This window comes from Rutidosis leptorrhynchoides, chromosome 11 (assembly GCF_046630445.1).
Source record: "Rutidosis leptorrhynchoides isolate AG116_Rl617_1_P2 chromosome 11, CSIRO_AGI_Rlap_v1, whole genome shotgun sequence".
Classification (NCBI taxonomy): Eukaryota; Viridiplantae; Streptophyta; class Magnoliopsida; order Asterales; family Asteraceae; genus Rutidosis; species Rutidosis leptorrhynchoides.
Genome location: NC_092343.1, coordinates 380,709,596 through 380,781,684, shown reverse-complemented (window position 1 = coordinate 380,781,684; position 72,089 = coordinate 380,709,596). Strand labels below are relative to the sequence as shown.

The 72,089-nt window shown below is 34.7% G+C and overlaps 1 protein-coding gene across 1 annotated transcript; it reads right to left on the bottom strand.

The window, feature by feature from the left end:
• Positions 1–43,675: 43,675 nt before the first annotated feature.
• Positions 43,676–44,371, bottom strand: LOC139875987 (uncharacterized). The gene has a single exon (XM_071863285.1). It carries the CDS (start codon positions 44,369–44,371, stop codon positions 43,676–43,678), a length of 696 nt encoding a protein of 231 aa, XP_071719386.1.
• Between the last annotated feature and the right edge of the window lie 27,718 nt (positions 44,372–72,089).

The window sequence follows — 72,089 nt, the reverse complement described above, 5'->3', positions numbered from 1 at the left end:
AATGAGATGACATACAATGAGCCATATGCAGAATTTATGGCTACTTGGAGTTTCGATTCGGATGTTAATCAGGAAGATTATAATGATCAAGAGTGTATCCATTTCCGACACCAAAGCCACACGTATAACATAACTCTCGCACGATTTGCGAAGTACTTGGAGTTGTATAAATCATCGCAGCTCAACCGATCAATATTCAAGAGAGGATTCACCACCTTGAATAACATAGATCACCAAGCTTTCTGGCAAGAGTACACCACTGATAATGGGCCATGGAAATCGGGTAAAAAGGTATCCAAATTCGCCAACCCCGTACACCGAATCCTCCACCACCTCATCACCAAAACCCTCCGCCCTAAAGCCCAACATGGTGGCGCTGTTATGATTGGCAACATGCACCTGATGCATGCCATGATACATAACCAAAATATGCAGGTAGCATATCTCCTGGCTCAGGCTCTCACTAATGAGAAGAATTCGGCAAGAACACTTGTGCCAGTTTTAGGGGGCGTTGTTACTAAGCTGCTTAGTGGAATGCGTGTTTTGGGAAGTGTAGAACGGTTTAACTATAGGATCGGGGCCATGTCAGAGGAAATAGGGTATAAGATGCTGAGCTACTGGGATTACATTCGTGTCGAGGGCGAGCAGTTAATCATTCAGGCGAATCCAGAAATACCTGGTTATGAAGATCGGACAGTGCCAGGGGTAAGAGTACAGGGTTTCAGACCAGATACGAGGACGCGAGACGGTAGTAGACGGTGAGGTTCTCAGGAACCGAGGGATGAGGATGATCCCACAGCGCATGGACGGCCCACTGACACCCGCTGACACTTGTCAGTAGGGGAGGGTGATCAGCCACGGTATCCGCCATACCAGTACCACATGGGGGATCTACCAGGGCACGAGAGTTGGTTTGCCCAACATGCAATCCTTCAGAATTTGGATCATTTTGCACACTATACAGGCAGACAGCTCCACGTCCCGCCATACCCTCATGAGTACCCAATACTAGAATCCCACCGTGATCCCAGAGGAGCAGGCCCAAGCCACCAGTTTTCAGGACCTCCTCCTCAACCTACACATCACTACACGCAGCGTACAGTTATCACGTCTAAACCTCCACCACCACCTCCACAGGGCACAGGGGCCGGGAGTTTTGTCGACAACCTGTTCGACACCTCCCATATGGACGTTAACATTAACACATCTACCGATGCTCAGGAGTCGAGATGGGATCAGGCGTTGCAGCAACGTACGACTGCGGGGATTGTACAGGGTATTGATGGTATGGACGTTAACCAGCAGTGGGGTAGGGGTAGAGATTTGCAGGAAGGAATGGGTTGGCAGACAGGGCCGATGGTTTACACGAGCACATCATCACTTACTGGGTTAATTGCACGATCGGACGAAATAGAGTTTAGAATATCCTCGGGCATGAACACATAGGAGTTGGCAAACCAGTTTGCCACGGACGAGGAAATGACCAGCGAGGGTCAGTCTAGATTGAGAAACCCAGTCAGGCCACGCACCAGCGTAATCTATTCCCCTCCATACCCACCACCTCAGCCGTGACCATGTTTATTTTGGAACATTCGTATTATCACTTATGCTACATTATCTTCTTTTTTTTTTGTACGCCGGGTTCCGGGCATCACTATCTTTATGTTTTAGTATGTATGGTTTCTTTTAGAATAAATATTTCATGAATAAAACGTCACAAAACAAACGACGATCGAGACCGAACAAGATGGAAGCACAACTTGGAGCAAGGACGTTTCGAACGAGGATGACGCCATCACCAGAATTGAAGAACCCACAATTAGCGCGCTATCCGACTACACGTCCTGAAACCATAGGGGAGTACTACGTCTTCATCACCGTTTCAATAGAATATACGCAAAATACTATACCACTTTAAAAACTAAGTGTGGGATTGGCAACCCCACCGACATAAACTTTTAATAAACACAACGCCTCTTTTAAAATCTAAAGTGTGGGATACTCCGTATCCTTAACATTGAGGACAATGTTATTTTAAAGTGTGGGATAGCAAATGTTGCACATAACGATTCTTGTAAAACCCTCAAGTTTTTCACGGAAATTTAAAACTTTCCGAATTATAAAACACTAAGGATTATAAAATTCTATAAAAGATCAAAAAGTTGTTGCTACAAAATAGACAAAAAAGAGTAAAACAAGGTTGAAAACTTTTTGCGAAAATCAAAATCAACTTTCCAATAGAGCATTGCATAACGAAAGGCGCAATTCGACCTGCTATAATCGTTGTGAGGCACCCCCAAATAAGGCTTTATAAGCACTCATTTTTAGTGCTGCACTATATTTTCGTTGAGCGCGCCGATGTTAACATCTCGGAATCAGAACTTGCTTTTGATCTACATTTCGGAATCACACATTTTAACGAGGATGACTAAGTTAGAACCTCAGCTATTGGTGAAGACAAAAAAAAATCACCCCCGCTACCCACCTTCGTTTCCATCTTCACTCCACAAATCCATTCACTTCTTCTTATCCATTCTGTCCGCTTCAAAAATAAGAGAAATAAATCCCGACAAAATCATTCTTTTCGGGAAAACCCTCTGCAAAACCGCACGAGAAAAATGCGAGCATCCAAGCCAATTATCAAAGAAGATCGCCAAAAGGAGACCTCGAAGAGAAAAGCAAAGATGCTTTCAAAAAAAAAAAAAAAAAAAACTAGAGCAAAGTCTCTATGAATAAAGGTTCTGAGAAAAGGAGTAGAACCAGAGAAGATTCGAGAAAAGAAACTCCTGGCAGTCAAAAAGAAGGATGCTCACTAAGAAATTCCGGACAAAAAGCTGAAAGGATTGCAAAAATCAATCTTTTAGAAGAAACTCCTATCTATCAAGAACCTTCGCACTCTAGAAACTTCCAAACCCCCATCTCTTCATAATTCGAGTTGAGTCGATAACTGAAAATTCTCTAAGTGATGGAGATTTGAGTCTTGATCAAGCCTATGACGAAAAATGTAAGCATGACTGGCTAAGAGTGACTTCATTTCTTAGAACTATAGGACACCCTAAACACTTTAGTGAAATGAGTGACCCGAGTGAGATAGCATCAGTTATGTAACCTCCTTTCATGCTTGCAGAAAAAGATTCGAGAATAGCAAAAAGGTTAAAAACTAAGTTTCCGCTCTTCTGTCTTGTGGAACAAAAACAACTTGATCACTATGAATTAAAGTCCTCGCTGTTTTAAGTTCAGAAGTTTGCTTGAGGACAAGCAAAGTCTAAGTGTGAGATATTTGATATCGGCTAAAAAGTCATGTTTTTACCTCCGATATTGAGTCCCAAAAGCATAAAGTTCAAAGCTTTGTCGGCAAAATAATCGCTTTTTCAGTTAAATTTGTAGGTAAAGTAATTACGAGGACGATGCAAAAAGAATCAAGAGAAATAGAGCTAAAACGAAGATTCAAGAGTGAAAACAATGAAAGACAAGAAATCAAGTTACGATCCAGTGAATCAAATCTGACCAGACCAAAAACAGTCTGCCATACGGCTTGCCATACGGCTTGCCAGTATGGGGTACAGCCTCCCAAACGGCCCAACAAACGGCCCCAAGAAACGGACTGCCAAGCAAACGGGCTGTCAAGCAAACGGCCTGCCAAATACGGCCTGCCAAACGGCCTACCAAACGGCCTTCCAGCTGTTTGCAGGCAATTTCCTAGTCTATTTAAAGGGCTTTTTGTCATCCAATTTCCACACACCTCTCTTCACTAATACACCTTCTCTCACTAGAGCTTTCAAGGCCTTCTCACCTCCGAGCGGGAAATTAAGTACCCGGAGGCGAACGTCGAAGATTGTAATAGGAGCGGTCTAGAGGATGTCAGCACTTGTAATGGTCCAGATCTCGTCTGTAAACGGTGAACGCTTTCCTTAATTTAATAAAGTTATTATCTTGAGTTACTTTCATCTTGCATGATTATCTATCTGTTACAATTGTTTATCATATGTTGAATATTTTATCTGAAACTTATCATATTGTTATGCTGAAACCTTGACGGTTTAGAAGTTTAATTTACAGATCACCCTTTCCGCTTATACACGTGGCTATAACCTAGTATTAGGACCTGATCAACCCTAGGATACAAGGTAAGTAGTTATGTGTGCTTAACGTCACAATAGGGACATAGTACCTATGTACGAATAACCATTTGTTCGTCATAGAAGAGCTGCCCATTTAGGTTGTGATTAGAGTTAGCAATAGAGAGTTCAGTGAACACTAGCTTACTCAGAAGCATGATTCGCGTCAGAAGAAATGTTCTTGAGATATTGTAAGATGATCTGGGGTTGAATAAGTGATCGCAAAAGGAGAGACATCTAACCCAGTTAGCAGTACCTTAGAATATCTAAGATTGCACATCTGTTAATGTTAAGGCATAGCATAGTGATTTAATGGTAGGATATTGCTTTACTTAGACCAACTAGGATTAAGAAAACTTGAGACTTTCCTTTGTGGGTATACCACTTTGTTCATGTACCTAGGATTCTATCCATAAGGTCGTGTAAACCTTTTAGGTTAACGTTGGGAATAGGGATATCCGTCTTAGCCAGAATCTTCAAGGCCTAAACTCTTAGTGATAAATCAGTTAGGTTCATAGCCTAGTTGATTGAGGTTTAGTGTTTATCCTAGAAAGTTAAACTCTTGCGATAATTCCCCTTCAGAATTCTATTCTTCATACCTATCTATCTTTACTTTTACAGTCAAATTACTGTTTTACTTAGTTAATCTTAATCTATCACCTCTTGTCGCTAGGGTTAACTATATAGGCACTTTTGTCCCACATTACTGAGCAAACATACAAAAATACGTACCTGAGTTATATTTACCACTTACTCGTAAAAAGGAAGACAAGTAGGTGAGTTATAGCTTGGAACCCCAGCTAAATATAAATAATAAAACCATTACGCTCCCTGTGGTAGCTAACTCTGACGTGTTGCGGCCTAACAACACCGCACAAATAAAACTGTCTGTTTTGGCCATATCAACTCACTAATGCAATCTAATTCCCTACAACCAATGCTCTGATACCAAATGTGACACCCCGTACAAAATCATCGCGTACGGTTCATCAACAACAGGATCATTACAAGGTCAAACACTATATGATGTTTGAAAACCAGTTTTGCATTCATAAAAAGATAGTGTTTTACAAAAGATAATGTGCTTATTATGAATAGAAGCATTAACATAAGTATGTAACCCAGAGGTCGTTACAAAGGCATTGTTTGAAAATAACATAAGTTACGAATGCAAAATAAAAGTTCCATGATTGAGACATCTCTAAGTAATGCAGCGAAAATCTAACACAGCAGGTCCATAACAGCAAGTCTATAACACCAAGACAGCAAGTCTAACAGTGGAAGCAACATCGTCTAAGCACCTGAGAAATACACGCTTACAAAGTCAACACGAATGTTGGTGAGCTATAGTTTGTCTGTAATCAGTAAAGTAATGTAGACCACTAGATTTCAGTGCTTCAACCAGCAGTTTAAATCAGTATGAAAACTATATGCTTAACCGTGGCTAGACTTAACGTATGTATATCACCCCCTAAAGTGCACTTGGCGAGTGCGTTCGTCCTCGAAGTATTAAACACCCGTTGAAAGCTAGCGCGACTAGCCCGAGTGGGGATGTCAAACCCTATGGATCCATATCTAAGATTCGCATTCACGGTTAGGAAACCAATGATTAAACGTTACCGAGCTAAGGGAAATCTTTGTGCCGTTTTGTAACCCACACATATATAAAGTTTAAGTACTCGTGTCTAGTATGTAAAACATAAAAAGCGCATGTATTCTCAGTCCCAAAAATAGTAAAAAGTAGTAAGGGATGATATAACTCACAGTGAATAAGCAGTAAAAGTTGATACGAAAAGTATGCAGGTAGTAAGTAGGTCCGAAAGATCGTCAACCTAAGTCAAAGGTCACTGGGTCAGTATGTTGTCCCCATAAGTTTAAAAGTGCATAAATTAAGTTTAAGTGTCGTCATCATCATCATCATCATCATCATCATCATCATCATCATTCATCAAAGCTAAAGTAAGTTTGACAAGAGTAGAGATCAAAACAAAAGGCTAACTTTGAACAACTGTTACGACCTCTATACAAATCGAAAAGACGCGTAGTCAGTGGCCATGGCTCCGTATGTGAGTCCTCTAACCACTGACCAATTTTCAGAACCTAACTCGTCTTCGTTTGACCAAGGCAACGGTTTAAGTGCGAGTAGGTCAGAAATTTCAGCACAACGTTACAAAGGTGTAGTGGTTTTAAAAAGACTATAAATCCTAAACCGTATAGCGGATTTAGGTGAGTCTTAAACGAAAAGTCATATACTCGAAACGAGCTATCTGAAAATCAACTTTCCAGAAGCCCAGAGAGTCTGATCAGACCACGTAAAACAGTAAACAAGTGCTCCGGTGAGATTCTAAGTGCTTGATGCTCATCACGGTTTTCATCCTTGATGCTTGTAGCTTCAAGTGTACAACTCATTGATGTGGTAGCATCACTTTGACCAAGTAAGAATACAACTCACTTAAGAGTTTTAGAAAGATGATGAACCAAGGTTACATCATATTCTTAGTCTTAACACAAATACAAGTTCTATTTACAACTAAAGCTACAAACTTTCATTCAATCAAACAAGTATGAACATAAAATTGATCAATAAAAGTAATGGAACCCTAAGCTAGAGAGCTTGGATCTTTTTCACACAAATTATGAGATTACAAAGCTAGAAAGCTTGAATCTTTGGTGTTCTTGAAGATCTTGAAGCATAAAGCTTAGATCCTCAAGTTACATGAAGATCATAAACACAAGTTTTGATCTTTATAACAAAATAATGAGATCATAAGTTAGAAAACTTAGATCCAACAAAAGAAATGAAGATTCAAAGCTAGAAAGCTTGAATCTTGGTTGTTCTTGAAGATCCTTGAAGCATGAAGCTAGATCTTCAAGTTACATGAAGACCACAAACAAAAGTTTGGATCTTTGCAACAAAATATAAAGATTATAAGCTAAAAGATTTAGATCTAACAAAATAGTGAAGATTCAAAGTTAGAAAGCTTGAATCTTCCATGTTCTTGAAGGATTCAAATTCAAGTTTGAATCTACAAGATATAATAAGATCTAAAAGCTAAAGAGCTTGATCTTATGAAGATGATGATGATGTTGTGTATGAAGAAGGAAGAAGAAGAAGAAGAAAATCAAAAACTTACAAGTTTTAGTGTGAGAAAGACTAGAGAGAAAATAAAAGAACAAGTGTGTGAAAAATGAGAATGAAATCAAGTGTGAAATGTGAGGAAATGGCTTAGTATTTATAGGAGATGAGGGTGGTGGGGAGGCCCTTGTGGTCGTCGGCTTTGGGGGACAAAAAGGGGGACAAGATTTGCTTTTTGGTTAATGGTTGTCTAAAGTTGGTGCTTATGTTAGGATCTCATGCAACATTATGGATTATGGTTAACAAAAATGCTAGTATGTTCCCTCTAATAAATGAACATTTGTCTTACATATAATTGGGTCACTAGTCATTAATAATTGAGCTAATTAAATAGTCCACTAACTAGATTAGGGTGGGCTTAAGTCCAACACGGTAGAAAGTCCAACAAGACTAACTAGTGTGCTCTAGTAAATTACTAAGCGTAATTAAGCATCCAAAAACCCAGGTAATTGTTATTATAATATAACAATTAGTATTTCGTAGTCATAATATTCCGATTAAGAAAAAAGTTAAACGTGTACACAGTACGCAGTTCGTTCTAAACGTCAAGTGACACTAACGGTCATAAAGACTTCCGGGGATCAAGTTAAGTAACCTACGTACTTAAAGGCACGTTTTAATATATAAACGAAAGTAATCCACATGTAGTAAGATCCCATAGTATAATATAGCACAATACGCACAAATACGCAGTTTCGTGAAAGCACAAAGCACAAAAGCAAGTCGAAAAAGTCGGGTCGTTACAAGATTTGAGCAAGAACTCCATGTACCATTTTCGTACAAAACATATTGATATTCGCTATCATTGGATACGCGAGGTAATTGATCGACAACTGTTGAGACTAGTCAAGATCCATACAAAGGAGAATCCTGCAGATATGTTGACAAAGGTGGTGACTCGAGAGAAGTTAGAGTTATGCAGAGACATAACAGGAATGTCCGTGGATTCGGATGGAGGGGGAGAATCGATGGTTTCCAGCATACAATCTAGAAGTCGTAATCTAGATGTTTTCTCATGAAGAAGAAGCAAACTTGAACACGATGACGGCTAGCAACTTTGTTCTCCGTTCACACCATTCCAAGGAAGTAGCAAAATTGAACTCAATTACGGCTAGCCACCATATTGCGTTCACATTGATCTGCGTTCACACCTTCCACGTCCTCAATGTTTTTCTATAAATAGGGGTGTAAGCCTCATTTATAAAGCATTCAGAAAAGTGTAATCACACCTAGTTAGTGTGTGTGAGATAAAGTGTAATCATATTCATAACCAAGAGTGAATACATCCTAGATAGTGGTGAGATTCCTAGTGTGTTAGTTTGAGAGTTTTTTTTGTAAGAGTTTTGTAATACTCTCTAATCTATTCTTGTTAGCAATAGAGTTACTTTCTCTCAAATTTTTGTTTACCAACGTCCAGGCGATCCTCTCATAAATCACTAACACTCTTAATCATTGTTAATGTTCGACGTTAAAGCCCACGGTTGGCCATCTATGCCAAGTTACACTTTTGTTTTAGTTTTTTTTAGTAAAAGTATAACTGTTAAATAAATACAATATTTTTTGAATGATTTATCAATGTTATGTTATTGTATGTATTATTTTTATTTTTCATTAATTGCATTGGTTCAAATATAATATATGACCTCCTCATATTCTTACTTCTTGATAGAAAATTAACGAGTTTAACAGTGTATCGTTCATTGTCATCTAGTCTCTTTATACATACATTGATTTAATATTGTGGATGACGATAATAATAACTCTTAATAATGTACTTAATGACACCAATGATATTATTTTTATTCATTTTTCGACTATTTTCCGTTCATGTATCTAAAGTTTGAAAATCATATTAAAATTTAAAAAAAAATAATTAAAATAAAAAAAATATAAGGGGAATAAAACCATTCGAGTGATGAACGAAACCACTCTTCAATAATTAATTGGAATACGACTTGATTGGCATGAAACAACATCATAGATGACAGACAACAAGCATCACGAGCACAAAATGAAGTAAGCGAATTGCGGCATGGGCGGGTGCATCATTTGAGCCTTTTGACTTTTGCATCATTTGAGCCTTTGACTTTTTATCCGTTTTTTTGTTTTAACGAATTAAACATAAGAGAGTTTTCATCAATGAATGTAAGTTTCACGAATTGAAACAACGAAAGACCTGAAACTACCAAACAAATGAGACGAGAATAAACACATTTAAACTTAAAAACGAAAAGCAAGAAGTCGAGATCAAAGCTAATTGCGGACAAAAGAACTTATCACCACAAAATACGTAATAAACAAATTGGACACCAAACTTCCCGGAACAAACTAAACCACCGAACTATTGGTTGAGTGGTAAAAAGGCTCAGTTGGTTAAGGGTCTGTCTTCTTGAAAAAATATATGTAGGTTCAAATCTTGGGGGAGAGTTTTCTCCAAAGGTTGTGTCTTTGGTATTCTTCACTCTGTGTGGGTCAAACAGTTAACCTAAAGCATTCCGGGTACGCTTTGCGCAATGAATGCGAGGAGTTTCTTCCTAACAGGTGTGTGGGTAGCAAATGAGAAGATTCGATGCTAAAATTCCATTCTAATAAAAACTATACCAACCCAGCAAGTCAGCAACCAGTGGTGAAGCCCGAAATATTATTGGTGGCACAAACTAATAAACCTACTACTTCGAACAAAAGTTAACGTTAATTAACAAATGTTTCTAACGACAATACTAACATTAATACATTCTTTGAACGGCAGTTAGAAGTTACTGACGAGGCCCGAACGTGATGTCAGAACCTACTCACCCGATCATTTTTTTGGATGAACTATTACAGTCTTACCACCGCTTAATTAGAATGAAATCCACACGACGAATGCATATGGCCATCGCGTGTGATAAAACCCCATCGGGTGAGGCTAGAACGCAAGAGGTCCACAATCTCCGAGGTCCATGTAATGAGTGGATAACAATTAAGAAAATTTTACAGCAAGTGAGAGTCGAACCTCTGACCTCTTGTATAGACAATCAGGTCATCACCACTAAGTCATCTCCTTGTTAAAATTTACAGTTTAGAATACATAATGTCATTAGACAAATTTTAACTAATATAATAAAATATAAATTCAATATAAAAAAATTCCTTTTCTCATCTCTTGATATCCTCAACCAAGCACAAGAACATTTAAATTTTTCTCTCAAATTTCAGTTTGAATTAAACATTATTATAAACCTAAGACTAGTTTTATGTTGTAATTCTTTTTTTGTTTTATTTTTTAATTTTATTTTTAATTTTTTTTAAAAAAAAGAAGAAGAGGAATTATATGTTAGCCTATACCACCACCAACGCACACCAATATTAAACATGTATAAATATCAACATTACCACCACCAATGGGCACCAGCATCAATATCAACATTACCACCGCCAGTATCAATATCTACTGCTCGGTGACCACGCATTGACCACCAATTTACACGCATCATACATGGGCCATGGTAATGAGGCATAATTGTAATTTTGAATTTTTAAAAACATATTTTTAAACATTTTCGAAAATGGCGGATTTTTGACCAATTTTTCATACATGTATGTATGTTATTCTAAGTTACATTCCTTACTGTTTCTATAGCATTAGCCCATTATTTGCATATCTTTAGCCCAATAGTTGTATGGCCTAAAGGCCCCGTTTCTTTATGTATATTCTTGTTCGAACTCCTTAGATGAGATATGGGAAATTACTTTACTTCATTAATACTTGCATCCTTTTATTCTATATTTCTATTTTCTTTAAACAACTTGAGAAAGCAAATTGTTTCCCTTATTATTTTCTTCCCCAATTTATCGGTTTCATTGGTAAATTTTTGTGAATATTATTACGTGAATGGATCATTAATCAACAAACCTCAAGAGTCACAAAGAATTATGCCAATAAAACCGTCTCATCTAATCCATATCGTCTTTTAAAATCCTAAAAGTCAGTTAAAACTTTTAATTATAAACCAACACTTTATTCACTTATATATCACAAAATCACAACTTAGCAACTTACTCCATATCAATAACCAATTAATCATGACAACGACACCTCATAACAACGTCATTAGTCATATTACTGATCAAAATAAATTATTTGTTGCTTTTGACGACATCATCGAAAAAAAAGACGATGATAAGGAAGCACAAATCAATAACGTGGATCTTGTCAATTCTAAAGACATTTGTAACATCGAAAAAGAACCAAAAGTTGATATAGAAATTTCTATGGATAAACTGAACCTTGGTCCTAAAAAGAAGCTTCTTGTGATACCTTTAGGTGGAATTATCGTTTATCGAGCACATCGTACTAGGCCGTATACAATTCCCAAAAACCGGCGTCCTGATCTTGCTTTCCGAAATTTTCTCGGTGAGTTAAAAATTATGGTTTGATTACATAGAGTTATCTTTTCAATTATTGTTAATTTAATTAGATTTTATGTATGTATAGTTTATAAAAGGCCTTTTTGCAGTGTGTTTTTGAAGTTTTGCTTTGAACGATTTGAAGTTGGACTTTGGTCTTCTGCAAGGGAGCAAGTATTATGTTACATATACTTATGTCTAGTCTTATGCTGAGATGTACCCTCTCATGGTACCACTACCACTCACTGACAGCTTTAGCAAGTATGACAAAATCAACGGATCAACACACAACTAAGCGTTAGACTCAAATTTACCTTTTACCATCAACTATCAACTATAAGTATGATACAGTTATAGTGGTTAGAAAAGTGATGTTAAACAATTGTTTGATAAGGGTGAATCATTTCTCAACCATGTTTCTTGAATTCAAGTTTGGCGATGAGAAGAGCAGGAGTTGATGAACATTTCCTTCTTGAATGAGAGAATGAATCCAATGAGTGCATTTAAGAACTCCAGTATGTACCATAGTACCATACCCTATGAATAAAACATGGACACGTGACTTTCTATGTGCAATTTTGATAGGTAGCAACTTCAACCCGTTCAGATATTCAGCTATAATGATCGAGCCCATTTGTGTAGTGATTTGTGAGTTAACTTATATGAAATTAATAAAATACCCTATACTCTATTATAAGTAAGAGGGTAACCAGTCAAATTATAGATGGCAACATAAATAAAAAAGAGATTAGAAAGGTACATGAGTCTTTACAACATCAACATAAAAGCATCCCGTATGATTTGTTCCTATAATCAATCTCCGATGTATGAAACAAAAATTTTAATTGAAAATATTTGCATTTAGATATAATCAACATTTGAAAACAAAGATGAACTTACCCGTTAGTGAATAGGCAACATTAACAAAAGCACTTCACGTTATGAGATGCAGTCTCACTTTCGTTATGTCAAAAAAGATGAATAGCAAAATTAATTAAGTCTATGCTAGTGATTGTCTTATAAAAGACTTAGGCTGTGATTGATGGGGGTCACGTCCTCGTTCAAGTATACACTGCAATTTCATTGTTGTTTGCTGACTTGTAGCTCGCCTGCATGAAAACAGTAGGTGAATATTACTATTACTATTGTCATTTAATTTACTATCATTTACAATATTTTGGTAGTATATAAATTAGCATTTTGAAATACAAATGAGTAAAAACATATATAAGAAAAATGGTGTTACACTCTCAGTTCCTAAGTTTTCAAATATGAATGAGAACCAAAACATAATCAGTAGTGGTCATGTGGTTTGAAACGAATTCGTACACATTGGTAGCATGGTTCACCCACAAGGCACACCTTATTCGCGAGCACTCTGGACATATTCATTAGTTACAGTAAATGTATATAAGTGTATTTAACCTAACCAAAATAAAGATAACCCATTTGAGATTTTTTTTTATCATTATAATTTAACAATATTGGTTGGCCTATTTATAATAAAACATACCTGTTGTGAAGCTTGGTTTCAATAAAACATACCCATTTGACTTATTATCAGTAAAACATACCCATTTGACTTTTTATCAACAAAACATACCCATTTGACCCACTTTTAATAAAACATGTCCATTTTAATAAATCATCCCAAATTGGCGGAAAGTTGCCCGAGGTGTGTTTCTAATGTATAGAATCCAAATATGCACTCAGGTATCATTAAAAAAATTTAGGCAAATGCCCATCAGGTTAAGTTTGGGATCAACTCACCCTAACCCATATTGATATACTAATATTGAACAGTTTTAACCCACCCAACATTCCACCACTTCAAGTTATTTCTATTTGTATTTTATGTCATCAGTTACCTCTCTATATCTATCTCTATATCTCCGTATGTATGTTCATATAAGAAAAATGACACTAGCTATGGGAAAAAAGTTATACGCTAACCTGATGAGCCAAGAAGTTTTTGATTGTGTCATGGTCTGCATATGGATGTGCATCGACATTATGTCAACTCATTTTCTTGGAGTCCTTATTTAGGTTATTGCCAAGGCGGAATCCAATTGTGACGCGGAAGCTATATTTCTTTAATGCTATGTATAATAGCAGCAATGATGATTAATGACCTAAGAGTATATAAGGATAACAATGCTATATACCTGCATCAATGCTCCTTGGTTATTTACAACATTCGAAGCTGTTGGAGGTGTATTTAATTGATCGTTTGGTGATCCTCACCTGTAAATTGTAGTAGATTCAGAGGCGGATGTGGCGAACTTACGAATCACCGCATAACTGTAATAAGAATCACTTATAATAAAATCTACATGTGTTACTAATAAAAATAACATGTCAAGTAAATATAATAACAATTGGTACTTTGCATACACCCGGTATGAAGTATAAATAGCTAATTGGGTACAATTGATCCATAGAAAGACAAAGATACAAGTCAAAGATTATAGTATAGAGTCATTTCACATGAAAAAAATTTGGATGTCTAAGAAAATAATTATCATATCTGGAAACATGGAGCAGTTTAAAAAGTTTTCTTAAGATCCATCTAAAATACAAAACAAAAAAAAAAAAAAAAAAAAAAAAAAAATGTTACCTCTTTACTCCAGGTGCAACAACATTATGAAGAACATGATGATGAGTTGCATCAAGTGCATCGCCAACTGAATCTGGAATTATCGATCCAAGAAACGTACTTGACCTTTTACTTCTGGTAATTATATGTGAAAAAGTAATTAATAAAATATAATGTAAAAAAATTATTTACTTCGTATAAGTCTAGCAATTGGATCAACTTTAACATTATGTAACTGTACATTTATTCTACTAATCTTAATTTCCTCACCTTTGATGTATATCGAGCCCTAGAAAAAAAGCTTGAACATAGCCTGAAGAATATACTATTGCAGCCCATGGCGAACGATGTGCGTCGCTCTACAATTTAACACATCAATTACTACACTATAGACATCATTAATAAATAATAAATAACTAACATCTTGATCTTGATCTTAATAACAATTTCATGAATTAATTAAAATTAACCTCACAGTGTGAATGTAGATCCATAACATTGTAGACCAACACAGACCCTAACAATATATTGCAACACTTATATACCCTAAAGATTAGTCCAAATCTCTCATTTTAATTATAACAGGAATAATAAAAAATATTGCAATGAAATTACCGTTTGAACTGTTTAATGCAGCAGACGTGGACGGCACCTGATCCAGCGGTTGGGAAGAGTCAAGTAAGCACGAAGAGGTTGAAGCACTCCTAACAGCAGAAAATGCAGGATTAACAGGTGCGCTACCCATACGATTATGATATCATAACATGTTTCTAAACCATAATTGAAATAATCAATGATAAACGTACCTTTGAATAACAATTGTAGATGATGATTTCTGCAATTGATTTGTACGATTGATTTGGGACAAAGACAATACAATCCACATAAGTATGATTGTTAAATCGAAGATGAGATGCTGTAGAATACATAATTTAACACAATACATCAGATATGAGAATCGTAAAACCTTAAAATCAAAACAAAAATTTAGCATTACTAACCCGCGATCTGCAAATGAAGATTATTCGACATCAGATAGTGATTGAGCAAATCGACCGGTAACAATTGTAGATGATGATTTCTGCAATTGATTTCTGACCTTACGACTGGATCTGCAATTGTTTATGTGAATTTTAGTATTATGGAGTATCTATTTTTGGTTATTAGAAGGATAATTTAATCATCAAACAATTAAATGAGGTGATATTAGAAAATTTGAATGGTCTATATTAATGACAATGGGAGGAGTATGATTAGTGGTTTGAATTTGAGATAATCTATTTTTAACTTTGTTATTATAATATAAAAAGATTTCTTAAATTTAGTCTATTCTAATATTTGCATATAAATATTACATATATAAATATAAATAAATAAATAAATAAATAAATACATATGATAATAAAAATATACAACAACAAAACCTAAGTGTATGGGGGAGGTGGATGTAGATAATTCTTCCCCTATCTGAAAATAAAAACAGGTAATTTCTCCACCCAAAGTGAAACACTCTCAAGAGTAGAGAAAGTCATCCCTCTCTTTATTCGACGGATAAAGAGATTGCTTCCGAGAAGACCTCCGGCCTTTAAGTAGGAAATTTTATTTTATTTTTTTTAAAGAAAAATTACTAAAATAAAAATAATAATAGACGCCATGGAAATGGTAGAATCAAATTTTCATGGATTTTCAATCTTGCGTGGAATTTAATTTAGACACTAAGAGTCAGTCAAATCGCTAATAAATCGACTATTGTTGTAGAGTCAATAGAGCCTTAATGATAATAATATTCAGGGACAAAGCTTGAACTTATTATATGGGCCAGAGCCCCTCCCTGCTAAAAAAACCTCAGCCTATGTAAATATTTATTTATATTACTTATATTATGTATATTTTAAAATAAATATATATTTATAAATTATAATATTTATAAATTATAATATTTATATGTATATTTATTAAATATCATGTACATGTTTTTATTATAGACGGAACTTACAAATAGTGTTGGACAATATTATGGGAGAGCTCAAAAGCAAGTTATTATTCACATGGGTGAGTTCAAACTTATTTCTATATATGATATTTTTATGTAAAGTTAAGGTGTCAAAAAATGTATGTTAAAGTTTTTTCTGAAATGTTAGGATCAAAACCATTGTACGGATACTGGATTCAATTGTTTGGATGTCAAAGACAAACCTTTGTTTTTTAAAGAACTTTCTCATCTATGGGAGAAAGGACCCGAATCTTCCATGGCGTGATGGGGAATATTCGTCCTCTAACACATTGTTGATCACGGATCGTGTGAAGGCTCTTGTGAATCCTGTATGACTCAATACTAGACTCAACACTATTGTATTATGTTGATGTTAGTTATGTTTAATAGCGAGTTTTAATACAAACTAATTACCCATCTTCTATTAGGGAGAAGAAGCCTTGCTATCTGATTGGTCCACGTGGCGCTCTCACTTACATAAATTTACTATTCACGCATTTTACATTTTTTATATAGGTCATTTGTGGCTTTCTTTTCCATCAGATTTTAATTAAAAAAAATTAAAAAAAAAAAACATCTGACTCGATTGCATGAAAAATTGCGTGAAAAATGGGAAACAAAAATTATATGCTATTAACAAGGACAAGATAAGGTCATCTATCTCTCAGCCATCCCTCTCACCTTACCTTATACCTTACACTCTTTCTCTAATTCTATTCTTTCCCTATCTTCTTCTTTTCATCTAAACAAAAAAACCTACACCCAATTATCATCCGCAAACATATATCCGGAACTTAAATCCGGCTTCTGCACTGATCGGACCTTAAATTATCGTTAGTTCTAAAACCAATAAACCATAAAACGCTTCCAATTTGAAAGCCCAGATCTGATTCTGCTTACTATAAATTCAGCTTACAAGTCTTGCATTAGGGTTTCAACCCGTAATCGTCGTCGAATAGCAGTTATCAAATTCTCTGCAATTAGTGTAATCTTTACCTCCGATCCAGCAAAATGGTACCGTCTTTACCAGGGCCGGTCCCGAGAATTTGAGTGTCCGGGACGGTGCGAAGCAAAAGGGCCCCAAGACCGTACAATATTTTTTTTGTGCCCAAAGATAATACAAGCAAAAAGGCCCAAAATTACATGGACTAGTATAAGACAATTTGTTTTTTGGGCCCCTTAAAAAATTGGGCCTATGTCCACCTATTGGCCGCCCCTAGTCTTTACTTAAAACTTACCATCTTTCGAAATTTTTGAATAATTAAATTGTTTAATGCGTTTACAAAGTGCATAAGTGGGTCGCCTTAGGAGAGATTGTGATCAGCTTCTTGCTCAAAATGCATCCCTCAAGGTACTAGCATAATTATAATTAGTTTGCCAAATGCGTTTACAATATCTTTCTCTATTTAAATTTATACATACAGTTTATGTATCTATCAGATCTTTTACTTTTGAAACCCTATTTGTTTATTTGTTTCAGAGGTATATATGTATCATTTTGAATTGATTTAATAAAATTGGATGTGATGTATTGTGTTGTGTAGGGTATACAGGTGCATTGATGATGAAAATTGTAAACTATTTGACTTATTGGCTTAACTTCAGATAGATTCAGCTACCATATACACTTTTTTTTATTAAAGTATAATTTTGTGTATAATTTATATTTGTTTTCCATTAATGATATTTATTAAAGGTATATTAACTGATATATAATGGAATAGTTTTAGCTATAGTGATGTAAGTTATTATGTGAATTTTGGTTGTTTGAATGGGCAGGAAATTTTAAAAAGATTTTAACGAAAGAATGGGGAAGATCATGCTGAGGCTATTGTTGTTCAAGTACTACTTTTGCAATAAGTTGTTTATGTATCTTCATCTTTTAGGGTTAAATGTTAGTGTAAGTTAAAACATATCGTTAATTAAGAGTAACGATAAGTTTGTTCAGTGTAGATCTAAAGTTCCATATACATTTATAGAAACTGCATTCGTCTTCGATGCCACGATTCATCTTTTGATCAGTATGCGAGCCTACAACTGAATGGTTTGTGTTGTTTGCTCTGTCTTTTCATGTTATCATTGATTAATGATTTTGTTTGTTATTAAGATTGAAACTTTTTTCGTTATAAACTTATTTATACAGGATTCTGGGACTGCTCTTAATAAATATATTTTCAGCTCATTCACGATTAAAACTGATTGTATGCAAAGTTGATGGTTACAATTGTGTGTTCTTATTATAAGATATTTGTTTTGTTTTATGTTTTAGTTGTTTTGGATTCTAATTAATGATGCCACTATATATAAGTTTCTTTAACTAAACTTGGTAAAATGATTCATGATTAAAACTAATTGTATGCTTTTGGAAAATCAAAATTACTATATGGTTGTCATTTGATTCCTAAGATGATGGTGACAGTTGTGCATTCATATTATAAGATATTTATTGTATTCTATGTTTTAGTTGGTTGCAACTTATTTTGGTTTTAGATAATTGATGTGAATGTGACTATACTTAATTATATATTTTTCTGCAGCTGTTGCTGATAGTTTTCAACAGACCTCTAATGATAATGGTATGCTTTTGTTTGTGCACTTTATATTTTGGCTAATGTACTGCATTAGCAATGGCAACTTTGGAGAACCTGACCGACCCGTATCAGATTGCATTAGCAATGGCAGCTTTGTGTCCCAGTGCTGCTAGATTGGCTACTGACCCAAATGGACACCATGTTATTTAGTATTGCTTGACCCGTTTTCCAAGTAATGTTAACGAGGTATCGATCATGTTCATTCATGTTTAATTGAAGGTGTTGTAAGTATGTCTACATGTGTTACTAGAGACTTACTAACTTGAGTCAAAACAACATACATTATGCCCTTATGTTACTGGTTATTGATGCAGGAGTGTATATATCATTTTGAAGAAATCAACAATTGAATATGATGACGAGTTTAGAGTGTTGATACGTAATCATTTTCCATCTTTTTATAGTTTTCCTTATATGATCAGGGTATGCGAATTTTATTGTATTTTGGTGGTTAATTATAATTATTAATATTAATATTATTATATTACAATTGACTGATATAATTGTATGAACTTTTTTATATGTAAGGTTGGCTATGCAAAGTACAAGATTATATAAATATGATTCAAGAGATTAATCAAAGGCTACATGAATTTAACATTGGTTCGTGATCTAACCATTTGCTTTGTATAATGCAGGCTGAGTTTTTTGGTTGCAAAAGCATGTTTAAAAGCAGGAGCAAAGAAGAACGCGAATCATACAAAATACAAGGGTATGGCTGAAAGTTTTTCATGTGACACTTTAAGAAAAGGTGTTTTTGTTGCAGGGGCAGTTTTTGTCGTGTCGACTATGGTTCTGAATGCGTATTACTACGTGTACTTCACCAAGGCTACGACTCAACCTGCTCACAAAACTAATCGTTCTTCGTCCACTGTTGGTATGACTGGTTATGCATAGACCTTATTTTGTAATCTGAGTTGAGTTTTTGGTACATTAAAGATGTACATTTAGCTTTTTTATATGTAAGGTTGGTTATGCAAAGTACAAGATTATATAAATATGATTCAAGAGATTAATCAAAGGCTACATGAATTTAACATTGGTTTGAAACACCATTTACAGAACTAGAAATTTTAAAATGAGTTTTACAAATCTAGTAAAACCGGTGTTTGAAACACCGGTTTGGACTTTTTTCTCAGTTGGTCCCTCTATTATACCCCAAATCGCTGGTTTGGTCCCTCAGTTTTTAATTTGGCAATCAGAGTCCCTTTATTATTTTAATTTTGCAATTGGAGTCCCTCCGTCAACTGGACATCCAAATCGAACGTTAACTCTCATCATGTGAGTTACACGTGATGGGTATTATCGGAATTAAATTTTTTTTTTTTGGTATTTAATAACGCCAACGGGTAAGGTCCCCACTTTCATCCTCCGCTTTTCACTCTCTTCTCACTTGAAACCCTAATTCATTTACATAACGTATTAATCAGAAATTGGAGCTACAAATCGATAACAATGGAATGCTGGTGTGGTCGACCTTGTGTAATTCGAATATCTGGCACTGAATCTAACCCTGGACGTCGATTCTATACATGTGAAAAAAAGGTAAGATTGTTTATGTTGTTTCGAATTTTATGAAATAATTAACAAGATGTTAGCATTTCCTGTTTATGTTGTTGCTCAGATCACTAGGTGCGACTTCTTTGCTTGGTATGATCCTCCAAATACAATCAATGCCCTAGCTACACTTATGAATGCCAAAATGGAAGTGGATGAAAAGCTCAAAGATGCAGAAAAAAGAGAGACGAATTGGAAGATGATGTGTATATTTAGCTGGATTGTGTTTGGTATTTATTTTTTTAGTCATTGAAATTGTGGTGTATGTATGATGTACTTTGTAAAATGGTAATGGTAATGGAATGAAGCTTGTTTTGTTAAATTTTGCATCTGTTTTATATCTGTATCAGTAACCTTACAACACAAGACAATGACTCCAAGTGTAGACAATAAATTGTAACCAAAGTCATACAGTGTAACCAAAAACACAAGACAATACATTGTAACTAAAGTGAAATGACAAACATACAGACAATACATTGTAACTAAAGTGAAATGACAAACATACAAGCATTACCAAATGTCATAGATTCCAAAAGTCAACATAAGTACATAGTACCAGTTACCAAATGTGCTTAAACTTACCAAAAGACAACAACACACCTTAATAAAATACAAACATTGTACCAAGTCACATAACAAGTTTTAAGTAGACATAAAACACATGATTAAAACACAAACCACCACCAACATTCACTTCTTCTTCTTCCCTTTTCCAACTACCATTGTCTTCTTTGAAGGAGATAGCTTAACTTTCACTGTCTTTTTTGTCCACTTGTTATCCACATTCCCACTTCTTTTCTTCTCACCTGTACAAGTACTCTTATTGTGTCCATAAGTACCACATGTGCCACACTTCTTTAGCTTGCCTATAAATATTAACAAAATAAATACCATATTAATTGAAATGGTACTAGATGTAATTAATAAATAAAATGAGCATACCTTTTGAGCTAAGTTTACCACTATCACCAATGACATCAACTTCATTTTTGGACAACCTTCTGTTGAAACACTCACACATGTTACTGAGCAACACATCTGATACAGCCCTTCCTGTAAAATGACTCCTTGCCCACTGATGGGCAGGAATTTTAGCTAACCAAACAAAAGCTTCATTATCAAACTCCTTCAATTGTTGCATAGCCTGCTCAAACTCAGGAACTGTTGTTACACTAGCACATCTCCACAAGTGATTCTTATAAGCAACACCCCTGAAATCCCCTTTCATATTCCCATAAATATGTCTAAGGCAATGTCTATGCTCAGCACAAGGAAACACATTTGTAACAGCTTGTATTAAACCCTAACAGCATAAAACAATAAAAGTTAAAGTAACTAACCATTAACAAATGTAATGTAATTAAATTAAATATGAATTAAACAAGTAATTTTTACCTTTTGCCTGTCACTGATAAAAGTAAAGTTAGAATTGGTAGACAAGTCAAGATCTTGACCCAAGCACTCTAAGAACCAAGTCCAGGATGAACCACACTCTGTTTCCAAATATGATCTGACAGCTTTAATTGGTATCTTTGGATTCTTTTGAATTTGAGGTACCAACCGATTTGATAAAAATTGGTAAGTGCAGAATTTTAGTATTCTTGCAGGTTGACATTCATGTTGGTGTCTGTAGGTTCTAACCTCCCATTCTTCACTATCTTTTTCTTTGGATACCAACAACACCCACTCACAAACAATGTGTAATTCCCTTTTTGCCCATTTGTTAGTCTTCCCACTACAAGATTCCCCTGCTTTTTTAATTTGACTAGTCACTTTGTCTTTACTCTTCCCAACTACACCACCTTTAACTCTTAAGTTACTGGGCCCCACATCACATTTTGTCTTCTTTGACAAATCACTTTGACTAACTATCTCACCACCTTTTGAATTTATACACAACCCTTCACATTTAACCCTAATTCTTCTTTTGTCATTCTTAACAATAACTAGCTTTCTCCTAGTTTCAATAGCATGCATTCTCACAGCTTCCCTAACCTCTGATTTACTTTCAAACTTTTGTCCAAGATAGAAGAAAGTTTTTCCCACTTGAACACTACCTTCAACCTCCTTTTTATGATTACGGATTCTCTTCTTCCTTACCCCTTCTTCATCACTTTGAGAATCATAGCTTTCAAAACCATCATTGTTCAACACTTCCAATTCTGTACCCTCAATATTGACCTCATCATCTTCAAATGAGTTACAGCCATTTCCCATAAACTCTACATTCTTATCAATGTTAAAATTAAAATCTTTCATCTCTACATGAACATCCAAAATCTCATTTTCATCATCAACAATGTAATCACTATCCTCAGAGTCACTACCTTCACTGTTATCACCCTCTACTAAGCTCCCATCACTGTGAACACCACCAACTACTAAGTTATCATTATTAATTTGTTCTGACCATAACCTTTTCCCTTTAATATCCTCATGTTCAGCATACACATCAATTTGCCTATAAATCACATCACCATCTTCTAGACAACTAAGCAAATAGTCCCTATGTTCATTATCATTTAAAAGATTTAACCCAGTATCCATGTTTGTATTGGGTTTAAGAAAACGATATACCACAGACCTGGTGGGATCATAACCTAATTCTTGCATGACTGAATCCAGTTGTCCTAAACAAAACTTTTCAATGTCAAAACAATCAATGTAATCAGTTTTACCTTCTGTGTACACAACTTCACTACCCATTCTAAAATATCCACCATGATGTAACACAATCGTGAACAAATCAGGGTATACATCTGAAAAATGTGTAAAAAATTAAAGTTAACAAAACAATTACCTAATAATATTTAGGGTTCCACAGAATTATGAGCTTTGGGTGCATAAAACATACCGTATAATTGGTCGATAGCCTTTTGATCAGTTTCTGATGTACGAATAGTCCATGAATCATCCATTGAATCATCCATTGATAATCAATTTTGCTTTTAGGTTTTACTTCGTGGTTAACACTATTTGGAGGGATGAGTGTGAAAATCGGTGGATAAAAGTGGGGGACCATACCCGTTTGGGTTTATTCAGTACCGAGAATTAAAATTAATTCCGATATTACCCATCACGTGTAACTCACGTGATGGGAGTTAACGTTCGATTTGGATGTCCGTTAGACGGAAGACTCCAATTGCAAAATTAAAATAATAAAGGGACTCTGATTGCCAAATTAAAAACTGAGGGACCAAACCAGCGATTTGGGGTATAATAGAGGGACCAACTGAGCAAAAAAGTCCACCGGTTTGTCACTTTTCACCCCAAACCGGTGTTTCAAATGCCGGTTTGGGTACACTTTTCTCAGATGGTCTCATGACCAGATGCTTTTATGCCACCCGTTGACACCCCCTGCCGTTGGATGTTTGACCAGATGATAAAAATACACAAACCAGCGTTTGAAAAGCCGGTTTGGTGTGAAAAATTGCAACCCGGTGTTTCAAACACCGGTTTTACTAGATTTGTAAAACTCATTTCAAAATTTCTAGTTCTGTAAATGGTGTTCCAAAAATTACCATTTCAAAATAAAATTCAAACTAACATAGTATATACTAGCCCAGCTGTGGAATTGTCCTTTTGTTTTAATAATCCTACGCTATATCAAAGTTTCAAGCCCGACTTCCTAATGAACAATTTCAAGCACTGTCCTCGAAACTGATTAAATATGTCAAAATTGGTAATCGTATGCCACATATCACCTCAGCGGGTTGAGTAATAACTTTCTTTGCATGGGGATATAGAGGAACTAGGCACAAGAGATTGAATATTGTTGTTGTGGACTTATGGCACTTATCACATTTCCTCATATTGTGTTATTGTTTAACTGAAACATTTATTCCTAATTGCGTTTTGAATCAAAATTGTTACATGATGTTAAAATATTTACATATGTGATCAAATATAATGATTAGGCCCGGGTGGTGAGTTGCGGGGATTCTTAGAGGGGCTAGCAGAAGCTAAAGACGTGCCAACTTACGTAAAAGATCACCGAATTGGGGAGCCTGAGTTAACACCTTCTCATCCCGATTGGGACTATTACGACAAGATAATTCGTGCTTCTGGGATGAAGAAAAAAAACTACCAACGACCAAGACTAATGTGATACATGCAGGTTAAGAACATCTTTTGTTTTGTTTTGTTTTTTTCTGATCTCTTTTGCTTTTGCCTTTTCTTTTAAAACTCGTCATTAGCTTTCCTTTTGTCAAGACGATAATTTGTATTGTTAATGGATTCAGGCATTTGTTTATTAATTTGTTATCTGTGAAGGTAACTTTTTGTGCATTAAATTTGAGTTAAAAAAAATACACGGAGAATATATATATATTACAAGTTCACTCCTAGTACACACGCGTAGCATGGGGCGTTTGCTCCTTCAACGGCTACCATAATCGGTGACGGGTCCTTAAAAGTTCTTTCATTCAAGATCGAATATTATTGGCCAGGTAAGAATAGTCGACGTGAAAAGGTGGATGGCAAGTTTGAAAAGGCGGATCGATAGGTCGCTTTCTCTATTCGTTTTCTTATCAGTTCAGTCGTTAGATCCATCAAAATGGTTTACAAGCCCAATAACGATACTAATGCCCAACTTCTGAAAATAATTCAGGCCCAACAACAGGCCCAACAGCAGGCCAAATGCTTTTACACAGGCCAGCTCGATTACAGTGGTGCCGAGTAGCACATGAACACTGGTGCGTCTTCACATCTTACCTCATGTACTAATAATCTTAGTACTGTTTTTAATAACTGCAAATATTCATCAGTCGCCGTTGGTAACGGGAACACCATTCCCGTCACTAACACCGGTCATAGCTTGTTACCCAATGTTCACCGACCGTTACATTTAAATAATGTACTTGTAACCCCTAACATCGTTAAAAACCTCATATCTGTTCGTCAATTTACTCGTGATAATCTTGTTTCTATTGAATTTGATCCTTTTGGTTTTTCTGTGAAAGATTATTTGACGCATCATTTGCTTCTCCGATGTGATAGCACCGGGGATCTCTACCTACTTACGTCACCCAACTCTCACTCTTCTCAGCAGGCTCTTCTCACCAGTCCGGTTACATGGCATTAGCGTCTCGGACATCCCGCACATGATGTTTTCCGAAGACTCCTTTCTAATAAGGATATTATTTGTAATAAATCATTGCCCTCTGTTCTTTGCCATGCCTGTCAGCTTGGCAAACATGTGCGACTCCCTTTTTCTGTTTCTAGTTCTAATGTTAATGCTACTTTTGATATTATCCATTCGGATTTATGGACATCTCCTATTTCTAGTCTTAGTGCTTTAAAATATTATATTATATTCCTTGATCATTTTTCGCATTATGTATGAGTTTTTCCGTTACGCAATAAATCTGACGCACTTTCCATATTCATACAATTTCGTACATTTGTTTGCACTCAATTTAACCAAGAAATCAAATCTTTTCAATGTGATAATGGGGGTGAATTCGATAACACTGCTTTTCATCAACTTCTTCAAACTAATGGTATTCAATTCCGATTCTCCTGCCTTCACACCTCTCAGCAAAACGGAAAGTCTGAACACATGCTCCGCACTATTAACAATCTAATTCATACCAATCTATTTCAAGCTCATCTCCCGCCCACTTACTGGGTGGAAGCTCTCCATATGGTAGCCTACCTTCTTAACATTCTTCCCTCCTCCACCATCAATCATGACATCCCGCATTCCCGTCTCTATAAACAAAAACCTAACTACGCCACTCTCCGAGTCTTCGGTTGCCTCTGCTACCCTCACCTTCCCACCACACACAAACTTTCTCCTCGGTTCACTCCATGTACTTTTCTTGGGTACCCGTCCAATCATCGGGGTTACCGTTGTCTCGATCGTACTACCAACAAAATTATCGTCTCTCGACATGTCACCTTCGATGAGATTTGCTTTCCATTTGTTTCCATGACACCCACTCACCCACCATCCTATGACTTTCTGGAGCCTCCTCCATCTCTCTTTTCCCGAACATTTCATCTACCACCGGAGACACAGCCTCCTCCTTGTGAGGCTACAGACACCACACCTCCACCTCGGCCTATTTCGGAGCCACAACCTCCTCCTACTGAGGCTACTGACCCCACACCTCCACCTCCTCCTATTCAGGAGCCACAGCCTCCTACTGAGGCTACATCTTCCTCTAGTTCTCTCTCCACTCACCTCATGATCACCCGCACCCACCTTGGTACCACCAAGCCAGTTCAACGTCTCAACCTTCACGTAACCGCCATATCTCCCATTACCCGAACTTACCTTGAAGCTCTTCACGACCCTAATTGGAAACAAGCTATGACTGATGAATATAATGCTTTAATTAACAATAGTACTTGGAAACTTGTGCCTCGTCCATCGGATATGAACATAGTTCGCTCCATGTGGCTATTCAAGCACAAGTATAATGCAGATGGTAATTTGAGCAGGTACAAGGCTCGACTTGTTGCGAACGGCCGTAGCCAGCAGGTTGTCAAGCCAACATCGATACGCACTGTTCTGAGTTTGGCGGTCTCTAGACACTGGCCTATTCATCAACTAGATGTCAAGAACGCCTTCCTCCACGGACAGCTCTCAGAGACTGTCTATATGCATCAGCCACCAGGGTTTCGGGATCCTAGATATCCGAATCATGTTTGGTTATTGCAGAAATCCCTATATGGTCTTAAACAAGCCCCATGTGCTTGGTTTCAGCGCATTACAGGTTATGCTCAGAGGATCGGCTTTCACCATAGTCGTTGTGATACTTCTCTTTTTATTTATCGCCAAGGAAACGGTACTACGTATCTTCTCTTATATGTTGATGACATTGTCTTGACAGCTTCTTCCACAGGTTTACTTCAGCAGATTATCTCTTCCTTACATAAGGAATTTGCTATGACTGATTTGGGCCCTTTAAACTACTTTCTTGGGATTCACGCCACTCGTACTACATCTAGCATATTCCTTTCACAGAAACAGTACGCTGCCGAGATTATTGTCCGGGCAGGTATGCCTACATGTCGTCCCTGCAGGACCCCGGTTGAGCCGGTGCCAAACTTACTAGTCACGGCCCTCCTGTCAAGGACCCGACTCTATATCGGAGCCTTGCCGGTGCATTACAGTATCTCACATTCACTCGACCAGATATTTCATATGCCGTTCAGCAAATCTGTCTCTTCATGCATGACCCTCGTGAACAGCACATGCACGCCCTCAAATGAATTATTCGGTACATTCAGGGAACTACTGAACTTGGTCTCCAGTTATATGCATCTTCTCCCACCTCATTGGTCCCTTACTCAGACGCTGATTGGGCGGGTTGCCCAACTACTCGGCAATCTACCTCAGGCTACTGTGTCTTTCTCGGTAACAACCTTCTCTCATGGTCTTCTAAGCGGCAACTCACGCCCTCTCGCTCCAGCGCAGAAGCAGAGTATCGTGGGGTTGCCAATGCAGTTGCCGAGACTTGCTGGATTCGTAACCTTCTTCGCGAGCTTCACTGTCCTCTCACCTCAGCTACGCTGGTATATTGTGATAATGTCAGTTCTGTTTACCTCTCTACTAATCCCGTTCAGCACCAACGGACCAAGCATATTGAGATAGTTATTCACTTTGTTATTGATCAAGTTGCACAGGGACAGGTTCGGGTCTTACATGTTCCGTCCAGATATCAGTTTGCCGACATCTTCACCAAAGGCCTCCTGTTTCCTTTGTTTGACGAGTTTCGCTCCAGTTTGAGCGTTCGGCGTACTCCCGCTCTAACTGCGGAGGGATGTTAGACATATTATTTATCCATAGTTTATTAGCCCATGTATTATGTTTGTTGGGCTTAGCCCACTTGTCATTACTTGGGTTTTTGCCTATATAAGGCCTCTCTTATGTATTGCATAATTCAATCAAGAATATACATGGGCTTATAAACTATGGATAAATAATATGTCTAACAGGTTTGTGTGAGATCTTCAGAGGAGAGATAAATCGAGTTACTGAAACTCGGTTTCGGGTACTTTTTTGACAAGTGGCTGAAATCGGTTTTTGGCAAGTATGGTTTAAACAAATAAATCAAAACTTGATAATTGTACCCGTTTTTGTCATGTTTTGAATGCTTGAAACTCGTTTATGCTATTTATGGTTTGGTAATTATATCTCAAAAACCCACAACAACATATGCTCAACAATTACAATTGCAGAAACAATTTTCAAAACTTTTAAAGACAAAACTTATAAATCTCACTATATTTTATGGCTTCATTTCGTGTAATAATGGTTCATCTTGTTTAGGGTGATGGAATTACGTTCATTAATGGTAGGATTAGTGGTGATAATCTGTCACTAAGAAATTGTTTACCACTCATGAACAAGGTTAATTTAGTTATGTTAATAAAACAACCCAACCCGTATTTAAACCGGCCCGTAATAAGGTTGTTTTTTTCTTTAATGCATTAATATTTAGGTCCCATTTATGTTTTCAAAAATATCTTTAACACAATAATATGTTAAATGAGCTTTAAAACATTTAATACATAGTTTAAATATCCGAACGGGTAAACACGACCCGACTATTTTAATGTCCAACAAAACCGGGTATGGTGATTGGAGATACGCTACCCAATCCTAATCGATCCAAAAGCACATCTTCTAAAGCAAACTACGCAAGTCCACTAGTCCCCACGCTTACCCGAGCCACCTCCTTCATGCAAATCTATAAAAATGTAAACAACGAGAGGGTAAGCTAACACTTAGTGAGTGAGAATATACTACATACATATATATGCGTAAAATGGACACGCCACACAAGTAATCAAATAACGCATACCGGAGCATCCAAGCATAAAGGCAAGCTAAGCTAAGCATACCGTACGATCTCTAAGCAATAAGCTAAAATAACAACAAATATAAGTTCACCAACGACGATGTGAACAACGCCAAAGAGCTACACCCGGAGGGTTAGCTACATCACAACAATACGACAATATATAAAAGTCCAAGGTTAACCCCTTAACCCAATACCAAAACCGATTTCCAATTACCATAATGAAGATTGGCCGAACTACACAAGCCTTAGTAAATCTGCATCCACACGAGACTACTATCTTCAATCACACAACAACATCGAGGTTGGCCGAACTACACTAGCCTTAGTAATCTGCAACCACACGAGATCACTACCTCAATAAGATGACCGAACTACACGCGTCATCGTGAATCCGAACTACACGTGATCCACTTCTCCAATATCCAAACCCACGGTCACTGGATTATGAAATCCACCACATCGGGGTTATCCAAATCACAACTCAATATCAACCCTTCGCCATTGGGGTTATATAATCCACATCACAAACACGTGTGAATACGTACACACAAAATGTGCTCCTCAAAGGCGGTCAACCAAAACACACAACCGTGCCAATTGGACTCATACCTAAGTCCATCATATCCACCTATATGTGAAGTGAGCTCTATAACCGAGAACCACTTCACCCAACCCGCACCCATCCTACACATAGATATGCACATAGGATATTAACACTCACCTTGAAGTCTTAATGGATGCAAAACCAAAATCCGCAACTTGCCAATGGAACGTACCTATTCCATTATCACATAACAATTAGCACAATTAGGGTGGATTACAAACCAACCCATTTCGACAACTAGTGCAATTTCGACCCAATTGCACTTCCAAGTTCAAACCGCGCCCAAACTAACCAATAATCACTAACACTAGTGACAATAGTCCTAATAAGCCAAATAAACCCGAACACAAGTGTTAAACACTTGTCTTGCCCAATTTGACACCAAAACCCTAATTTTGACCCATTTCAAAATTAGTCAACCAAACACACCCAAATGAGTTCTAACACTTCCATAATCACTAATCATAGTGATTACACTCAATTTAAAGCCCTAAACAAGGCTAAAACATCAACCAACCCAAAACCCGCCTTCATCACTAATAAACCCGAATCCTAGTTATTATCTTCCATTAACTACTAGTGGGGTTCCATGTATGAACATACAATCAAAAGCCCTAAATTTAGATGATGAACACGAAAATGAAATTCGGAGTTAGAGCTTACCGCTAGTATCAAATTGTAGCTAAGAACGAGGAGAACAAAGTTGCCTCTTACGCCTTCGATCAAAACTCGAATCTTCCTTTCCAAAATCCCACTTGAATGATTTGAAGTATTTATGTTTTGAGAGGAAAGTGAGAAAGAAAATGGAAAAGAAAAGGATAAATGAAATGAATGGACCAGATTTGAGGCTATAATCTCCCTCATACGCGAAAAGACCAAAACACCCTTGAATATCTTTTAAAATCACAAAACTGGTACCAGCTCGACCAGAATGCCGCGCCGCGGCCTCAATCGTCGCGCCGCGACCCATAACGTATTCTGGTGGTTTCCTTAACATGCCTCCTGGAATTGAAATCAGCTGAATGCCGCGCCGCGGCCCTTTCCGTCGCGCCGCGGCCCTTTCCGTCGCGCCGCGACCCAAGGCATGGTCTGGTGCCTTCCTTAATGTGCCTCCTGACCCTGATTTGTTTGTAATGTCGCGCCGTGACCCATACCTCCGCGCCGCGACCTTTAACTTGGTCTGATCACTTTTCGCATACAAGAACTTTAACGCATGAACATGTATTAATTCCTTCATACACCTATCGTACATACGCGATACACCTGTAAATCATGTACGGGGAAAAACGGGGTGTTACAACTCTCCCCCACTTAGATTCGATCACGTCCTCGTGATCCTAATCACTTAACCAAATCGAACCTACACTCGATGGTTCTCAAACAATCGTTCCAATCCGACTTCCAACACATTCCTCATTAACCCGAAGATTAATTCATTAACTAATTACACACTTGCACGCATTCCGAGCCGTGCAATACACGCGACATCCGGAGTCTATAACGATCACTTAGAATATGCGAATCCGCCACGTATCCTTCCAACTCCTCTAGGAAATTCTTCTCATAGAGTTACCCTTAACAACTAAATCGTCATTCGCAATTTATCAAGTTCAAAAATCCGAGCACTAAATCTTGCTCAATCCTTCATATCGGGAAAAACTCCACCAATCTCGTACGGAGATATCAACCCTTTAGCATACCATACCAAGTACAATGCTAAAAGTAAACACGTCCCAAACTAAAGTCAACCATCTAACCGATGAAGACCAAATCGCAAACACGTCTAATACGCAACTACCGCAAAACGTGAGCAAAATACGACTATTGCATCACAATTCACACCAAAATGGTCCTTACGACCCCACCATCGGAGTATAAAACAACCAATAGATCACACAACATGAAGGCTGGCCGAAACTGCACGCGCCTTAGTGAATCCGAACTACACGCGACTCACTACCTCCACCGCACAACAATCGGGATTGGCCGAACTACACCCGCCCTAGTGAATCCGAACTACACGAGAGTCACTATTCTAATAGAATGACCGCAACCACACGTGTCATTATGAATCCGAACTACACGAGACTCACTTCCACAATAAGATGACCGAACTACACGAGTCATTTGTGAATCCGAACTACACGAGACTCACTTCCACAATATAATGACCGCATCCACACGAGTCATTGTGAATCCGAACTACAAGCGATCCACTTCCCAAATCTCAACACAGGAATGGTACTCCCATTCCCCACTGGTACTCGCATTTCCCGATAACGTTATACCATACCGATATAACACTACTCCCATGATGAAGTCAGCGGACCACGTCAACGGTCATGCTTCACCATTCACACGCACTTTTGGCCTCATACAACGAGTAGTGTAATCCTAACGGATACCACTAACCTTCCACACCAACAAATATCTATTAGTGTTACTTAATCACCGCGTAATCACTAATTCCTCGGGTGATGTCTTAAACACCGCGACTAACTCACCCCATGATAATGTGGTGTCTTAAACACCGCAACAATACCACATGTCAATCAAACTAATGAGTGGTGTCTTAAACACCGCGACAATACCACTCGTTACGTACACGCGGACATCGCTAACATAATCGAGCAAGAACCACCTATATCGCACATAGGTACAACACAACAATTCTCTAAAAGAGTATCCGACACACACATCCCTTAATCGAGGGATTTCACCTTGCTCGTCAAACACGTCCGTTATCTCTAAACGAGATTACCACATTATCACCTCGATGATAATTTACATCCAAAACTATAAGTACAATTTAACCGAAATTGCACTCTACCATAAATCGACCAAAAATAGGTCCCGACACAAATTTAGGATCTACCATAAGCATTGTTCAAACTCTCACACTAAAGCCTCCTCGTGCGGGAGTGCAACTCCCCCACTTGGAACTACGTTCCATAACCGCATCTTGTGCAACCGTACAATGCTACCAAAGGTAGACTTTACTAACAATTGGGTTCACACGACCCATCACCACATCTTGCTCCAACCTTGAGCATACTAAGGATCTTAACCTATCCTTAAACACAACGAAAAGTGTACCACAAATTACACAAACTATACTCTCGCAATCATCAAATTGCATTAGCTTGTCAAATTTCACCCGATCACTCATGTACCTAAGGGTTTCACTTCGGTACCCTAAGTACAATGTAATCGCAACACAATCGGAGTCGAACACCACACTAGTAGGTATAAAAGAGGCACCTAATGTCGTGTTACGTAGACTCCTTTACCAACATACATCGAGATCAACACTCGATTTCTCGGGCTTCATCCTACCCGTCGAACCTCATAGTTCATCAACTTCAACACAAAAGCGAACACGCGCTTAACAACCGAACACCAAAACCCATTTCCATGGCTTGGTAGAAACATTTCCCAAATAATAAGGAATGATTGGTTGCGCCAAGTCTTACGCCCTTTGCCCGATAATCAAACATCACCATATGGTACTTCCATTAGGAACGTCACCCATATCAATAACATGCACAACACAATGCATCTAATAACTCAAACTCAACGGATAATCAAAGGACATATTTATTAAAATGAAACGTACCTTAACGTCTCCTCGCCGCACCTCTCCCCGCGAACTTGGGACATTCCGACTTACGATGTCCTTCTTCTTAGCAAATGAAGCACACCATACCATCACCCTTTGGCACCGAACATTCCCAAGACTTGTGACCCCTCACGCCACAATTGTAACATCTAGGCGCGCTAGAATCCGATATACTCATCCGCGTACCACCCGTGCTCACACTCGGACCCTTAGTCCTCTTACTTGGAGCACCATACGAAACAACCCTTCTCTCACTTGAAAGTTCACCCTTCTTGGATCGCGAATACGACTCGAAACCTCTAGCCAAGTCGAATAATTCCGCAAACAATTTCGCTTGACCCCTGCTAATTTTACTCTTCAAGTCATCATTCAAGGTCCGATAGAAATCCCCCATCAACAAACGATCATTCCCCAAATACTCTAGGAAAAAACGAGCCTTCCCCATAAAGGTCGTCTTGAGAGTATTCAAATCCATAGTTCCTTGTCGCAAATTTCGCAACTCATTACGCAACTCCCACAAATCGGCTGAAGTCCGGAACTCCTCGAAGAATTCCTCCTTAAATTCGTCCCACGATAAAGTCATAAACGTTTCGCCACCGACAAGATCAATCTTACCATCCAACCAATCCCTCGCCCTACCCCGCAACAAACTAGTAGCGAGTCTCATCTTTTTCTCGGGACGGCATTTGTGATGACCCGGAAAATTCTGACCAAATTTAAACTTAATCTTGTATGATTAACATTTTTGACACGATAAGCAAAGTCTGTAAAACTGAATCTCAAAATTTTTGAACTACTTTTATATATTTAAATACCCTTCGGTTGTTTTCGACGATTCGCGAACAATTATATATAAATAGATACATATATACTATAATTTAAAAAGGTAACAATGTATTAATTGTTTGAGACCGTACATTAAACTTATTGGTTTAAATATCTATTTGAATATATATGATAAGTTGGAATATTTATTATTAAAATTTATTTATAAATAACTTCCAATGTGTATTTAAAAACTGATTTATGTATATTAAAAAGATATATACATATATATAATTTCAAGTTATTTAGTAAACGATAGTAACATTCGTTTATTGATTCGATTGATATTTAGATAAGTTAACTAAAGCATTTAAGATGAACCAGTAAAACACTAATTTGCTACAGTATTTTCAAATTGCTACAGTACTCAAAATGCTACAGTGTTTTCGAAAATCACTACTTGCTACAGTGAAATTGACTTTGCTACAGTAACTTTGCTACAGTAAACACTATTTTAAAATGTATTTTAACAAATAGCGAGACGATGATTTATAGATGTAAATGACCAAAAAACTCAAATGTATAAGTTATATTTTGAGTGATATAATTTAGGGATAATTTAAGGCTATATTTTGACTAAGGTACGTGTCCCAAAATGTAATGTACAAGTTTTCTCAGCGTACGAAGGGACATTCGAAAAACCGGAACCGGGACATAAGTCGAGTGACGACGTACGACTTATCGAAACAAAAATTACAAATCAACTATGCACGAGAATAAAATATAATATATAATTAATTAATTTAAATTATATATTATATATATTATAAAAATATGTCGACGAACTAGTTGCCAAAACATTGTGAGCTGGAAAAGTTTCCCATGCGATCGCATGGGAATTACACTGCCCAGCCATGCGATCGCATGGCAGTGGAAATCAGGCCAGGTCTATAAAGCTCGCAAGTTTTGTTCGAATATATTTACTTTTTTTCTCAAAATCTCTCTGTCTTTCAAATATATATATATATATATATATATATATATATATATATATATATATATATATATATATATATATATATATATATATATATATATATATATATTATTATTATTATTATTATTATTATTATTATTATTATTATTATTATTATTAATCTTATTATTTTTATTAGTAATATTATTAGTATTATACATAAAATACTACGACGAGGTTATGTCCAAACGATTTCAAAACAAGTTTACGAGCAAGCTATAGTTAAGGAAATTATGGGTTATTGCCAAGGAGGTTATGGGTAATGTTCGGGGGTATCTTTGTGAATCAAACCTAGTGTTTATCATCTCCGTTACGTCTACGTACTTTTCTACAATATTAAATCTCAATATTGATACGTTGAGATCTATGGTTATTCGATACTCAGAGTTTCGATCACATTACGATGAACGACTTTATATGCTGATAAGGTGAGTTTCATATGATCCCTTTTACCCTTTACATTTTTGGGCTGAGAATACATGCAAATGCTTTAATAACTGTTTTACAATAATTATAAAGTGGGAGTTTCATTTGCTCCCTTTTTAATTGCTTTTACAATCTATATTTTTGGGCTGAGAATACATGCACTTTATTTTAAACGCAATGGATACAAGTACATACTAAATTCTACACTGAGTTTGAACCGAAAATCCCTTAGCTTTGGTAACTAGTAACTGCCAGTTATAAGAACTGGTAGGCGCAAGTAGTAGTATATGGATCCATAGGGCTTGATATCCCCGTCCGATGTAGAGCACTAACCTTTTAACGGACGTATGCTATTTGAGAAGCGTACACGTTGGTTTGCGTGTATTATTAAGATGATTATACAAAGGGTATAAATTATATATACGTTAAGTTTAGTTACCAGGGTGCTCAATTTCGTAGAATAATTTGATAAACGTTTCTGGATGAAACAACTGAAAACTTGTGATTCATCTTTATATACAGATTATATGAAACTATAAAACTATGAACTCACCAACCTTTGTGTTGACACTTGTTAGAATGTTTATTCTCAGGTTTCCTAGAAGTCTTCTGCTGTTTACTTATGTGTTTGACAAGCTATGTGCATGGAGTCTTACATGACATATTTTTCAAGGAAACGTTGCATTCACCAAATCATCACCATGTATCTTATTTTGACTGCATTGTCAACGGAAGTATTATTGTAAACTATTATTTACGGTGATTGTCTATATGTAGAAATCATCAGATGTCGAAAACCTTTGATTTAAATATTCATTTATGGTGTGCCTTTTTAAAAGAATGCAATGTTTACAAAACGTATCATATAGAGGTCAAATACCTCGCAATGAAATCGATGAATGACGTGTTCGTCCATATGGATTTGGAGCGATCGTCACAGTTGGTATCAGAGCGTTGGTCCTAGTGAACCAGGTCTTGCATGAGTGTGTCTAACTGATAGTTGTTAGGATGCATTAGTAAGTCTGGACTTCGACCGTGTCTGCATGTCAAAAGTTTTGCTTATCATTTTTGTCGGAAATTACCTACTTATCATTCCTAGTCTAGATACATTTTACTGCATTGATTGCATGAATAGTGTATAGATAAAATTCATATCTTAGCGTATCTGTTACTGTAAACTTTTCCTGACATCTTTCAAAAATTTCTCTGTGATTTATGGAATTTGGTATTATATATACATATGTAAATTATGTATTGAAGAATACCAAACTAAATTCTATAATCTAATTCATATCAAAAATCATCTCCCTAATTATACAAGATGGACCCCGTATCTAGTTCAAATTCCTTAAACTCTTACAGCTATTCCGATATGGATATTCACCTAAATTCTGAAGACAGTTTAACCGGAATGGATCAACCAATTAGCCATCATCTATTCTGGATGAATTGGGGATGGGTTCGTAATCTACTTAATCATTGGAGACAAGAAGAAGGTGATCCTTTCCATCCACCACATTTACCTCTTGGCGAAGAACCTGAAGCACTTACCGGCGAACCCGTTCGTAACACCATTTTCACCCTCATTTCCAGAACAGCTCGTAAACGACTATGTAATATCCAATATTGTAAATCTTATTCATCCGCTTGTCCGAACCGCCAATCATCCCAGTATAATAGAAGAAGTCAACGAGCTTCGTGCTCGGGTAGTGGCTTTGGAGAATATGGTGCAAGGATTACAAACACCAGCAGCATAAACAGTACCACCGATAACAACACCAACAGTACCATTACTTCCACCAACAATAACATCCCCATCACACGCCTCAACATCACAATCTATACCTCGGATATCAACATCATACACACCATAGGTACCAAGGAGTACCAACAACAATAACCGATGAAGTATTGATTCATAATTTCATTGGAGAAATATTCTGCGGTGATTATGTAATCTCTAAAGTCTTAGAGATAATCTATTCCAGCCGTAATCGTAAATCAGATGAGTGGACCGAAATGATAGAAGGAAGAGTAGAAACCCTGACCGGAATGGTGCACGATTTACAAGCTAGACTTGTTTTGCCAGCAGCATCAACAATATCGTCAGTATCACCAACACCGGCAAAACCTGTAGCACTACAAGTTCCGCCAATTTCATAATCACCAACATCATCACAAATCAACAACGCGTATATTGTATTAACGAGTTATGAAGTATTAACTCATTTTACCTGAAGAAATTATATGTATATATTATATATATATATATATATATATATATATATATATATATATATATATATATATATATATATATATATATATATATATATATATATATGAAATTTGAAAACAAAATAAATCTTTTCGTACTAAGCTATTACATGTGAATCATAACTGGTAGGTACTACTCGGTTAGTTCATGTTACTAATATGCTATACATCCTTCGTTAATGACTTAACAATCGTTAACTACAATCTCTGTTTCAACTCAATGAATTCCATTTCCTAATAAACCAAGTGTATTATTCAATTACATAACTGATTTTACATTTTCATTTTCGATGTACTCGAAACTTTCCAGAAAACATCATCTGTGCCTGGTAAGGTTTACAAAAATTCCACGAGCATCAAAATCCTTCACCGAGGAATATCAATAAGAATAAATAATGAAGTATTAATTTCATTAGTGAAATACTCCGCGAAGATTAGGTAATCTCTAATGTTTTGGAGATTATTCATTTCTAATTCAAGCCAAAAATCAAATGAGCTTAATATGATATTAACTCATTAAATCTGAAGAAAATATACATACATATATTTTCATAAAGACTGTAATGAAAATTCTTTGTACAAAGTATTAATTGTGAAATTTTTTTAACGGGCAGGTAATACCCGGGAAATATTTAAGTTTGCAATTAATATGTTACACTGTACATTCTTCAACTTTGATTCAAAAATTATTAACAATGCTCACAACGATATATAATCGTTTTCATACAAATTCAATTACATATTCTGATATTGACGGATCAGAATCCAAGTCATAACTCTGAACCGGTGACATCATTCTTAGATCTCTACATCTTTCAAAGCTATACTTTGACTTTAAATCTGTGCAAGATCCATTAGAATTGTTTTTACCGAAAATAACCTTGCAATTCCTTTTCAAAGTATGCAGTATTATCAACCGTTCAACCAGTCAACGACGACCTTTCAGACTTGTAACTTTGGCATATACGTTTTTGTTACTGGGGAACCTTTCATGTTCCACCACATTAACAGTAAATGTACCAGCAAATTCATTAATCTATGACTTAAAGTCTCTCCGAAAAACCATTATAATTGTTCATTGAAACCCTATCATGTACTCATCCACATCTTGTAACGGTAATTAGCATACCAACTACAGGGAATTAGCAATCAGTATTTCGAATTTCGCAGCAATTCTACGCCAACAGTTATATATATACATATAATGTCTATCTCCTAGACTTACTTACTTCGAATGTGAAGTTTCTGAAAAACACCTTAAACCACGAACTAGTTCTAGAAATTTTGAAAAGTACTGATGAAGCAGCAAAAACTATAAACGACCTTAACAGTAAAAAGTTTGATGATAAAGAATAGTGTGTTGGCAAAGCTCAGAAAAAGAAAAGGTTTGGAACTGAAAAACGGATTGAGCAAAGTATGAAGGAGGCTGTGGATAAATTACAAAGACGAAACATGCCTTCCAAGAATCCAAATGATTCAGTATTTGCTGAAGCCATTAACGAATACCTTGCTTCCGAATCTAAACCCTTGCGGATAATATTCTTCATCATCCTCTGATATTAGAAATTCTAAGATATTATCATATCTTTCATTATAAATATCTTCGATATTTCTGAAGATATCTTCATAACTATTATCATCTGAAATTATTTATCTATTCACGCTATCTGTGTTACATCATAAAAGAAACTATTTTAGTTTCTAATTCTGAAAATTTCAAAAAATGGATGTTTTTGAAGTAGTGTTGGGAATTGAAGCATGAGTTAGTATAATATAATGACACTTGATCAACGTGATTATATTACAGTAAGTCATGCTGAGTTTCTAATGGAACGTGATAAAGGTTCACAAATCACACCCTCATCATGAACCATGTTACATAACTCTTTCATTCTATATAATTTCTAAGTATATCAAGAAAATATATTTCTTGATGATTCGGTCTTTTCCGAATGTTCTGGTAATTTTACAAATCAAGATCGTGCCATTACAATTCCCTTCTTAGAACATTAACTATGTTCATTTCAAAATCCATACCTACGAATTCTGGACCATTATTCGCTTGACTTGAAGTCGGGAAGAGAAATCGAAAGCATGGAGCTCTGAAATATAACGGAGAATATAAAGCCCGATAAAAACACATAAATCACAAACCATGTATATCAATAAGTATTGCAACGTAAAGACACAGGAGAACTAAAAATATTATAAAGCCAAGAGTATAGTAAAAGTGAATAGATTCCTCCGGTGGCAGATGAAAAAGAAGAATGATAGATATGAAAGTTAGGAGTATATCAAGAATCAGAACTGGATGAAACATTTTCACAATCTTTTGGAAGTATTAAATAAGGAAGAAGATTATAGGAGTGGTGAAAATAAATGAAACGGAAGAGGTCAATTTATAGCGAAATATCAGACATAACAATCGAGGCAGATTACGCATTTAATCAAAGGAAATCTTAATTTCCTTAAATTTCGAAGAATCAAATCTTATTTAGATTATGAAAATTTTCTATTCCTTAAATTTCTGAAATCAATCGTTACTATGTCAAGAGATAAGACGCATCTCTATTCTCCATTACGATAACTTCCCTCATACGCTTCGAGTAATTAGATTGTTTTATCCATATTATTCAACGGTGATAAAAATTCTATTTATCAGCTCATATTCCTCATGAAAACATTTTTATTGTTAGCCATGACGACCTCACTCAAATTTCGGGACGAAATTTCTTTAACGGGGAGGTACTGTGATGACCCGGAAATTTCTGATCAAATTTAAACTTAATCTTTAACGTTTCCGACACGATAAGCAAAGTCTATGAAGTTGAATCTCAAAATCTTGAACTATTCAATTACCCCTCGATTGTTCTCAACAATTCACGAACAATTATATGTAAATAGATACATATACTATAACTTGAAAACGTAACAAAGTGTTAAGTAAACGATATTGTACATTAAACATATTGGTTTGATTATCTGATTGATATATTTAACTATGAAGTTAAAAGATTATGCTAAACGATTGAATTAAAAGATATTTACTGAGTCCCTTAAGGATTATGATATTATTACAGGTCTCTATTGTAAGGTCCACGTTGATTTGGGAAATCATTCATGTTTAACGGTATTCGGAATTAATGGTAAAGTGTTTGTTTAAATAACGTAATTTGGACACATACAATAATAAGGAATATTAACTGTTAGAATTGAATCTATGAACAACTTGCAACGTATATTTAGAACGTGTTTAAGTATATTGAATATATATTTATGAATATATAGCTTCAGGTTATTTGAAAACAATAATAACATTCAGTTATTGATTCAATTGATATTTAGTTATGTTAATTAGAATGTTTGAGAAATAAACGATGACACATAAATGAATTACATAAATTTAAGTTTAAATGTATAAACAATATGCGATATAACAATTTCAAATGATTTTAAAATGTATTTTAATAAATAGCGAGACAATGATTTATAGAAGTAAATGACCAAAACACTCGAAAGTTTAAGATATACTTTGAGTGATATAATTTAGGGATAATTTAAGGCTATATTTTGACAAAGGTACGTGTCCCAAAATATAAATTACAAGTTTTCTCAGCGTACGAAGGGACACTCGAAAAACCGGAACCGGGACATAAGTCGAGTGACGAAGTACGACTTATCGGAACAAAAATTTCAAGTCAACTATGCACGAGAATATAATAAATATATAATTAATTAATATAAATTATATATTAATAAATAAATATGTCGACAAACAAGAAAACAAAAGTTTGTGAGCTGGATCAAAGGGTCATGCGATCGCATGGCCTTGAAGCACAAATACCATGCGATCGCATGGGGTACTTTTTCAGGCCAAGTCTTTATAAAGCGATCGAATTCAGTTTTTGTGATATATATTTCTTTCATCTTACACTCCGTATAACTTATTTATATTATTATTATTATTATTATTATTATTATTATTATTATTATTATTATTATTATTATTATTAAGATTAATATTATTATTAATCTTATTATCATTAATATTATTAATTAGTATTATACATAAAATACTACGACGAGGTTATGAGCGTGTCACTTTCAAAATGGTTTTCAAGCGGGATAGAGCTAAGGAAATTATGGGTTATTGCCAAGGAGGTTATGGGTAATGTTCGGGGGTATATTTGTGAATCAAACCTAGTGTTTATCATCTCCGTTACGTCTACGTACTTTCCTACAATATTGAATCTCAATACTGATACATAAGCACTCATAATTTATCTTTTATATATTAATTGTGTATCCATGTCTAGTGCTCGAGTATATATATTTATACATGCTTGTATGCTAAATTTCGTTGCTAAACAGTTTATAATGAATCACGAATTAAATACATATATTACTGGTAAAAGGTATATGATATACATGTTTTTGGAAAGCTGGCGAAAAATCAATGACTTTTCATTTAGACATCGAATAGTTTCGATGAACGGATTAAAAGATATGATCAACTGAATTATAATTGACGTTAATTGGAATTGCTTATGAATTTGCAATTAAGATTTAAACAACTTGTTTACAAGATTGATAAAATGGATTTTTAAATATTACCAGCCGAGTAAATGAATCCTTATATAAGGTACGTCTCGTTTGTTGAACTATTGTCAAAATTGACTTTTTGAAACAACATTGGATAACTTTTGTATGTCGATATCGAGCATTAGGATTGTGATACACTATGACCTGACCTAGCTTGATAGACATTTATTGACCAACATATGTTCTCTAGGTTGAGATCTACGATTATTTGATATTCCGAGTTTCGGTCACATTACGATGAACAACTTTATGTGCTGCTAAGGTGAGTTTCATTTGCTCCATTTTTAATTGCTTTTACAATCTATATTTTTGGGCTGAGAATACATGCACTTTATTTTAAACGCAATGGATACAAGTACATACTAAATTCTACACTGAGTTTGAACCGAAAATCCCTTAGCTTTGGTAACTAGTAACTGCCAGTTATAAGAACTGGTAGGCGCGAGTAGTAGTATATGGATCCATAGGGCTTGATATCCCCATCCGAGCTAGAGCACTAGCCTTTTAACGGACGTATGCTATTTGAGAAGCGTACACATTGGTTTGCGTGTATTATTAAGATGATTATACAAAGGGTATAAATTATATATACGTTAAGTTTAGTTACCAGGGTGCTCAATTTTGTAGAATAATTTGATAAACGTTTCTGGATGAAACAACTGAAAACTTGTGATTCATCTTTATATACAGATTATATGAAACTATAAAACTATGAACTCACCAACCTTTGTGTTGACACTTGTTAGCATGTTTATTCTCAGGTTTCCTAGAAGTCTTCCGCTGTTTGCTTATGTGTTAGACAAGCTATGTGCATGGAGTCTTAGATGACATATTTTTCAAGGAAACGTTGCATTCACCAAATCATCACCATGTATCTTATTTTGACTGCATTGTCAACGAAAGTATTATTGTAAACTATTATTTACGGTGATTGTCTATATGTAGAAATCATCAGATGTCGAAAACCTTTGATTTAAATATTCATTTATGGTGTGCCTTTTTAAAAGAATGCAATGTTTACAAAACGTATCATATAGAGGTCAAATACCTCGCAATAAAATCGATGAATGACGTGTTCGTCCATATGGATTTGGAGCAATCGTCACAGTGATGAACTCGGTCGTATAAACCCACGATCTAGCAAATCTTAAATTTGCGTCATCATGTCGCGAATATCGGACGGAGCTAACCTATAAGGAGCTTTAGCCACTAGTGTAGATCCTGGCATCAAGTCAATTCTGTATTCTACTTCCCTAACTGGCGGCAAACCAGGTAATTCATCTGGGAATACTTCTGGGAAGTCGCGCACTACTGGAATATCAGCTACCGTCGTTTTCTCTTTCTTAGCATCAATTACATACGCTAGAAACGAATCACATCCCTTGGCTAACGATTTCTTAGCTTTCATCATTGAAATTAACAGACAATTAAACCCGCCCCGTTCACCTCGGGCCACAGCACATGTCCCATCGGCCAAAGAAAAATAAATTATTTTCTTATCACAATTTTTACTTTCCTTATGGCGACTTAACCAATTCATACCAAGAACTACATCAAAACTAGGTATGGGCATCACTAAGCAAATCACCGGAAATACACTCCCATCTATTTCTATACTTAATCCAGACACAGAGGTTGTGACTGGAACAGTCTTACCACTGGCTACTTCCACTTCTAACGATTCAGGTAACATAGAAACAGGCAAGTTTAACTTATCACAGAATCTAGTAGCCATAAAAGAACGATTGGCTCCGCAATCAAACAATACACGAGCAGGTGTAGAGTTAACCAAAAACATACCGGTGATAGCATCGTTGGCAGTAGTAGCTGCGTCTACCGACATCTGGAAGGCTCTTGCTTCAGGTCTTGGAGGAGTCTTACGCTTCTATCCAGTTGACGAAGCCGAAGATCCCCCGACTGACGCTGTCCTTACTCCTGCCCCTACCCCAGAACTCATCTTCCTTGCAGATGGACAATCAACTGATATGTGCCCTGATTTGTGACAATTCCAGCAAACATTTTCTTTGAATGAGCAGGCCTGAATATCATGACCCGTTACTCCGCACCGCATGCACCTCTTTGTTAAATTAGTACAAGGACCCGCATGAGTCGATTTACAACCATTGCACCACACCTTCTGGTTCGAACTACTACCACTTTGGGAAAATCTTCCTTTCTGTTGACCACCATGAGACTTCTTTGATTTGAAACTACCTTGACTTGACGTCTGTTTGGGCTGCATCACCATTTCATTTTGACTATCTTTGGCCGCCTTGGTATCTCCTTCCACCATTTTGGCTATGGAAAAGGCTTGAGTTAACGAAGGTGCCATTCTTACCAATGATCTGTATTCTGGCAAGATCATTTCCACAAACTGATCAATCTTAGATTGTTCATCAGGAAGCCATTGTTGTACAAAGCGAAGCTTGTCAGTGAACTTCTCGATCACTTCGTCAATTGTCATTTGTCTGGTCATCTTTAGATTCATAAATTCTCGCTTCATTCTTGAGATCTCATAAGGAGTGCAATACTGTTCGCACACCTTAGCTGTAAATTGTTCCCAAGTCACCTGGTTCAACATTTCCTTTGACATCTGAGAAGTTATTGAATCCCACCAACCCATTGCTTTCCTTTTCAACAATCTGCTGGCATAAGTTACACGTAATTCGGGCTCGCATTGACAGGCTTCCAATGCTCGATCTACCTCACGTAACCAATCAAAGGTTTCAGTCGGATTTGAACTACCGACATACTCTGGAGGTTTACATTCAAGGAATTGCTTAAAAGTGCACTTTTTCTTTGTTTCAGTTGTTGGTGGCTGCCACATTTGAATCACGTAGGGATACATAACTTGACCCGGGTTTTGGTATCCCTGTTGAGGTTGTGACTGTTGCTGAGGCGGCGTTTGAAACTGTGGAAATGGCAACGGAGTTTGGAACTGTTGTGGTTGTGATGAAGTTCCCCCTGATGCAGACCCAAACTGAGGTACGGAAAACCCTGGAGGTTCAGTATCCTCATTACCCGTCGTGGTACCCGCAGAAACAATACCTTCTAGCTCAGTTATCCTGTCTCGGGATTCTTTCAATTACTCTCCAATCGTTGGATGTACTCTTGCTGATCAGTATCTGAGTCTTCTTCTTCAGGTGGAGCTCTGAAGATTCCGGGGGTAGGTGGAGCTCGGACATCCTGCCTTTCGTCAGTCATCTTTCACCTATACTACACATCATCTCACAAAAGCTTAGTGGATAATCCGTTAGTACCTACAGACTATCATACCATTCTCTACATTCACTTAGCTTGTCTCCCAAGGATATGTTTGACACACTATCGAAGGTCTGGGAACATGACATCCATGTGTACACGTTGCCAAACCTACGCTCTGATACCAAGTTGTAACACCGTCCATTTTTTTAAAAAATACACAGCGAAAACTTTATACATATAATACTTAATTTTTACAATACCACACGATTATTATAATCTATCTGGTGTTACGTTAAACAACTAATTTTAGGTTATACAAAAGACATCAGAGTTTGTTCTTCAAACATATCCATCAAAATAGCAAGCTCCTCCCAAAAACCCTAACATACAAGTCTACCTGCATGGGAGGAAGTGAGGGGTTAGCACAAGGCTAAGTGAATGGTGCAGTCCTAACAGGTATAAGCATATAGCATCAAGCTAGCCAATACACAAACAAGTTCTTGATAACAAGAGGATCAGCGGCCTAGCCGGGCCCTTAACTCTAATCGATCAAGTTGGAGTATACCGATAATTCCAGTTACTGTCTCCCTAGCATAGTATCCAGATGCAGGGGGTGCATCGTTCAACTACACTACGCGAATAGTAACTCCTGAACTAGAAAGACTCATTCCTGCCTCTTGCCTAACTTATAAATTTGGCATAACTACAAAATCATAGCTGCCCCACATATAAGCCAGTTGCCACTACAAAACCCGCAATCAGCAATATCACTACCAGACTACTAACCCGTAGTCGGCATCCAGGGTGGCCACAACAAGTCACATAATATAGCACAGTATATCATATACTAAGTATTCATGTGAGTAAGCCAAGGTAACAGTAGCATAACCCACTACTAAATACTTATAAACATTAGGATAGTCCCACTCACCTGGAAATACAAGAACTCAGTAGTCTTATTTCACTGAGCCTTCACCTTTTCCTTTATCACCTGAGAATATCATTTCTCTAATTAGTAACCATTTCAACAAGATTATACATTAGAATAAATAAACACGACAATACAGTAAATGAGTCAGAATAGCACTTGGCCCAAACATACAAACTCCATCACTCGCACGGGTGGGGTCCCACTCGTGCGACTGACCAGATCACTCGTACGGGTGAGTATCCTCACTTGTACGACTGACAAACTACCCCCCACGAGTGACTTTCAAGTCCACTCGCATGATTTAGAAGCTCACACGCGCGGTTGAACACCTCACCCGTACGGGTGAGTGCCTCACTCGCACGGTTGAGCAGGAACAGCAGCCCAATTGCAATTTTAGCTTTTTCCACCTAACATAAAGTTTGATTTAGTATTCTAAAACCTTATCATTATAACGTACACTTCAAGATGATTCCAACGATAGTTTATTTGTTGAAAACGGAGTTACGGTTTGAAAGTTATGACCGAAACAAGTTTCCAAAATTCTGACCTGCTGCTCACACGTGTGGCTGAGGCCTCACTCGTACAAGTGAGTCCTCACACATGTGGGTGACCCTCAAAAGTCTGGTCACTCGCGCGATTGATCTGTCACTCATGTGGGAGCTGAAGAACAGCTCCAGCACGCTGTTTTTCGCGTTTTTGGCCTAAAAACTCGATTTTTGCTTGTTTTGGTCGATTCAAAGGCTCAAGAATATCATATAACACTTATATAAACTATTTCTAACATCAATCAAGCCTAACAAAAACATATATACACGAATCAAGCTCAAAATTTACCAAAACCCATTTTACCCAAAACCCACTTTTAAATTCATCAAATTCAGAGATGTTTACCTTGTCTTGATCCTTGTAATCACTAGAATCGGATAAGTGAAATCACTAGCTTTCAATTTTCATTTTTGATTTTAAGGATTTAGAGAGCATGGAGTGTTTTAGGGTTCTTAGTGAGGAAACCTCATTCCCCACTACACATGGGTATTTACCAGTTATCTAAAACACAATGTACCTTATTAGGCAGCGAGGTCCAATTCACATAACGAAACCTGTTCTGTGACTCTTGTCACAAAGCGCACATAACTAACCAATCAAATAATTATCAACCCATAATTATTAAAATCACTAATATTAATCATTAATATTCACTAAGGGTAAAAGTCATTTACCGCTAGGCCCGATTCGAGATCGTTACAGTATTGACCTCTATATGATACGTTTTGTAAACATTGCATTCTTTTGAAAAGGCACACCGTAAATGAATATCTAAATCCAAGGTTTTCGACATCTGATGATTTCTACATATAGACAATCACCGTAAATAATAGTTTACAATAATACATCCATTGACAATGCAGTCAAAATAAGATACATGGTGATGATTTTGTGAATGTAAATTTTTCTCTAATAAAGCATGCATGACTCCATGCACATATCTTGTATAACGTATAAGCAAACAGCGGAAGACTTCTAGGGACCTGAGAATAAACATGCTAAAAGTATCAACACAAAGGTTGGTGAGTTCATAGTTTTAATATTACGCATAATCTGTATATAAAGGTGGATCACAAGATTTCAGTTGTTTCATCCAGAAACGTTTATCAAAATATTCTACGAAATTGAGCACCCTGGTAACTAAACTTAACGTATATATAATTTGTATCCTTTGTATAATCATCTTAATAATACACGCAAACCAACGTGTACGCTTCTCAAATAGCATACGTTCGTTAAAAGGCTAGCGCTCTAGCTCGGACGGGGATATCAAGCCCTATGGATCCATATACTACTACTCGCGCCCACCAGTTCTTATAACTGGCAGTTACTAGTTACCAAAGCTAATGGATTTTCGGTTCAAACTCAATGTAGAATTTAGTATGTACTTGTATCCATTGTGTTTAAAATAAATTGCATATATTCTCAGCCCAAAAATATATAATGCAAAAGCATTTAAAAAGTGAGCAAATGAAACTCACCTGACAACTTCAGAAATAAATCACATAGATGTGATCGAAAATCGGAATGCAAGTAACCGTAGACCTCAACCTAGAGAACATATGTTGGTCAATAAGTGTCTAATAAGCTAGGTCGGTCCATAGGGTAAGTATAGTCCTATTGCTCAAGTCCGACTCATAAATTTAGCAAAATTTAGCAAAAGTCAACAAAAGTCAACACAAGTCAAAGTAAGTCAAATGTAAGTCAAATGCAAGTCAAACACAGTTAACATGGTCAACACAAATAAACAATCTCATAATATTACCCAAGTTGGTCAAAAAGTCAAACATAAGTCAGACTTAAGTTATCTATTTTTACTTAGAAAAAATATTATTTACATATATGTATTTTTTAGGTATTTTGGAGCTGATTTCGGGTCCAACCAACTTTGATATAATACCTTAGGTCGTGACCATTGGAAAATATATCATCTCATCTTTCTATAGACAATTTATTTGACAAAAATGGTGTTACGGTTTTAAAGTTATGACCTCGCGAAAACAGTCTCTCGAAACATAAAATGCGAAGAAAAATGATGTGTTCTAAATCAGCAATGATTATCCATTTTCTCGCTTCTTTTAAACCTGTTTAGACTTAACAAAATCACACATGTAATATATCGTTTTAAAGAATGTCATAAATACTTTCAATACCAATTAATATTTTTTATCCAGACTTAACTGATTTCAACTTACGAGTCCGCAAAGTAGACCCAAGAGTTATTTTTGACACTTTACCAAAACTAAAAGTCAGCCCCAACATCCTGTTTTCATGCTCGTTTTAAACTAGTTTTGACTCGACAAAATCATACATATCTTATATCATTTTGAAGCATCTCATATCTACTTTCTGAACCAATTAATAGCTTTCACCATAACTTAATCATTTATAATTTACGAGCTTACAAATTGAGCTCGAGAGTAATTTTGACACTTTCACTAAAATAATAAAAAAAATTCCATTGACAACTCAAATTCCAAACCATAATACTCGAGCAAGTAAAAATCATGTCATAAGTTTCAAAATGATATTTTAGACGTGTTACATACCTTTGATCCTCAAAATTTCGCATATTGGTCAAAATAGACGCGTATGACCCAAATGGGTCATAAATACCCATTTTGACCAAAACATGCCAAAACTCATTTTTAAAACACTACAAACTTCATACTTACTTAAAATGATATATCGGACGTGTCCACAGTGCCCGTTACCCATTTTGACACTTTTTGGCTTAAACGGGTCAAATGTCCAAACGGACGGTTTAAATTACATGGTTTATACATATACAAAATTACCACTTTAGAATACAAAATTACCCACACTATATGAAATAGTTAATATAAGTGTATTAAGTTCATACAAAAAGTTTCAAGTCTCAAGTATTGGTCATTATTTTTATAACCCGAAACATTTGCAAAAACACAAGTTTAAAACAAGGTTTACAGCAGCAACTTCTGTGATTTTTAGAAAAATCATCGCAACTCCAAATCAGTCACCGCCATTTGGAGATGTGGCATTTTTAAGTGGAGAATCTACCCAATTTTTCATATAGTCTGATTTGTCCCAGAAAAGCCCCAGTTACAGAATACGTTAAACTATGTTCGTGCAGTTTTCAGAAATCAAACAGCATTTTTATTAACATGTACCAAACTTTGAACGAGCGTAAAAGTCTAAAGAAAATTCGAATCGACCCGATTCTTGAGTCTAATATCAGTGGATTTTCAAGTCCAACAACCCTATGAACTTATATTATCAGTTATATGTCATTTAGCATGTAAAAAACGTTCACCTTTAATCATACAAAAACATAACTTAATCGTTCATAACTTAAGTTCTATAAATCGAAAAACATATGATATCTAAACGAAAAGTTAATAATTTTTCAAGCTCTTTTCAAATATTATCATGCCAAGAATAGATTGTAAACTCAAGTTTTCCAGATTAGCAATATCAATTACGAATTTTCAAACCAAAATCAATTAATCACAATTTTTGATCTAGAAATCGAAATCGCGCAATATCTATATGAAAAATTAACTACTCTTCGATAGCAATTCAATTATGAACTTAGATTAACTGTATTTAACATGTAAGAATGAGTTCATATCAGTTCAAAAATGGGATTTCATTATAACTACTCAAATGATCAATTAAACACCATTTCATTTGTAAACATTCAAGAACTTGAGCATTAGACACTATATCTACCCTAATATGATTCAAAAACATGAAAACTCAAAAATTAGAGTTTTTAAAACTTACTCTAATCAATAAATTATTGGTATAGATGTGTAGAGCTCTTCGAGAGGAGTCCGAATACGTAAAAGGTTTTATGATCAAGTGATTTCTTGAAGGTGTTTTTGAGGAAGGAAGATCGATGAAGATGATGAATAGTAGATGGGTGTTCTTAAGAGAAAAATTGTGTACGTGGTTGTTTGATGAAATGAATCTGATATAGATAATATAGATAAGATAGAGTCACGGGTAAATATCTATCTCAATAATAGATATCACGGGTATTAACTGTATAGTCACGGGTATAGATATATCATGGGTGTAATATTAAATAAACACGGGTTATAAATTTTTGTAGTCACGGTTTTAATAGTAAGAAATATAGATATAATATATAGTCAAGGGTAATTAACAATGGCATTACGGGTATCTCAAATATATATATATATATATATATATATATATATATATATATATATATATATATATATATATATATATATATATATATTTATTTGATTTTTATCCGTTATCTAAAACCCAATGTATTTTGCCTTAACATGTTTCTGTGATTGATAAATTTTATATTTATAAAAAAAAAATACATCTATGCATATTGTTCGAAACCTTTTATATTTAATTCCAATCAATTATTAAGATTATGTTTAAATATTACTATAATATTTAAGTTATATAACAGAGTAATTATAATGTTTATAAGTCATGTGTTACGTAAATTATGGGAGTAGTTGGCAAGTGGGTTACGAATTTTTATATCCATTATATAATATAAAATATTATAATAATAAACTGAATTATCAGTTTGAATTATTAAACCGAATTATTAATTTGAATTATTAATTCATTTATTAGTTTGAATTATTAGTGTATAAAACTATATATCTAGAAACGTTCGTATAATACGCGTATAAATACTTGTTGAATAAAAATATAAGTATCATCATCCTACTTAATTAAAATGATTTTTAAAACTCAATTGTTATATAACCTAATTATTAAAATTAATAATCTTACATTTTGTTATCTTTATATATATATATATATATATATATATATATATATATATATATATATATATATATATATATATATATATATATATATATATATTGTTTTCACTAACTGTAGTGTTTTCAAAAAAAAAAAATGTAACCAATATTAATTGTAGTATATTATAAAAAAAAATTTACATATAAAATTGTAGATTTTAAGTAATGGTTGTTATGTTTTTAACGGAAAGTTAACGGAAAAAGTCGGGTTATTACACACCTCCCCCATCTTGCTAAACACTCATCGTACATTACTTATTAGACACGATTTGCACCCGTAATAAGGTTTGCAAGTCCTTATTACGCATACACGCCGTATCAACTCGTTAGTAAAACGACCGCCTCGCTCGATGATATAAACAAACATAAACAAAATTCTACGCGATATAAACACACGCGAGAATTATTATCACAACACAATAATATATTAATAATATCCGCATTACTAATATAAACGTTAGTCCACCTTGTGATGACCCGGGAATTTCCGACCAAATTTAATCTTGATCTATATGTAATTTCGACACGATAAGTAAAGTCTGTAATGCTGAAGTCTTAAAAACTTTTGAACTGTGTTGATGTATACATTTGACCTTTGACTATCCCTGAAGATTCACGAACAATTGTTGTAAACTAATATGTAGGTATATATATATATATATATATATATATATATATATATATATATATATATATATATATATATATATATATATATGTAAATATAAATATTTGTATGATAATAAATTTTAGATGGTAAACTACAATTAAGTCATTAGAATTAACTATGTAAAAGTAACATACAAAATAAATAAGTGTGATTAAACTGAATATATATATAAATATATATATATATAGGTTATAATTAGTTGTAATATATAAATAAATGTTATCACATAATGAAAATCATTTTTTTGTTACATCATTACATTCAATATTAATAATATTATTAAGACTTATACATTTAAGTTAATATAATTACTAATATTATTGTATCATTGTCAGCATCATTATTATTATTAATCTCTTTATCAATAGTATCATTATTATTAACAATATTATTACCAGTAGTATAAATAATATTGATATATTTGTATTAGTGATCTAAAAAAAAAATAATAATAATAATTTAGAATCAGATTTTAAAATTAAGAGGTAGATATTAAATACAGAGATATAAACATGTATGTTGATGCAGATATATATATATTTTTAAAAACGATTATAATACATATATACATACAAAATACATATGAATATATATAAATAGAAAAGTACTTATGCAGATATATATATGGATATTTAAATATGGATTTATTATATAAACAGATAAAGGTATATATAATTATACATACGAATATATATGTATAGAAATATAAATAAATACGTATAATAAATATATAACAACTAATGATTATTTAGCAGATAAATAGAAAAACTCAGATATATTACATACAGATTTACACGATACTGTTATTGCACGTAATATTCAACCACTACAATCAATCTAGCTTGATTTCTGTTCCTGATTGGTACTACATCTGATAATTATCGAATTCTTTTTAGCTATAAAACAAAGTCTGTTGTGTATCCCCATCTACTCCTATTTTTTTCTATTTATTTTACCTCTGTATCGAATTTCCTGTCTGCTGCTTGTTAAGACGTCCAAATCAATTGGTATAGAAGACAAACTGATGATATCTTCTTTATTAAGATACAATTATTCGAAGTCTACATTGGACAAAGTATTACACTTCTGCAGATGAAGAGAAAAACATATATTTTTTTTTACAGCTCGAATATTCTGTTCCTCCTTCTTTTATACAAAAATTTGATTTCAAAGGAGATTTTGTTAGGAATCATCTATGTAACATATCTGCAAAGTTTCATATTCAAATTCTTTATATCGAACTTTAATTATGAAGTCAAAGTTATTTAAAAAAAAGTCAACTGACTTGTTCATACGAAAATACGATGTCTGGTCCATGTTTCCAGTTAAATTGACACTTCAGAAAGATTATAGGAAGAATTTAGAACCTCTTTCATGTTGGAATCTTGAGCTAAAACGCTTTCAAATTCAAAATCACCATTTGAGTTCATTGAGTCATCAGCGACTGTTTTTTTTTTTTACAGATTATATATATATATATATATTTTCTTCTTTCCTTTTCTGTTAATACAAGTCAATCACTGACTGTTGTATTCCAATTTCATATCGTAAGTTCATTTAGTGAACTAACAATCGTAGTTGTATATTCCTCTGGTCATCGAGTGCTTGACAAAGAAGAAAGATACATAATTTACGGGTTAAAGATAATAAAAATGAAGAAAATAACAGAAAATCTTAAGCAGCGTAACGGTTTGGATGTTGGGACGGTTAACGAGAGGTTCGGGGTTCGAGTCATGGGAATGGCAGTTTATTATTTCTTGAAAGCTTATTTGTTAAAAGGTAGCCATTTTAATTATTATTATTATTATTAACATTTTCATTATAATTATTACTATTATTGTTAATGCCATTATAAATTGTTATTACCATTGTGATCACTAAAAATTGTTATTATGAATAATATTATAGTTATTATTATTAACAAAAGTATTAGTTAACATTTATTATCAGTATTACAAATATTGTCACAAATATGAATATTATTATTATTATTATTATTATTAGGATTACTAATTTATCATTTTAGTATTATGATTGTTATGATTATATTTAGAATTATTATTAGTATTGTTGATATAAGAATAATACAAACATTGTCATATTAGTATTAATAATAATTTTATAATTATTAGTATTGATAATATTATCATTAATGTAAGCACCATTTTTAACAATATCATTACTATTATTAGTATTATCATTATGTATTATTATTATTATTATTATTATTATTATTATTATTATTATTATTATTATTATTATTATTATTATCATCATCATTAATAATGATAACAAATCATTAAAAGAATTAATATTAATATTATCATGAATATCGTTATTATATAATTATTAAAATCGTTATCATAAACATCTTTATTAGTAAAATTAATATTGTTACAATTATTATTATTAATATCATTATTATTATTACTAGTAGAATCATTAACATTACTATCATTATTAATAATAATAAGTATTATCATTATTATCATTTTTACCACTACTAATATTAATTAAATATTATCATAATTTCAACAAACAAAATAATATACATATAATTAATACATATAACATAAATAAATTAATAATTTTAATTATTTAAAAGATACAAAATGAACGTATGAAACATATAAAGGATATAACCAATGAATTTATATATATACTTGTTCGATTACGAAAATACGTTTTAATATATATATATATATATCAATGATATAGGTTCGTGAATCCGAGGCCAACCCTACAATTGTTCAATGTCGTTATATGTGTTTTTACCACAAAATACAGTATGGTGAGTTTCATTTGCCTTTTTTACCCTTTATATTTTTGGGCTGAGAATACATGCGCAACTTTTATAACTGTTTTACGAAATAGACACAAGTAATCAAAATTACGTTCTATGGTTAAATGATCGAAACTGAATATGCCCCCTTTTAATCTGGTAATCTAAGAATTAGGGAACAGACACCCTAATTGACGCGAACTCTAAAGATAGATCTATCGGGCCCAACAAGCCCCATCCAAAGTACCGGATGCTTTAGTACTTCGAAATTTATATCATGTCCGAAGGAGGATCCCGGAATGATGGGGATATTCTTATATGCATATTGTGAATGTCGGTTACCAGGTGTTCAATCCATATGAATGATATTTTGTCTCTATGTATGGGACGTATGTTTATGAGAAGTGGAAATATGAAATCTTGTGGTCTATTAAAATTATGAAATGATTATTTATGTTAAACTAATGAACTCACCAACCTTTTGGTTGACACTTGAAAGCATATTTATTATCAGGTATAAAAGAAACATTCCGCTGTGCATTTGCTCATTTTAAAGACAGTACTTGGAGTCGATCATCGCAATGGAACCAGTTGTTGGTGACTTTGTCCAGATGGATTAGGACGGGTCCTTTCACACCTACTGTGACGATCGCTCCAAATCCATATGGACGAACACGTCATTCATCGATTTCATTGCGAGGTATTTGACCTCTATATGATACGTTTTGTAAACATTGCATTCTTTTGAAAAGGCACACTATAAATGAATATTTAAATCAAAGGTTTTCGATATCTGATGATTTCTACATATAGACAATCATCATAAATAATAGTTTACAATAATACTTCCGTTGAGAATGCAGTCAAAATAAGATACATGTGATGATTTGGTGAATGCAACGTTTCCTTGAAAAATATGTCATGTAAGGCTCCATGCACATGGCTTGTCTAACATATAAGCAAACAGCGGAAGACTTCTAGGAAACCTGAGAATAAACATGCTAACAAGTGTCAACACAAAGATTGGTGATTTCATAGTTTTATTGTTTCATATAATCTGTATATAAAGGTGGATTACAAGATTTCAGTTGTTTCATCCAGAAACGTTTATCAAAATATTCTACAAGATTGAGCACCCTGGCAACTAAGCTTTAACGTTATAATAAGTACCCATGTTTTAACATACATGCAACCAACATGTACAATACACGCAAACCAACGTGTACTAAACTCAAATAGCATACGTCTATTTTATAGTTCAGGCTAGGGTTTCTATACCTGGAACAGACGGGGATGTCAAGCCCTATGGATCCATATATAACTACTCGCGCCCACCAGTTCTTATAACCGGCAGTTACTAGTTACCAAAGCTAAGGGATTTTCGGTTCAAACTCGGTGTAGAATTTAGTATGTACTTGTATCAATTGCGTTTAAAATAAAGTACATGTATTCTCAGCCCAAAAATATAGATTGCAAAAGCAATTAAAAAGGGAGCAAATGAAACTCACCTTAGCAGCATATAAATTCGTTCACCAAAATGTGACTAAAACTCGGATTACCAAATAACCGTAGATCTCAACATATCAATATTGTGATTTCATATTGCAGGAAAGTACGTAGACGCAACGAAGATGATAAACACTAGGTTTGACTCACAAATATATCCCCGAACATTACCCATAACCTCCTTGGCAATAACCCATAATTTTCTTAGCTCTATCCCGCTCAAAAACCCATTTCAAAAGTGACCCGCTCTTGGCCTCCTCGTAGTATTTTATGTACTAATACTACTAATAATAATAGGATTAATAATAATATTAATCTTAATAATAATAATAATAATAATAATAATAATAATAATAATAATAATAATAATAATAATAATAATAATAATAATAATAATAATAAATAATATAAAATAAATAATATACGGAGTAATGATGGTGTAACACTGAACCGAAATTCGATGCTTTTATAGGATGTGGCCTGCAACAGTACCCCATGCGATCGCATGGGGTTTAGCCTCCTTGGCCATGCGATCGCATGGCTAGAGGATCCAGCTCACAAATTTTTATCTCGTTGTTTGTCGACATATTACTTAATTATAAATATAATATAATTAATTTATATAATTAATTATATATTATATTAAATTCACGTGCATAGTGGACTTGTAATTTTTGTTCCGATAATTCGTACGTGGTCACTCGACTTATGTCCCGGTTTCGGTTTCTCGAACTCATTTTCGTACGCTTAGAAAACTAATACTTTAAGTTTCGTGACACGTACCTTTGTCAAAATATAGCCTTAAATTATCCATAAACTGTACCACTCAAAGTATATCTTAAACTTTCGAGTGTTTTGGTCATTTACTTCTATAAATCATTGTCTCGTAGTATATACATATACATATATACATTTTTATTTTAAAATAGCGTTCACTGTAGCAAAGTTACTGTAGCAAAGTTTTTTTTATTGTAGCAAATAGTGATTTTTGAAAACACAGTAGCTTTTCGGGTACTGTAGCAATTCAAAAATACTGTAGCAAATTAGTGTTTTACTGGTTCATCTTAAACATTTTAGTTAACTTATCTAAATATCAATCAGATAATCAAACCAATAAGGTTAATGCACAGTATCATTTTCATAACACTTTGTTACGTTTTCAAGTTATATTATATATATATGTATCTATTTACATATAATTGTTCGCGAATCGTTGAGAACAATCGAAGGGTATTTGAATAGTTCAAAATTTTGAGATTCAACTTCATAGACTTTGCTTATCGTGTCAGAAACATTAAAGATTAAGTTTAAATTTGGTCAGAAACTTCCGGGTCATCACACCTACAAACAAGGCACTATCTACAACCTATTCCTACTCGTTCACCTACAAGTCCCGCAACAAATAAGCATACACAAAGGTCTAAGTCTAGGCACCTATCTCAAGTCACCTAAATCCCTTAGACCATGCTCTGATACCACTTGAAACAACCCAACCCGTATTTAAACCGGCCCGTAATAAGGTTTTTTTTTCTTTAATGCACTAATATTTAGGTCCCATTTATGTTTCCAAAAACATCTTTAACACAATAATAAGTTAAATGAGCTTTAAAACATTTAATACATAGTTTAAATATCCGAACGGGTAAACACGACCCGACTATTTTAATGTCTAACAAAACCGAGCATGGTGATTGGAGATATACTACCCAATCCTAATCGGTCCAAAAGTGTGACGACCCGAAAAAAATTTCAACTTATTTTAAACCAATTCTCTATATGATTTAATAATTTCGTCATGATAAGCAATGAATTTTGACAAGTTTTAAAACTTTTGAAATGAGTTATATACAAACAATTGACCATCCATTTGTCCGACGATTCACGAACGTCATAACTTGTATTAATTATATACTTATGTATATATATGGATTATATCTAACTTGAATATATGATAATTAAGTATCTCATTAAATATATTAACAATGGATTATATACATAAAATGAGACTACTAACTTAAGGACTTCGAAACGATATATATATATATATATATATATATATATATATATATATATATATATATATATATATATATATATATATACATATATATATGTACATATATATATAACGCTTAACGACGTTATAACTTCTAAGTTAAAATAAATATATATGTATTGTATTAAGATGTATTAATACACAGTTTCTAGATGTATTTACTATTGGAATATACTAATAGGAAAACATCATTTTCAACCTTTTATCATGGAAAATGACATCCTTGTTATTACATATGACTCATGAGATATCTTTAAACACATAAACAAAATAATTTTAAATTTATACCCGTATTATACACAATTTCTTGATGTATTTACTATTCGTATATACTAATAGTAAAACATCATTTTCAACCTTTTTAATCATGGGGGAGACATGTTTAACAACTCTTAACATCTAGTATTAAACTTCTAGCTAAAATTTCAAATTGGAATCTCTTTATATCTATATATATATATATATATGACATTTTATATATCTATATCATTTCCATTTCCATTTCAATTTTTATTCTAAGATTTTACTCCCTAAAAACACACACTTGAAAGCCTTTGTTCTACTACTTCAATTCAGCAAAAACACTTCAATTATAAGCCTTAAAACAACCTAAAATTATCATAAGAAAAACCAAGGTTGCAAAAGACGCGAGACGGGGTCGAGACGGTCGGGTCCTAAAAGGGTCGAGACGGTCGAGACGGGGTCGAGACGGAGGTCTGGACGGATGTTGACTAACGTTGACTTTTAAATAAAAATGTTATATATTATATATATATTGTACATTACATTATTCCAAACATAAGCATTTCACAAATGTTTAAATACTTCAACATTTCAAACATAAAAAAAGAAACCCTAAGTAATAGCACAACGTTTAATATTAAAAAAAAAAAAAAAACTTGAAAAAAATCAGAAAAACCCGTTTTTCCCCGTCTCGGACCGTGTTTGACCGTCTTTTGACCGTTTTTTGGCCGATTTCCATTTTTTCAAACGTTTTATGTATAAACGGGACGGGGAACTCCAAAATCCGTCTACACCCCCATTTTTTCCGTTTTTTACAACACTGAGAAAAACCAAACAAGAACACTTCATGAAGATCATCCATTTCAAGTTTATACTTTCAATCTTTTGAACCCATTTCAAAAACTCTTTGAAGATCAAGAATTATACTTCCTTTCCAGTAGCTTTATCCAAGTAACTTGAGGTAGTAACATTATTCATAATCTTATTCGATTTATATTCATAAAGCTATCTTATTTTGAGTTATAAATTATAACAACAAGAACATAGTTTGAATGATTTCAAACTTGTTCGCAAACTAAATAGATCCTTCTAACTTGACTTTTAAAACACTTCAAGACCTGTAAGATATCATAATAATATGCTAACTTAACAAGATACAACTTGATTTTACAAAGAACGCCTTAAAACTGAATCTACATCGTTGGAGTGCAACCAGGGGCTGTTTTGGGTTGGATAATTAAAAACCATCTTAAACTTTGAATTGAAAGTTTATATTCTGAAAAAATGATATTTCTTATGAATATGTTAATATATAACAATCTCATGGTGTAACTCAAAGTGTAAGTATTTTTGTAAAAATGATCATTTAGATGTTGTTTTTACGACGAAAATTATCACTTTCATAAGATTCACCAAAGTTTGACCTATAACTTGTGATTTTGAATTCAAACTAAGGAATTTACAGTTCATATTCATAAATAATGGCTCGATCCAAGGAAGTGGCAAGTTGAACCAACAAAAACGGAGTTGTATTGAAGAAACTACGGCTAAAATAAAATTGGGTATCCGAAGCTAGTTTAGCTACGAAATTAATTGAAGTAAAACTAAACTAATCATATCTTTGCTAATTAATATGATATTTTATATATATTTACTTATGATTTGATTTTATATATTTCAGGACCACACATAAACAACACGAGAGGATTAATTATAAGACCTCATGATTGTACGCAACACGTCATTTGACAACACGGTACTTTATGTACGCAACACGTCATTTGACAACACGGTACCATGGGTCGAGATTAATTCCAATCAATACGAATACGATGGGGTCTTTATTTATTTTATTGAGAAACTAATTGTGGACCACTAACATCGGACTGCTAACTACGGACTAATAGATATTAAAAGTATTATAAGTATATACGTAACGATTAATTGAAAAGAAAATATGTTGATATATTATATATATGGTTAGGTTCGTGATATCTATCGGAGACCAAATTGTGTTAAATATCTTCAAGGTAAAAGTGAGTTTCATTACTCCCTTTTTATATATATTTTTGGGCTGAGAATACATGCACTATTTTATAACTGTTTTACGAAATGGACACAAGTACTAAAAACATATTCTACGTTGAGTTGTACCACTTTGCATATTTTTCCCTAATAGCTTGGTAACTACCATTTACATGCGGTATTATAAACACGAATCCTGTTGATAGATCTATCGGGCCTGACAACCCCAATCGGACTTGACGACCAGTATTCAACGGTTGCACAGTACTTCGTTTCAGTGACTACACTTGGTACAGTGTAGTGAGATTTCATAATAAAGGGATATGCGACGTTGATTAAATGTTAAGTATGGTTACCAAGTGCTCAACCACTTAGAATATTTTTATTAAAACGTTTATGTATATGAAATCTTGTGGTCTATTACTATTACGGAAATAATTGATTATGATAAACTAATGAACTCACCAACCTTTTGGTTGACACTTTAAAGCATGTTTATTCTCAGGTATTAAAGAAATCTTCCGCTATGCATTAGCTCATTTTAAGGATATTACTTGGAGTCATTCATGACATACTTTGAAAGACGTTGCATTAGAGTCGTTGAGTTTATCAAGATTAATATTAAGTCAATTATAGTTGGATGTAATTTGAAATGGTATGCATGCCGTCAATTTTAGATGTAAAAAAAGTTTTTCTTTTAAAAACGAATGCAATGTTTGTAAAACGTATCATATAGAGGTCAAATACCTCGCGATGTAATCAACTATTGTGAATCGTTTATAATGTATATGAACGGGTCCTTTCGGTTGGTATCAGAGCGGTGGTCTTAGCAACCAGGTCTTGCATTAGTGTGTCTAACTGATAGTTGTTAAGATGCATTAGTGAGTCTGGACTTCGACCGTGTCTGCATGTCAAAATTTTGCTTATCATTTTGTGTCAAAAATCATCTACTTATCATCCGTAGGAAATTACCTTCTTATCATCTTAAGTCTAAACGCATCTTACTGCATTCATTGCATGAATGGTGTATAGACAAAATTCATATCTTAGCGTATTTGCTAATTCATATCTACGCGTATCTGTTACTGTAAACTTTGTCTGACATATTCCGTAAATCCCTCCGTAATCTACGAGATCTTTTGTTCTATATATGTGGATATTCTATATAATTAGAATACCACCCGATAGCCAGAAAATCATTTCATATCGAAAAATCCTTTATTCAATCATACGAAATGGAACTCGTCACTAGTTCAAGTCCCTCGAATTCTGATATGGAATACCACTCAAGCTCCGAAAGCAGTGTGACCGAAATGGATCAACCAATCAGTCATCATCTATTTTGGATGGATTGGGGATGGGTTCGTAGCCTCCTCAATCATTGGAGACAAGAAGAAGGTGATCCCTTCCAGCCACCAAATTGCCCTCTTGATGATGAACCTGAAGCACTTACCGGCGAACCTGTTCGAGAAACCATTTTCTCTCTCATTTCCAGAGTATCTCATCACGATTATATACTACATCAAATTCTAGATTTTATTTATCCGCTCGTCCGATCCGACAATCACCCCGGTGTAATAGAAGAAGTCAACGAGCTTCGCGCTCGGGTAGTGGCTTTGGCGAATACGGTATGAAGGTTACAAACACCATCAGCAGCATCAGCAGCATAACCAGTACCGTCAATAACATCAACATCGCAAGCCTCAATACCCTAAGCACCAGCAGCATCACCAGCATCAACGTTATCACCATCATCAACATCAACAGGATCATTACCACCACCAACAATCACATCCGCATCACACGCCTCAATATGACCATCCGTACCTCGGATATCAACGTCACATGCACCATAGATACCAAGAAGTACCAACAAAAACAAACGATGAAGTATTGATTCATAACTTCATCGGAGAAACATTCTATGGTGATTATGTAATCTCTAAAGACATAGAGATTACCTATTTCTGCCTTAACCATAAATCAGATGAGTGGACAGAAATAATAAAAGGAAGAGTAGAAACCCCGACAAGAATGATGCGTAAGGTACAAGCTAGACTTGTTTTACCAACAGCATCAGCAGTACCCTTAGCCTCACCAACACAGTCAGTGCTGTCAACATCGTTAGAATCGTCAGCACCTTTAACATCACAAGCTCCACCAATTCAAGAATCACCGTGGACATCATCAATAACGCGTATATTGCATCAACGAGTTATGAAGTATTAATTCATTCTTCTGAAGAATTTATATAAATATTTTATATATATGAATTCGGAAACTAAAATAAATCTTTTCGTACTAAGCTATTAAGTATGAATTGAAAAAGGATAGATACTACTCATTTAAATTCATACTACAAATATGCAATGATGTACGTCCATCGTCAGCAACTTAATCATCGTTAACTACAATCCCTATTTCAATTCAATGAATTCCGTTTTATAATAAACCAAGTGTATTATTCAATAATATGTTTGATTTTACACTTTCATCTTCAATGTACTCGAAGCTTACTGGGAAACAACATTCATATCTTGCAAAGTTAGCAAGAGTTCAATGAGTATCAGCATGATTCACTAAGGAAATATATATAAGAATAAATAATGAAGTATTGATCCATAACTTCATTAATATTCTGTGAAGAATATGTGGTTCCTAATCGTTTTAGAGATTACTTATTCTAGCTCAAACCGAAAATCAAATGAGTCTAATATTATATTGACTTATTAAATTCATGATTACATCTGAAGAAGATATATATGCACATATATTTTCATAAAGACTGTAATAAAATTCTCTGGTACAAAACATTACTTGTGAAAAAAATTTTAACGGGTAGGTAATACCCGAGAGATATATAAATTCACAATTAATATGATTATATTCTTCGACTCTGATTCAACAATCATCAACTATACTCACTACCTTCACAATAATATACATTCTTTCATAGAAATCAAAACAACCATTCTCATCCAAATTTGATTACGACAAAACGAAATCCAAGTCAAGACTTAACAGAAGACATCACTCTTAGGACTCTTACATCTTTCAAAACTATACTTTGACTTCAAAACTATGCTAGAACATCATTCGATTCTTGGAACCCAGAAAAATATTTGTATCATTTAAAGTCCTAAAACATCATATGTATATTAACAATTACAATCTATGATCAAACCCTTCGAAATTCCTGAAGACACTTCAAATAATGGACAATCGAGATGATGATCCAACCACACATTACCCGCAGTCTTGCACCTGAAAAGCTCTCGAAACCAAGGACATAATTTAACACGTATCCGCGTTAAATCTTTTAGCATTTATTAGCAAAAATAACTTTACGATTCCTTTTCAAAATAGCAAATTTTGTCACAGTTTCAGCAAGTCAACCTCGACTTTCCATTCGAAGTAGCCTTATTATAACCTGTAATACATACGATTACCCTTTTGTTACCAGGGAACCTTTTATATTCCACGACATTATCAGCAGATGTACCAGCAACTCGTTACCCCTTTGGCGGAATCAACAATTGGTATTTTGAAATCTCGCAGCGTTTCTATTTCAGCAGTTATATATATATATATATATATATATATATATATATATATATATATATATATATATATATATATATACAACGTCTATCCCCAAGAATTACATATTTCAAATGTGAAGTTTCTGAAAAATGCTCCAGTCTATGAATTAGTACTATGAAGTTTTGGAAAAGACTGATAAAGTGGTAAAGATAGTAGACCACAATTACGGTCAGAAGTTTGACAATAAAGAATAATAGATTGGAAAAGCTCGAACGAAAAATTTGGTACTGGAAAACGGATTGAGCAAAGTATAAAGGAGGTCGTGGATAAATCATAATGACGAAAACTACCTTCAAAGGATTCAAATGATTCAGTGTCTGCTGAAACCGTTAGTAAGAACCTTACTCCTTATTCTAAACCTTCACAGACAGATTTTCCGCGTCATTCCCTGATCTTAGATATTCTAAGATATCATCATATCTTTCAATATAAATATCTCCGATATTCCTGAAGATATATTCCCAACTATCCTCATCAAAAATCATTTATCTCTTCACAATATCTACGTTACAACATAAAAGAAACTGTGTTAGTTTCTAAATTCTGAAAAATTCGAGTTTAAATTATGAATGTTTTGAAGTAGTGTTGGAAACTGAAGCATGAATTAGTATAATATAATGACACTTGATCAACGTGATTATATTACAGCAATTCATGCTGAGTTTCTAAATAGAACATAATGATTCACAGATCATAACGTCATCATGTGACATGTTACACAACTCTTACATTCTACCCAATCTCCAAACATATTAAGAACATATCTCCTTGATAATTCTATCTTTTCGGACATTCTGGTAACTTACCAAATCAAGATCGTGCAATTACTATTTCCTTCTTAGAACATTAACTATGTTTATTTCAAAATCCATACCTATGAATTCCGGACCATTATTCGCTTGACTCGAAGTCGGGAAGAGGAAACATAAGTAAGGAACTGTTGAATATAAAATAAAATATAAAGCTCGACAACAACAAATAAATTACAAACCGTGTATATCAATACGTATTGCAACGTAAAGGCACGGGAGAATTAACAATACTATAACCCCAAGGTAATAGTAGAAATAAATAAAATCCTCCGATGGTAGATGAAAAAGAAGAATGACAGAGATGAAAGTTAAGAGTATATCCAGGATCAGTACTAAATGAAGCATACTGATAAATATTTTAAAGTATGAATTGAGGGAGGAAGAATAGAAGGTATGAGTTGTAAGGAAATGAAGGGAGGTGGATTTATAGTAAAAGATCCGACAGAGCAATCAAAATAGATGATTACATTTAAAGCGGATTCTAATTTTCTTGATTATCGAAAAATCAAATCTCATTATGAAGATTTTACTCCAAATCTCTTGAACTTGGAAATCAATCCTATCTACGTCAAAAGATATGACGAATCTATACCTACTCATTTCACCCTTTGGTGATAGCCTCACTCGTACTCTTCACAAAAATCAAATTGCTTTATCAATATTACTTGATGATAATAAAACTCTAATTTCCAACTCATATACGTCATGAAAACATACTTATTGTCAGCCATGACCATCTCATTCAAATTTCGGGACGAAATTTCTTTAATGGGTAGGTATTGTGACGACCCGAAAAAAATTTCAACTTATTTTAAACCAATTCTCTATATGATTTAATAATTTCGTCATGATAAGCAATGAATTTTAACAAGTTTTAAAACTTTTGAAATGAGTTTTATACAAACAATTGACCATCCATTTGTCCGACGATTCACGAACGTCATAACTTGTATTAATTATATACTTATGTATATATATGGATTATATCTAACTTGAATATATGATAATTAAGTATCTCATTAAATATATTAACAATGGATTATATACATAAAATGAGACTACTAACTTAAGGACTTCGAAACGATATATATATATATATGTATGTATATATATATAACGCTTAACGACGTTATAACTTCTAAGTTAAAATAAATATATATGTATTGTATTAAGATGTATTAATACACAGTTTCTAGATGTATTTACTATTGGAATATACTAATAGGAAAACATCATTTTCAACCTTTTATCATGGAAAATGACATCCTTGTTATTACATATGACTCATGAGACATCTTTAAACACATAAACAAAATAATTTTGTATTTATACCCGTATTATACACAACTTCTGGATGTATTTACTATTCGTATATACCAATAGTAAAACATCATTTTCAACCTTTTTAATCATGGGGGAGACATGTTTAACAACTCTTAACATCTAGTATTAAACTTCTAGCTAAAATTTCAACTTGGAATCTCTTTATATCTATATATATATATGACATTTTATATATCTATATCATTTCCATTTCCATTTCAATTTTTATTCTAAGATTTTACTCCCTAAAAATACACACTTGAAAGCCTTTGTTCTACTACTTCAATTCAGCAAAAACACTTCAATTATAAGCCTTAAAACAACCTAAAATTATCATAAGAAAAACCAAACAAGAACACTTCATGAAGATCATCCATTTCAAGTTTATACTTTCAATCTTTTGAACCCATTTCAAAAACTCTTTGAAGATCAAGAATTATACTTACTTTCCAGTAGCTTTATCCAAGTAACTTGAGGTAGTAACCTTATTTATAATCTTATTCGATTCATATTCATAAAGCTATCTTATTTTGAGTTATAAATTATAACAACAAGAACATAGTTTGAATGATTTCAAACTTGTTCGTAAACTAAATAGATCCTTCTAACTTGAGTTTTAAATCACTTCAAGACCTGTAAGATATCATAATAATATGCTAACTTAACAAGATACAACTTGATTTTACAAAGAACGCCTTAAAACTGAATCTACATCGTTGGAGTGCAACCAGGGGCTGTTTTGGGTTGGATAATTAAAAACCATCTTAAACTTTGAATTGGAAGTTTATATTCTGGAAAAATGATATTTCTTATGAATATGTTAATATATAACAATCTCATGGTGTAACTCAAAGTGTAAGTATTTTTGTAAAAATGATCATTTAGATGTTGTTTTTACGACGGAAATGATCACTTTCATAAGATTCACCAAAGTTTGACCTATAACTTGTGATTTCGAATGCAAACTAAGGTATTTACAGTTCATATTCATAAATAATGGCTCGATCCAAGGAAGTGGCAAGTTGATCCAACAAAAACGGAGTTGTATTGAAGAAACTACGGCTAAAACAAAATTGGGTATCCGAAGCTAGTTTAGCTACGAAATTAATTGAAGTAAAACTAAACTAATCATATATTTGCTAATTAATATGATATTTTATATATATTTACTTATGATATGATTTTATATATTTCAGGACCACCCGTAAACAACACGAGAGGATTAATTATAAGACCTCATGATTGTACGCAACACGTCATTTTACAACACGGTACTTTATGTACGCAACACGTCATTTGACAACACGGTACCATGGGTCGAGATTAATTCCGATCAATACGAATACGATGTTGTCTTTATTTATTTTATTGAGCAACTAATTGTGGACCACTAACATCGGACTGCTAACTACGGACTAATAGATATTAAAAGTATTATAAGTATATACGTAACGATTAATTGAAAAGAAAATATGTTGATATATTATATATATGGTTAGGTTCGTGATATCTATCGGAGACCAAATCGTGTTAAATATCTTCAAGGCAAAAGTGAGTTTCATTACTCCCTTTTTATATATATTTTTGGGCTGAGAATACATGCACTGTTTTATAACTGTTTTACGAAATGGACACAAGTACTAAAAACATATTCTACGTTGAGTTGTACCACTTTGCATATTTTTCCCTAATAGCTTGGTAACTACCATTTACATGCGGTATTGTAAACGCGAATCCTGTTGATAGATCTATCGGGCCTGACAACCCCAACCAGACTGGACGACCAGTATTCAACGGTTGTACAGTACTTCGTTTCAGTGACTACACTTGGTACAGTGTAGTGAGATTTCATAATAAAGGGAATATACGACGTTGATTAAATGTTAAGTATGGTTACCAAATGCTCAACCACTTAGAATATTTTTATTAAAACGTTTATGTATATGAAATCTTGTGGTCTATTACTATTACGGAAATGATTGATTATGATAAACTAATGAACTCACCAACCTTTTGGTTGACACTTTAAAGCATGTTTATTCTCAGGTATTAAAGAAATCTTCCGCTGTGCATTAGCTCATTTTAAGGATATTACTTGGAGTCATTCATGACATACTTTGAAAGACGTTGCATTCGAGTCGTTGAGTTTATCAAGATTAATATTAAGTCAATTATAGTTAGATGTAATTTGAAATGGTATGCATGCCTTCAATTTTAGATGTAAAGAAAGTTTATCTTTTAAAAATGAATGCAATGTTTGTAAAACGTATCATATAGAGGTCAAATACCTCGCGATGTAATCAACTATTATGAATCGTTTATAATGTATATGAGTGGGTCCTTTCAAAAAGCACATCTTCTAAAGCAAACTACGCAAGTCCACTAGTCCCCACTAGTCCCCAGGCTTACCCGAGCCACCTCCTCCATGCAAATCTATAAAAATGTAAACAACGAGAGGGTAAGCTAACGCTTAGTGAGTGAGAATATACTACATACATATATATATATGCATAAAATGGACACGCCACACAAGTAATCAAATAACGCATACCGGAGCATCCAAGCATAAAGGCAAGCTAAGCTAAGCATACCGTACGATCTCTAAGCAATAAGCTAAAATAACAACAAATATAAGTTCACCAACGACGATGTGAACAACGCCAAAGAGCTACACCAGGAGGGTTAGCTACATCACAACAATACGACAATATATAAAACAATATATAAACGTCCAAGGTTAACCCCTTAACCCAATACCAAAACCGATTTCCAATTACCATAATGAAGATTGGCCGAACTACACGAGCCTTAGTAAATCCGCATCCACACGAGACTACTATCTTCAATCACACAACAACATCGAGGTTGGCCGAACTACACGAGCCTTAGTAATCCGCAACCACACGAGATCACTACCTCAATAAGATGACCAAACTACACACGTCATCGTGAATCCGAACTACACGTGATTCACTTCTCCAATATCCAAACCCACGGTCACGGGATTATGAAATCCACCACATCGGGGTTATCCAAATCACAACTCAATATCAACCCTTCGCCATTGGAGTTATATAATCCACATCACAAAACACGTGTGAATACGTACACACAAAATGTGCACCTCAAAGGCGGTCAACCAAAACGCACAACCGTGCCAATTGGACTCATACCTAAGTCCATCAAATCCACCTATATGTGAAGTGAGCTCTATAACCGAGAACCACTTCACCTGACCCGCACCCATCCTACACATACATATGCACATAGGATATTAACACTCACCTTGAAGTCTTGATGGATGCCAAACCAAAATTCGCAACTTGCCAATGGAATGTACCTATTCCATTATCACATAATAATTAGCACAATTAGGGTGGATTACAAACCAACCCATTTCGACAACTAGTGCAATTTCGACCCAATTGCACTTCCAAGTTCAAACCGCGCCCAAACTAACCAATAATCACTAACACTAGTGACAATGGTCCTAATAAGCCAAATAAACCCGAACACAAGTGTTAAACACTTGTCTTGCCCAATTTGACACCAAAACCCTAATTTTGACCCATTTCAAAATTAGTCAACCAAACACACCCAAATGAGTTCCAACACTTCCATAATCACTAATTATAGTGATTACACTCAATTTAAAGCCCTAAACAAGGCTAAAACACCAACCAACCCAAAACCCGCCTTCATCACTAATAAACTCGAATCCTAGTTATTATCTTCCATTAACAACTAGTGGGGTTCCATGTATGAACATACAATCAAAAGCCCTAAATTTAGATGATGAACACGAAAATGAAATTCGGAGTTAGAGCTTACCGCTAGTATCAAATTGTAGCTAAGAACGAGGAGAACAAAGTTGCCTCTTATGCCTTCGATCAAAACCCGAATCTTCCTTTCCAAAATCCCACTTGAATGATTTGAAGTATTTATGTTTTGAGAGGAAAGTGAGAAAGAAAATGGAAAAGAAAAAGATAAATGAAATGAATGGACCAGATTTGAGGCTATAATCTGCCTCATACGCGAAAAGACCAAAACGCCGTTGAATATCTTTTGAAATCACAAAACTGGTACCAGCTCGCCCAGAATACCACGTCGCGGCCTCAATCGTCGCGCCGCGACCCATAACGTATTCTGGTGATTTCCTTAACATGCCTCCTGGAATTGAAATCAGCTGAATGCCGCGCCGCGGCCCTTTCCGACGCGCCGCGACCCAAGGCATGGTCTGGTGCCTTCCTTACCGTGCCTCCTGACCCTGATTTGTTTGTAATGTCGCGCCGCGACCCATACCTCCGTGCCGCGACCTTTAACTTGGTTTGATCACTTTTCGCATACAAGTACTTTAACGCATGAACATGTCTCAATTCATTCATACACCTATCGTACATACGCGATACACCTGTAAATCATGTACGGGGAAAAAGGGGTGTTACACTTAACTAACATGATTTATGGATATGTTAGAGTTCAACCAGTATCTTGTACATTGAAACTCGTTATGTGGTATGAATTCTGTGGCATGAAATCACGGACAATAATAATATGGAAACAATTTATTATTTAGCTTCGGCTGATTCTGATTACCAAGCTCAATTTGAAATTTAAATTGAGTGAGTCATTTTCACACAACAGTCTAGTTTTGTGGAGCAGTTGCATAATATTATGCAATCTTCACAGGTTGTTACCACGGGGATGTTGGTCCGTCCACATCTCACATTCACTCAAGGAGTTTACATGAAGATGAAGATGATGCGGGAGATGAAGGTGATGGTGAAAATGACGATGAGGATGAAGCTGAACAAACTGACAGTACAAGAGATAGTTATAAAGAAGATGTTACAGAAGACGATGCAAATGAGGTCGTGGTGGCACAAACTCCAAAAATCAACACCTTTGTTTCACGCTTCGGATTTATTAATGATGAAGATAATGGTGTTGATGATAGATTTCCATTCGATGAAGATGAAGAACAAGCATGGGATTTATGGAACGAAGATTATGGTGAGCTTCGTATCGGGATGGTTTTATAAAAACAAAGTT

Bases quoted from the DNA above. Each gene is read 5' to 3' on its own strand.
- LOC139875987 (XM_071863285.1), bottom strand. From the start codon at position 44,371: ATGTCGGTAGACGCAGCTACTACTGCCAACGATGCTATCACCGGTATG.